The 63,161-nt window shown below is 47.7% G+C and overlaps 3 protein-coding genes across 3 annotated transcripts; all 3 read right to left on the bottom strand.

Annotated features, from left to right (window-relative positions):
• Positions 1-4,142: 4,142 nt before the first annotated feature.
• LOC119445126 (ubiquitin-conjugating enzyme E2 Z) lies at positions 4,143-4,928 on the bottom strand. Its single transcript, XM_037709450.1, has one exon. It carries the CDS (start codon positions 4,926-4,928, stop codon positions 4,143-4,145), a length of 786 nt encoding a protein of 261 aa, XP_037565378.1.
• Positions 4,929-15,270: 10,342 nt separating this feature from the next.
• LOC119445125 (ubiquitin-conjugating enzyme E2 Z-like) lies at positions 15,271-15,708 on the bottom strand. The gene has a single exon (XM_037709449.1). The coding sequence runs from the start codon at positions 15,706-15,708 to the stop codon at positions 15,271-15,273; it is 438 nt and encodes a 145-aa protein (XP_037565377.1).
• Positions 15,709-22,944: 7,236 nt separating this feature from the next.
• On the bottom strand, positions 22,945-23,761 carry LOC119445124 (ubiquitin-conjugating enzyme E2 Z). The gene is made up of 2 exons (XM_037709446.1): positions 23,313-23,761; positions 22,945-23,272 (listed from the first exon to the last, which is right to left on the bottom strand). The coding sequence occupies exons 1-2, from the start codon at positions 23,759-23,761 to the stop codon at positions 22,945-22,947; spliced, it is 777 nt and encodes a 258-aa protein (XP_037565374.1).
• Positions 23,762-63,161: the final 39,400 nt, after the last annotated feature.

The raw sequence follows: 63,161 nt of genomic DNA, 5'->3' as shown, positions 1-63,161 counted from the left end.
CTATTAATGATAAAGCATTAGAAAGAGAGTAAACATATTGTGTGGCTGTGTCCCGAGTTGCGTATAGAAACTGCAAACGCTCAATAACGTCTGTCGACTTGCAGAACCGCAGTAATGCATGTATAGCTTTCTGGGCTTGTGAGGCATGTGACCACGGTCCAAGTGTCTTTGCCCCTGTGAATGATGTTAGATCCAGATTAGCTATCGTGGTGCAGAGTAGAAGGCGCTCGATCATCGACATAACGGGTACAGTTACAGAGATGTTCAACGACAACGCAAGTTGCTTCCCAGGATACGCTGTCCGTACGGCTATACAGTGAAATTGCGTGCTCTCGAGAAGTCAATCTACACTATAGAGAATAGGAAGGGAATTCGAAGTCATATCATCTAGGATCAACCAACCATCATGAACAATGAGGAAATGGAGTTCTATTCTTGCGTGGGAATTTCAAGTGAATAAGTAAATATCACTATGAAATTATAGCGTTTGGATCTTACTGTGCTACTGAGGAAATCCCACATTTCAAGGCAACCGTACTCTTGGCTGAAGCTCATAATGGAGGGCTCTTGCGAACAGATAATAACAAGCAATCTGAAGCTAGCGAAACGGAGTTTCGAGAAGGCTTTTACGCCTTGTTTCCTAGATCAATGACGATATAAAAACAAACTGCAATTGTTTCAGGTTCGTTCACGAAAATGGCATAGAAGGGATGGTTGTGTGAAAAAAATTATGGTTGATCCCTCTTTCACGGGAAAAGGTAGAACACGAAAGTGAAACGTGTCTTCCCAGAAGCTGTTGCATGTTTGTTGTACGTGAAGGATTAGGTTGCAAGTATAGCCATCAGAGGCACCCCACTGCACAGGGATCCTCGACAATTGCCACACAAGCGAAAGTTGTCGAACGACTCGTGGCCGGGAAACGCCCCTCGAACGGCGAAGACACTGCATTGCACGCGCCGGAGCATTGCGCAAATCCACCATAATCCACAGGCGTACGCAAACCGTACTAGCGAAACCGAACCGTTTGTGAGTAAATCGCATCCTGAACTCACGGTTCGCTGCAGAGAAAGGTGCACGATTTGCGCGTCGGCGCCCGTGTTGCAGGTTTGCTTGGCGCGCGACGTAGTGCTGACGAGCTGCGTCCTGCTGCCGAGTCGCTTCGGCGAAGGTTGGGGCTTTTTGGTACGGTTCCGTAGTGTCTTGGGCAGCCAATTGAGTTGCGACGCGCTCAGCTTCAGGAATGTGAGTGGCAGAGTTCGCAGCGTGCGCCGCAAATGCGCGAAGGCGGTCTACTTCACGCTGGCGTCTCTCTCGCCGGATCAAAGCGAGATTCGCCCGTCGACGTCATTGCCTTTCTGCGCCGCTTAGCGCAGCAGTTTTCTTAGTTGGTGACATCGCAAACGAAGCAGTATAGACGGCGTGTAAGCACTCCTGATGCATGTTGAAGCTGCACTCCGTAGGCGACGAGGCGTCACAGGCTAATCGGACGCTAAAGACATGTACGGAAACTGCGTCGTCATCTTAGCAGAAGGTCTACAGTGGCTACACCGGCACACCGCGCTGGAGCGTTCGCTGCGCTGAGACTACCGAAGCGCTCACTGTCGGCGCTCGTTAGTGTCATGATGCAGTACTTCGCTTCACAGCTCCTAGATGACGGCGCCATCCCTGTCAAGAAAGCATATTTTAGGCGTTCGTGCCGGACGTCACATCCGTTACAGGAAGTTGATCGTGGACCCCGGCATAAAACACTTTCGTGATAAAAAGGTCGCAAATCTCTGCTATTATTTTCAAGATAGCAGGAGTGGTCGGTGTTCTTATAAGTAATCCATTTATCAGTGTCCTCAGCCAGCGCTTACTGAGCTCATACATTAGTTCGTTTCGTGTACGTTTCATTAGCTGGTCCTTTCCTACCTCACTTAACATAGATGCCGGGTAATTCTCAACTAAGTTTACGAGAAATTACCAATTCTACTCACCTCGATTTCGTCCGTCAATGGTCTTGTTTTTCTCGTTTTGCCGGCTTCCTCTTACGAAAAGAAAGCAGCGTTTCCGCAGAGCGCGCTGTGTTTTCGCATTTCCACTTGCGGGGACTCATATTGTCGCAATGCGGAGTTGTATAGTTACAGGAGTGTGGTGGGCGAATTTCTTCTTTTTGAATTGCATATTCGTATAAGTAGGTCTGGCCTGACGCAGTCTGCTCTATGTGCGAGAACAATCGAGTAACCGAGCGGCACGGCGTTTTATTGCGGTAGCAACTGTACGGACACTGTAAGCTGATTTCCGCCGTTGGCGTCGCCGTCGCCGTGAGGTTCCGTATAAAGTCCAAGGGCGATAAAATCCTCGCCGCGCGCCGTATGCTGTATGTGCGAGCTTTCATGGAGAGCGAACGCACGGCGGAGAGCAAACGAGACGTCTTCCGTCGTGCGAAAGGCCGTGGGGGGATGAGAGGGAGGGAAGGAGGGAAGGGAGGCGACGTATAGCTGCGGCACCAAATGCGTATCATTGCGACCGGGCGCAAGGGGAACTGGCGACTCAATCTCTCACGCGAAAGGCGGAAAGCAGGAAGGCAGCACGGGAGGGAGGCGGTGCGGCTTCTACTTCGCCAGCAGCTGCGTACTTGTACTTTGCGCGGCCCCGGGCGGCCGGGTGCGACTGTTTTCACAACAAATCCGTGCAGGGGCGGGGCCTCGCCTCGATGACGTGGCCTCGCCTCGATGACGTATCACCATTTTCTTTTTTTTCCCCTCTCTGGCGGCGCGGTCGGTGCGCGGCGCCTCAGTTCGGATCAGCTCATTCCACGTGAGCGAGAAGTTGGCGCGCGTATCACATTCGCGGCGTGCGTTGTTTTGTTTCGCTTGTGAAAGCGCGGAATGCAACGATGAGCGAGCCTCCTGAGCGACAGAAGGTGATCGAAAAGAACCTCCAAGTGTTACATCATCATGAAGACGGCTACTCCCATGGCTACCTGAAGTCAGACGATGAGCTTAAGCTTTTTGTGAGGTCCTTGGCTGCCGTCAACGAGAGGTATGCTGTGAGGACATCAAGGGTGCGATCTTGTACGCGTTCCTAAATGGAACGGAGGCGGTCCGTTCCATTTTGGAACGCGTACAAGATCGCACCCCAAGAGACCTGAACAAGCCGTCTAAATGTAAGGATGTATCGACTGCTTCCTAATGTTTCGCTCTGAGCGCAGGTTTATCATTGAAAAACACAGTAGTAATTTTAACCAGGGACACAACCAGGCAGAACGACTTGTTTTCAGTTGCGGTTAGTGCGCAACACTAGACAATTGATTTATCTTGATTCGCCTTTTTGAAGATCGGGTTATCACTGTTCTGGTTACCGGTTCAGAGTTCCCCTGGCACCGATTTATTTCGGTTTGAGTGGAGTATTGTTCTGGTTACCGCGACATGACCCGATCCTCAGAAATTTTGATAAACGTAAAAATAACTGAACTGTTATTTTTCGGTTTCAGTCATGATTAGAACCGCTTTAAAAAGTGTCGCTACATTTGGTTCTTGCCGATCAGCCGGGAAACTTCGTAAGCGCTTCATATAAAGATGTAGACACCCCCCCCCCCCCAGAAAAACAAACAAAAAAGATGGCGTAGCAATTTTCGTTGAGCCTTTAATTACGCTACACACATCAACATTTGCTTGCACATCACTGCTAACATGTTTACCATATACTTTACGTATCAACTTCGCGAATCTGTTTATCAGCGGACGCCGCGGAAACGCACATAAGATGTCGCGCTAACACCATCGTGGTAAAATATTGTCAAGTGCAGTCGCCCAATTTCTGGCGATTAAAAGTAAGCTTATGAAATAAATCACATGCAAATGGTACGTCACCTTTGACCAAGTAGCTGCATGAAATAGTTTGGAAAGGGAAGTTCAACATCGACCAGTTACACAACATACCTGTCTGCTAAAGTACGGGTAGCGGAAGTATATACAAATTTTAGCAGAGAAACTTCTGGTGTGGACACTCAGAATTTCCACGCTCGAAAAGTCTTCGAATTGCTTTATTCTACGCAAAACGAACTGGGTAACGTCTGCACGATGCGAAAATTTTTGGGACGCTGCGCATTCTTCAAAAGCCCCGCCTTCGATTGCACACGTTGTGCAACCTAGAAAGGGCTAGAGATTCTCTCGCGCGTCGGGTACTGCGGTCGTGTCGGCACTGCTGTGCGCTTCGACCTTTTTTCTGAGATTCTGCAGCCTCGCCAGCAGCGTCTCGTACTTGTTTTCGAAGCCAATCCAGGAAAGAACACCACCCTGGTTTTTGGCTAGCTCCGCCTTGGCCGCCTCTTCGTACTTCCCGTAGTTGTCCGTGAAGCTGGCGAGCAACTGGTCCCGCAGAGATGACGGGAACGGGCAGTTGTCCGCGAGGCAGGACTCGATCGTATTACAGACGGCCACCCGGAGAGTCTCGTAGCGCATGGCCTTCGCGGCGCCCGGATTCCAGAAGCCTGACATGATGTGCTCGAGAGCGTCGAGGGCGCCGTCCACGTTTCCGACGCTGTCGTCCAGCATCGACTGGATGGACACGGCCAACGAGGACAGGCTGTGCGCGGGTGTCCAAGGCTGCCCGACCATGGTGCCCAGCAAGCTGAGACAGATGTGGCCGTTAGGCCAGATGTGCGGGTTGAACTGCACGCGACCTCCGTCGGTGGTCATGAAGCGCACCTTAGGCGGCGACATCGGGTACTCCTTGGTGCACTTGATGAGCAGGTGGAAGAAGCCGCCTTCGTACGACGTACCTGCGGCGCCCACAACGACGGCGTGAATCGTGGTTATGTCCTTCTCGTCGGGCGCCATGAACACTCCCGGCGGCGGGTCGGCGTGGAAGTCGGCAAGGTCACGCTTCACCCTCTCCAGGCATTGCTGGCTAGGCTTCTCGTTCGCGTTCCACCCCGGCATCATCTTTGGGCGCGGTCGATCCTAGCTGACTGCCTGCATGGAGAGGGGATGACGTGGCCGCGGATAGGCCTGGCGAAATGGAACCGATTCCGAATACTTTCGGGCGAGCGCGAGTCCGCTGATAATGATAATGATGAACACCCAAACGCGCCCGAACACCCAGGAGTGGGCATTGGCTATGAAGTGGGCATTGGTATGAAGAAATTGATAAATTAAGCGGGAGGGATGCTATAGTAACAATATTGAGACTAATGGTCTAATGGTTATGGTAATTATAAATTAAAGAAATCACCGTCCTAGCACTCCGTACAGATGGTTAACCAGCGAAGCTGAAACGTGCGGCCCCTGTGTTTATCACTGGATTAATCCAGACGGTACAAGAAAGTGTTTCTCAATTATTGGTTACGTGTTAAATTTGTATTTCTTAATGAGGTTAAACACACGTTCGGCTGCGACGGAGAAAACGACGTCACTGACAGTATATACCCAGTCCGTCGTTGTCGCCTTGCCGCTTGCTATTCTTCAAAATTATATTGCTTCAAAATTAAATCTGTCCGTCACGTAAGACAATGAACGGCTCATAGCCCCTTAACCAATGGCTCATACCACCACAAGTGCGGCTTCCCCATTACGGTGACAGAAGAGAAGTAATTTTACGCTGGAATGATGAGCGGCAACGGAACCAGTTGTGGTAGAAGACGACGACGGCGAACGCGGGGAGCAGTGGCACGAGCGCGTTCGCGCGGTTGCGCCGACGGGCATCAACGAGCCAGCTTTAGAAGAAGACGACGACGCTCGAGCCCTTGCTGGTGATGATAATTTTCGGCATGCAGGAGACAGACGGACGTCTCCTGTCGTAATCGTCATCGCTTAAATTCTTTCTCCCATGGAAGAAGGTAACCCAGGAGAGGCCCCGGCCAGCACGGACGTATTGAAGAAAGTGTGGCGGAAGTCACGTGCTGTTTTTCGCAAAGGAGCACTGGGACGGGTACCCCAAATGTCAACGTTGCCATAGCAACCGCGCTCCTGAATCTTTCGCTGCTGCTCTCGGTCTCTGAAAAGTGAGATAGCATTTTTCCAACAGTGTCTTTCTCGCAGCACCTTTTGTTTGCGAGAAACGCTGATTTTGGAGTTTGGTGTGTAAGCTTGAAAGTTGTGTTTTGGGTCTGTGAGTGTGAGTGTCGGTCAGCAACAGTTACACTCAAGCAATCACGGCGCGGGTCTTCATCGTCGTCTTCAACGTGCCACGGAAAAACACAGGAGCGCGTCGGCTTCACTAAAGCTGCTACAGAAGTTTCGTAGGCTTTGTTTTGACGCGCGTCAGCAGCACACACTTCCGGCGGCTCGTAACAAGGCAAGTTCAAAGTTCGCGCCCATCTGCTCTGGCGAGCTGCAGAACCCCTAATTGGAGGCGCAAAGGGAGATGGCACACCAACATGGCTGCACTTCCGGCTTCAAGAACGTGACATCAGGGCCTCTCCTGTTCTTTTATTTCCTCACTCACTCACTCACTCACTCACTCACTCACTCACTCACTCACTCACTCACTCACTCACTCACTCACTCACTCACTCACTCACTCACTCACTCACTCACTCACTCACTCACTCACTCACTCACTCACTCACTCACTCACTCACTCACTCACTCACTCACTCACTCACTCACTCACTCACTCACTCACTCACTCACTCACTCACTCACTCACTCACAGACGGACGAATCGGCTAGCCACATACAACTTCACTGTAAAATACTGCAATACTGCCTTTGGTGGCTCTGAGGAGGGCAGTGTTGTGAGGGCACAGAGTGGCCGCTGCGTAGTTCTGCCTTCTGCCCGTGCGTTTGAACTTGTAAGTGGTGCAACAAAAGCTACAAGTCCTTAAAGGAAGGAGGTGTTGTGGTCGCCACCTATATTCTATGAGCTGTCAGGTGGCGCCGACTGTGTCGGGGCAGGGATTGCGACACGGCACTAAAGACACTTAATGTTGCGACGCTCAAGCGAGTAGACGTGTCTCTCACCTTCGCACGCGGCGTCCGAGCCGCCTCAACACTCGACACTGCATATGGTACTTATATATGTGTACCCACAGTGGTTGATGGGCCAGAAAGATGTCCATGTAGAATGTGAAGCCTAGATGTTTGTGTCACATATCCACTCTGAGCCAAGAATCGGGGGTTTCCAATGCACTGACATTTGTTGTCCTTGTTGCTCTTATCAAGCATGTGGTTCCTACCCACTATGGTGTTTGGTCAAGAAATAGCTGGATCATTACAATTTATATTGAAGAATAAATTTCAGAATATCTGTGGACTTAGCACTGGTACAACGTAGAATTATCTGGTAAAATAAAATCAGTAATATCAGATCGAGTAAAAAATCATTAATTTATAAGCACATATAAAAGAAATATATAATTTTAACAAGGCATTAGGTTGGATTTCATAAGAAAGTTTTGGACAGCGGCGCAAGCGTCCCTGTGGCTGAATCCCAAAGTGGAGGCCCCAAACGAAAGAACTAAGATTTGCATGAACGAATAGCCATTGGTTATTCGTCATTTTCTTCTTCTGCAGTCCTTGCCGTTACATATATTTTTCTTTTTACCTGCTTTCTACTTCTCTCTCATATATTTCTTTTTGCTCTCATTCCCTAAAAGTTTCACATGCCCAATTTAAAGACGCCTTCCTTACGCCGCGAGTTTCTTGCTCATCCCCTATGGAGTATATGCGCATAATATTCTAAGATCATCATCATCATCATCTATCAGGAAGAGCCCATGGCCCAGTCGTGTACAGCTGTGTTTTATACCATGTTGTAAAACAATCGGTCCTATGTAGGCAAATTTAATTTTAGAGTGAAGCTGTTAAGGGCTAGGTTCCAGGAGATCGCGCCCGTGTACACCGAAAGTTGGAAACAATTTTGTCCCGTCTCGTTCACTTGGTATATACCAAAATTGGCATGGAAAGGTGCGAATGTATGTCTAACATGACCGATAGGTCATGACATCAAGCATCACAAGCACGTCTGTTACGTCACGATTAACGATAATAAAATCCCGTGTGGAGCATACCCGCATTGGATATGCGAGTATGAGTCAGGCGTAGAGTTTCTCACTATAACACCTAGAAGGTAATCTGGCGTCACCGTCTGTGCATAAAGGGCGATGTGCCGTCATGGGAATGACAGGATATCTGTCTGCGAGGCTTGTGTTGGCTGGTGTTGTACGAAGCTTCGTCTAAAACGTAGATATGGCTACACAAATTACGCGTTCTTAAAATAAAATCTACATAAAAGGCTTTCATTCACCCATATCACATCTCTCAATAAAGCGGGAGAACGGGGAGCGTTCGGCTACTCGTCGCTTTCGCATCCATTCGCGCTGTTGAGCGCGCCGGCGCTTTTTGAAGGCGCGCTCTTCCTCTTCGGAACGAGCGACACGGATCTTAACCATACCGATTCCAAGGGGCAACTGATGACGTCGCTAAGCGAATGGCTGTGTCAAGAGAGAATCAGACATAGCTATTGGTTGGCAGACTATTACGTTTTATCACCGACGTTTCGACCCGCATCGTCGTATACTAGCGTTTGAGCAACAGTGTCCATCGCTCCGGCGCATTGTTTTTGTCTCTTTGGGTCCCACGTGTGACAAGGGTAATTCAAGGTCGCGTTACAGGTCCCCCGAAACCACACGAAGAAGTGCCATTGAGCTTGGACCCTTTCTGCACATCACCAGGATCGGCCCACGTTTTTATAATTGTTGTTCTACGCGTCGTTTTGCCCTCGGACGCGATCCGCAAGAACCTAGCCACATACAGCTTCGCTGTAAATATCAGCGCAGCTTCACTGACTTAACGTCGCGAAGACTAATAAAACAGCGGAGCTGGCGCCTTCAACTTGGCTTTTTATACTTCCCGATGAGTCTTTCCGTACCGTTGCCGAGACAACGCCTCTCTCACTAGAAGTTCGGGTTAAACTGCTCCGCTGTTAAAACGGGTTTTTGTTTGGGATCCTGGGGCCGTATTCTGAAACGTTCGCCTAGGCGAAATTTCTTTTTTCGCTTTCAGGCGTGCGCTGATTGGCTGTTTTAGCAAAATTCTATGAGCTGATTGGGTGATTGAGCCCAACGTCATTCAATTTTGTTCAACCATGCCAATCAGCGCGCACGCTGATTTCGCCTAGGCGAACGTTTCAGAATACGGCCCCTGCATATTTCAAATCCGATTATATTATATGTGTGTTATGGGGCATATGGATTGTTCAATACGAATGCGCCAGTGAATGTTAGTCTCCTTTCAATTCTATATCTCCCCATTAGAAGCATTTTGTGGCACTTATTACAAACCTAAACATTTGAGCACATAATCTCTACACAACCGTTCGCTACACAGCAGTGACATTATTCTTACAACCGTTATCTACAAATCATGAATGCTTCACATTACGCTGACTTCAACTACAGTTACGTCAGATTTTCGCACTGTTAGACGGCTATTGCACACATTGTTTCCGAGAACTCGCATTACGTGCATGCCGTGTGCAAAAGAGCATGAGTTGACCATTGCGATCGCGTGCTTCACACTGCGAGGTAGTGTGGCGGTCTTCTTTCAGACTACTACTGACGGTTGCGCCCGTTGTTTCTCGGGCATCTTCCATGTAGCCGGCTTGCTGACATTGATATAGCCAACCTCCTTGGCTATATCCCGCATGAATCCGCCAATAAAGAAAAACAAATTGGGTAGGCTGTGTCAGGAACGCAGTCGAAATGGAATGCGTGAGGCGTCTTGTGCGTGCTGCAGAAGGTGCATGGGAAGGTGTATTATAAATGACGCAACCAAATAAATGACGCAACCAAATGCACAAGTTACGTTTATTCACACGTTACAGCCGTAATGGGCGTCGTATGGTTTGATTTTGCAAGCGTGCTCGCGGCCTATTTGTAGGGGGCCCGTTTGTTTCGCAACCCACCGCGGTGGCTCAGTCAGTTAAGTGTTGGGACTCTGGTAGCGTTAGGCCGGTGACTCTTCAGCCAAAGGAATGAGTACGTCCGGGAGTACGAGCGATAGAAAAAAAGGGTTTATTCTACATATTTACAGTGGCTCCAAATATGGAAGCCCACTCCATGGGAGAGCACTTTGAAAGTCTTAGCTCACAGCTCACTACATGCCTGAGCACATATCAGAACACGTCAGGACACCTCACTGCACCCAAGGTGTCTGCTTATAAAACATTTGTCTTCCCTAGTTGACCCGACTAGGGAATCTGATGACCTTGGTGTGGCCAGTCAGAGGGGTCGTATTGTTTACAGAACACCGCCTCTAATGTTGCACCTTCGAAGCAAGGACGAATCAATCTGGAAACAGGGGATTCACACTCCTTCTACGAAAGTTGTTTCCTTGGTTTCTATCTCTCAGTGGCGTTCGTCTTGCCAGGGTAGGGAGAGTGACCTTCACGCTGGTCCCCGCTTCCACGAAAGGTGGCGGTTGTGGTCGCTTCGCGAGCTTCTTTGTCATCGCGTCCCAGCCGGTGTCGCGCCGCGTCGCCGGGTAGGCGGCCGCTGATGAAGGGGGTGGCATCGGGGGAAACACAAATGATGCGCACTGCCGATTTGGGGCACTTGTTTGCCCGTCAACGTCGGTGTCGGGCACTGTCGCCGCATGGACGACGCTGATGAAAGGGCCTGCCTCGATGGGAAACAATCAAAGAATGCGCCCGGCCGCGGGACGCAACATAAGGCGTAGCGCTGCTGAGCACGAGATCGCGGGATCGAATCCCGGCCGCGGCGGCCGCATATCGCTAGAGGCGAAATGCGGTTATATTTGAGTTTGATGGATTGTACCCACTATGGCTGAGTGATCGAGCTTTCTCAAGCCCGACCACTCCTGCCCCAATCGACAAACGTACTGCCGAGTTATATGCCTGTCTGTACGCCGAGCGAGATGCTAAATCTATCTCCGACTGTGTCGCGTGTGGCGCGACAACAGAGCCATCCTTGCACGCAACACATACATGGTTGTGCAATCGCTTCTTTCCTCTACATAACGATGTGAATGCAAGGCGCGCGAGTACTATGCTCGGAAAGCATGATTTCTTTAAATGCAGTTTTAGCAAGCGGCCTTCTGCAACCGATTTTAAATATGTTTCACGTCAACATGTTTCTCGGCTTCCGAAGAAGTGTGATTCATCAGGAAGCAACAAAACGACATTGTGCCCCTATATCATCATCGTCAACAACAACGACAACAACACCCTATTTATGTTCAATGCATGACGAAGGCCTCTCCCAGAGATATTAATTAACACGACGGCATAGCAACGACAGTTTGACGACGCTGGAATGACGATGACGCAATGACGATGGTAGAATAACGACGTGTGTTTGTGCATGTGTTTGTACCGCTGGTGATTAAGATCACCGTTAAAGAATAAATGTGTATATGTGCGTGCGTAGCTGGCGCTCGAATGAGAGAAGCATGCGTACGGTTTGTACATAGGACTACTGCGCCTGCGGCGTGAGAGGTTCGATACCACGATCTATCACACCAACTGCATCTCCTACCAGACTGTCATTGGAGCCGAATTTTACACGCACAAGCCTACGTGTCATCGCTCCTAACCACTGCAGTCACTCTGGTAATCTTTGTAGGCGTCTGACAAATACTTCGCCTTTGTCTGATTACCGACAAAATCATAACAGTCTTCGTGAACCACTTTGGTAGCAACGAAAGCCACTTAGCTCAATATTTTCTTGCAACGCCCTTAAAGAGAACAAACGCGATGTTGAAGGTCATATTTGGCGAGAACGCTCTTTTTTAACAGCCGGAAAAGCCGAAACGTGGAGGCCGACCCTTATTAGCAAGAAATTAGACCACTGCACGGGCTCGGGCTTACCCGAAAGCCCGGGCCCGGCGCGGCCCGTGGGCCGGGCCGGGCCGGGTAGAGCAGTTTTTTCACGGGCTCGGGCCGGGCTCGGGCCACGGCGTGTGCTTTTTGACCCGGGCCCGGGCCGGGCTCGGGTTTTTTGACGTGGGCCCGGGCCGGGCTCGGGCTTTCTGCGAGTTATTCTCGGGCTTCTCAACTCTGAAAAACATGTATTTTTCGGTCTCGGGCCGGGTTCGGGCCAGTTTCGAGTCGGGCTCGGGTCGGGCTCGGGCTTAAGGTAAAGGGGTGGCGGGCCGGGCCGGGCGGGTGACGTAGACTATTTCCGGGCCCGGGCCGGGCCCGGGTCTCGCCATAAATGTTTTGATCGGGCTCGGGCGGGCCGCCCAATGTAAAAACGGGCCCGGGCCGGGCCCGGGCCACAAAAACCGGCCCGTGCAGTGCTCTACAAGAAATATCGCATTACGTGAATGTCACCGTGTAGGTGTGAGGTTGTTGTTGTGATAGTTGCAGTGACCCAACTTGACGTCAAAGAGGCAGAACCACTTCACTTGGGATCCCACTTCACTTGGGATGCACACTGCAGACAGACAGATCGCTCACGCTGAAGCTTCTACAAGGAATATCATGGTGACGCAGAAGCGTCGATGAACTTTGATTGTAATTTATATCAGCCGGTCCTCCCAGTGATTTAATCTTTCAGTGATGTGCTTGGAAACTGACGATTTCTGGACCCAACATTTATAATTAGTAATTTTTGGAAAGACAGTAAACACTGTTTCTGCATAGTCGTAATGCTAATAAAGGAGTGTTTATTAATATTGTAATGAGGAAGAAGAAACAGATGTACTCGATCGGGAACATATAAAAAAGATATTCGTTTCAAGCGTGGTTCAGCTGACAACGACGCAATAGTCACCGTGTAGTTCTCAGAACCAATTTGTATCTGACAAAATAAGGAATTAAAACAATCAAATGAACAAGGAACAAACGACGAGTCTTAAGTCACGCTGCATGCGTAAATCCGTGCGAAAAGTCCGTTTTCAGCGACGGTAACTATTCAGTGACATTGAAGACAACCCTGGTGTACGGCACTACGACACCCTAACGACGCGGAGCTCTTTCTCAAAAGTCGGAGACCTAAAAATACAGTTTGAATGCTCGCGACACCTGCCGGCTACATACTTTCAAGCGCATTGGCGGAGCGGAGAAGTGAGCCCAGACTACCCCTGCTGCCACCTCACGCAAAGCGGCGGCAACTCGAGAGCCGTCGCGTCATGCGCGGCGCATTGGCGGAGCTGCGCCGTTTGGCCACCTCTCCTATTCTACCACCGTGGTCTGGAGTGACCATGTATTTGCTTTCGCAACAAAACATTGATATCACCGCGACAGAATGGCGTTAATGGAGCGACCACGATGACAGGGAGACGCGTCTACGAAAACGTCGTAATAGCGACGGTATAGAACGATGACGACGGTATGGCTAGGACGGCCCGACGGTCGTGGCGTAATGACACTGATATGACAACGCAGCTGTGACAACTATTTGAAGGCGCTGGAAGTATGATGCCAAAAAAAGACGACGAAGGGAGGATTACAATGGCACGAATTCGATGGAATGACGAAGATGGCGCGTTGGTGTTGGGGGTTAGGCCTGCGCTATATACGTTTATCACCCGCTTCCATGGGACGCCTAGATTTTCAATATGTCCGGTACCGGCCAATTGTGCCAGACAACAGGTAACAACCACCGCCCGAAAACTGGGTGGGCAAGGCAAAGAAAGCTTCCTTGTAAAAGCTTTGGGAATTCGATGACAGATGCTTTTATTGCAATACATATTGGAAACACACTCGAGGCGCGTTCGCGCCATCGGTGCCGCCGCCGCCGTGTTGTCACGGTATTGGTGGTGCCATGCGCGGCCCTCCCGCGCGTAATGTCTCCTGACATGTATGAGACACGCTGTGCGCTTGGCTGCAAAAACGGCGAAGCCGAATGGACGCCCCGTCACGCTCTGCTACACTGTAGCTCTGCTCTATCGGCTGTACAGCGCAGCCATGACATCGTTCTGGCTTCCACTGCTCTGGCGTTGCAGCGCGGCTATACGCTTCTGCCATGGCCGCTGGATAAAACAAAAAAGGTTTTATCCAGCCGCCGTGCTTCTGCATTGCACGCATAAACACAAGCGTTCCTGCAAATGAGCTGCTGCGTGTTTGCCACAATCGTGCATGCGGTGGTCTGAGCAACAGCTCCTAGGAGCTGTTGGTCTGAGAGGCGCAGACAGCAAGCTTAGAACCTATAAATGCCTCACGCTCAGCGTCGCGCCAACTTGAATTGTTCAATACGTATTGTTGAACACTGTGTGTGAGGAACTTAAGCGAAAAGCTAAATCTTTTAATTGCTTTGACTGCTTCGCCTTTCGTGCAAAACTTCCAACTATTTGTTGAAGAACGGCTCTCGGAAGTATTTTTTGAGCCCAGATCCTAGGCGCCCGTTCCTGTGTTGAGCGTCGGCGTCGGCGTTACCGGCAGAACGAATGAGCGGAGCGCAGCAGACGACGAAAGACGGCGACAGCGACGACAGGGCGAGGAGGAAACCGGAGAAGGAGAGTACGGCGAAAGGGTGAGGAAGAAAGCGAAGTGAGGCACGAGACGTGCTCCACGTCGGCGACCCGCTCCGAGATGGCACCATAGTAGCGTGCGCCGTCACTCACTTGCCGATGACGTCATTACTAAGGCAGGCGGCGGCGTCCACTGATACCATATATGGGAACAAAGCGCTGGCATGGACTTCAGACCTGCTGCGCATGCGCTACTTCGCCTGCGACCCCACCGTTATGAAGAATGTGATTCGCGCGATTCATGCGTTCCCGTGTTCACGCTTTCTTTCTGAACAACGATCGATGCAACCGGTTCAATTCACAACACCTAAAGAACTGCGCTCAAATTTCGCATTAGGTAGTATCGTAATCGTTGGTGAATTTTGGCCCTACAACTATTAGATGAGAAATTACTGTTGTGGGAAGCTGAGAAAGCAGACATTCCAAAAGTCGTATAACTGATTTATACATATATGATCTATCCGAAACACATAATTTGGTTCGACGCTGCGCAGCGATCTTCGAAAGTCCAGCTTTCCATTTTTCCTGCATCAGTTAGCTACGCAACACGGCTACAAGTCACGTGTGAAGGAACGCTCTATTTCCGGTGTCGGCCTACAAGGGTCTCACACGTTCAACATGTTGTGCAGCATAGAGGGAACTAGTGATGCTCTTGCGTGCCGGCTGCAGCGGTCGTGGCAGCAGCATTGCGCTCTTCGATCATCGTGATGAGGTTCTGCAGCCTCGTCAGCAGCCAGCGTCTCGTAATTATTATCGAAGCCGATCAAGGCAAGAAGCCCGCCCTGGTTGTCGAGCAGCTCCGCCTTGGCCGCCTCTTCGTACTTCTCGTAGTTATCCGTGAAGCGGGCTATCAAATGGTCCCGCAGATATGGCTGGTGATGATGTGCTCGAAAGCTTCGAGGGTGTAGTCGCGTTCGACATTGCCGTCCAACGTCGGCTGGATGGACACGGCCACCAACGGCACGTTATGTGTGGGTGTCCAGGGCTGCCCAACCATGGTGCTCCGCAAGCTGAGACAGATGTGACTGTTGGACAAGACGTGCGGGTTGAAGTGCCCGTGCCCTCCATCGGTTGTCAGGAAGCGTACAAGAGGGTACTTGATGAGCAGGTGGAAGAAGCCGCCCTCGTACGACGTGCCTGCAGCTCCCGCCACGACGGCGTGGACGGTGGTTATGTCCTTCTCGTCGGGCGCCATGAATACGCCCGGTGGCTGGTCGGCGTGGAAGTCGGCAAGGTCACGCTTCACCCTTTTCAGGCAAGCCTGGCTCGGCTCCTCGATCAGGTTCATCGTAGCTTTCCAGGACGGCATCATTTCTTGGCAAGACCTAGCCTACCGACCTGCCTGGGTACGAGACGACGGGTCCTGCAGGTCACCCTTGGTCTTCTTCTTGTTACCCATCGATGGCGCATGCCCACTACAGGACACCGACCAAGAAGCAGGCGGTTTTAGAAGTAGAAGTGGCAACGGGTCTTTCCGGTGCCACTCTTCCAAGTTTCCGACCAAGATAAAACTTGCACTATTGCAGCGTGGGCTAGAAAAAAGGAAATGCGGAAATGGGATGACACCTATGCCTAATTTCTAGACAATATACTTTAATATCTAGATATCAAATAAAGAATCCGTGGATAATGCTGAAATTATAAAATTCCCGCAGAACCCATCGCACGATGAACATCGACGCTATAATTCCATTACGAATTTAATGAATATCGCGACACACCGTATTGCCGCCGCAGAAACGAATTCGAGTGACGCGTGTGTTCCTGAAGCGTGGGAGTTCCTCTCCCACGCTTCACATTATAAACGCTGCGTCATCTAGCCGTGCCACCGAGAAGTGTATTGCATATGACGCGGGTTCGATTCCGCCCAGCGCCGGATAAATTTCTGTGATATATTATTTGTTGTCGTTGAAGAGCGGCCCATACACACGGTAGGTGCCCAGTTGGTGTCACAGATATGCATTGAAGAGTGACACATCCATACGCACTGGCACATACCAAGTGAACCAAGTTGACCGGAAACAGGTTCATTGAGAGCGACAAATACCGAGAGGTACCGAGAGGCCAACTAGTGACGCTAGTTGGCCCGATGCTGCACTCATTAAATCGTGGACTAGCCAGTGACCTAAGTTGGTGCAAAGACGGATAGAAAGTCCCTTAAGAGTACGTGATGTTCCCCCCCAAAAATACTGATAGCGTTAATGGGGCCATTGTTCTCCGTGTCTAGTAAACTTTTAAGCTGCAAGAAATGCCTCCCTGCGACTCTATCATAGGGAAAACGCCCCAAGGTAGAGAATGGTTGGTGAAGTTCGTTATATACCAAGTTGGCGACATGTAACTATTCAAACCTTTCTGTACCTTGAAAATCGGCTGGCAAGATAGGAAAAAAAAAATGCTCACTAGATTTATGTATAGTGCAAGAGTGTTCATTTCTTAACTGAGCAATTCGGCATGACAGTTTTGTAAAAGGAACTTCCAATTGTCTTGAGGTACAATTGAATGTACCCTCTGATTGTATCCGAGAGCCGAAGCTCCAAACGAAAGCATATGATGGCTTTCGATGGCATTCGGCCGAGCGTGTATGCGCTGATTGTGATGGATCACGATGAACACTCACACGCCTCCAAAAATCGGCACACACCCATAGTCGGGGAATGGGTAAGAAGCGTTGGAATAACGAGGGGTAAGAAATATGTAAAAGAGTGGGGATATGTTTACGTAGGATCAATTATAAAGCTAGAACTCAGATTGTGAGACAAGAATAAACATTCTGCGGTGATCTAGCGGTAAATCCGAAAGAAATGCGGTAGCATTACGTCGCACCATATATATATATATATATACGCTCTTCTAAGCTATCCCATTCCCTCTTTACTTTCACCACATGACCATCTTCCCACATCATAAACACTTTTTTTTTTCAACTTTGACACTCCTAATGCTAAAGCATTAATATGCGGGAAAGGATATGGTGTCGCTGTGTCCGGAGGTGCACAAAGAAAATATAGTTGCTCCCTAAAGGTCTGTCGACTTCAAGAACTTCATTAATGCCTCTATAGCTTTCTCGGCTTGTGATTCATGTGACCACGGTATAAGCTTGATATATATACTTTTTTCACGTTCACATTTCCAATGCTAACAACGCACTAACAGATAGAGAAAACAGAGCGTCCGTGATCTAATGGGCAGAGCAAAGAGCTTGCGTGCTGGAGGGTCACGGGTCGAAACCGACCATCAGATATTTTTATCATTAAAATTTCTTTTTTTCTAGTCGCAAGGAGTGACATAGTGCCCCAAGTTGGCCATAAAGGGCAAGAAAATTAAAAATCGCAAATTGGGCAGAAGATCGAATGAAAGCCGTCGCTTTAAAAAGTGTCGGTATACCTTTGGCTCTTCCAGATCAGCGCGGAAACTTTGTAAGCGCGTCATATAAAGCTGTAAACACCCGTAAAACGTAGGTATTGGCAACTCCAGAATACGTTACTTGTGCTGGCAACACTGTCCAGATAAACTAAAGTGACTACGACATCCAGGTTAACGGCGGCTCTTTCGCTTGGGGCTGCGCTCAAGCTTTACCTTTGTGGTGTCGACTCGAGGTGTTTGGTCGAAGCCGAAAGGATCCTTGCTGCTGACCGCCTTATTTAAATCGGTCTCACGGATTTCAGCGATGAAAACGCGGAAATGTTTGAGCGGTGCATGAAAACGACCGGCCTGCCCAACGAGCCGCATCAGATTTTTTAAATGTGAAGCGTCTTTCAAGGGAGCCGGAGTTTAAAAAAAAGCTGCAGTTTCACCCGAAAGCCGAAGCATCGATTGCGATTACGAGCGCTGTTTGCTGTTGCTTCCAAATTTCTTGAGAGAAAATAAAGTGTCAATTGAACGCGTTGAGTGAGAAAAGAGCATCTTCTGCTTGCACCGCGAAACTAAAGCATGCTATGAAAACGATATGTCACCTCGCGGAATAACATGTGTCATGATCAACTTCAGACCTTCCGAGGTGGTTATCATTTCTGCTACCGTGCCTGCAGACGACAGTACATTGGCGTGATTATTCCTGCTCCTTAAAGCATTAGTAACAGTAACACTGGAGCAGAAAACAATACAGGAGCAAAGCCAAATGCAGCTCAAGTATATATCACTATATATTTATTAAAATGCCTGCCTAAACAAAGTACACTCCGTGATTTGAAACGCTAGCAAGATTTCTAACATAAATAAAAAAATGGAATGCTCTACTCGGCGGGAAGAAAGAAATCGTTGATGCACCCACGCTGACGCCTGGTGGCACGTCTCCTCCATCACGACTACCAACGTCGATGACCATGAGCAACCGTCGTGCATATGGAAGCTGCACTACGCTGCACACGCTAGCACAACGCGAAAGACGAAGCACGTAACTGACACACTAATACAACGCGCAAGACAAAGCACGTAACTGAATCGTCACCGAGTCAAATCAGCGCGTACAGCGCGTCGTAATTGCAGCCTCCGCGATCAACTTCAGAAACATTTTCAGAGCTAATTGCGGAGGCCACGCTCCGCTGTGCTGAGTACGGTGAACGCCACCTAGGTGGCGTTGGTAGTGCTTCTTGATGCCAGCGTCCCTTCGAATGCTGGCATCGAGGCGTCGTAGTGCTGAGACCACCGAAGCGTTCACTGTCGGTGCGCGTTAGTGTCATAATGCAGTACTTCTCTTTTCTGCTCGAAGGCGGCGGCACCGTCCCGAGCAAGAGCGCGGGTACACGGAGGAGTGTTAGATATATAAGGCGCGTCTGTGTAGCTCTCTGCAAATGCGTTTGTGGCGCAATGGGTTAAACGCTCGGCGATCTATCGTCGCGGACCGAGAGGTCGTGGGTTCGATTTCCAAATTTTGCATGTTTGTGGAACTTTTTCTTCTGGTTTCTTTCTTTGTATTATGTTCTATGACGTATTTCCGTGACGGAAATACGTCAGTGAAGTCTTGGTGGACCTCGGCATAAAACACTTTCGTGTTAAAAAAAAAAAGGAATGCTATACTCGGCGGGAAGAAAGAAATCGTCCGGAAGGGAGTGTTTCGATCAAACTGGTGTTAGACAGTTTTAGTTTAGCGTGGTTACCGGAATAGCGGGCGTAGGAATGCTCTACTCGGCGGGAAGAAAGAAATCGTCCGGAAGGGAGTGTTTCAATCAAACTGGTATAGTATCAGTCACCTTTTGCCAATGCAGAAGGTTCTTATCCAAGCCGCTCTCCGATGCTTGTCTTCTGCTTCTTTCGGGAAAAGATGAAATCATACATTGCTGTCTTTCCACAGTGATGACACGCATATAAGGGTACACAACAGAAGTTTTTTTCGACTCGCAGATTTCTGGGCATAATCATTGACAGAGATCTCTCAAGGAGCCCGCACATTACCTACTTGAAACAGCGCCTGACAGCAGTCTCCGAGCTTTTCAAGTTTCTGGGGAGAAAGACTTGGGGAATGTCAGTGCATGCAACGTTGGAATTGTACAGGGCTCTTTTTCTGGGCTTTTTGAGATAGTTTGCCCGTACTGACCAACGCTTGCAGGACAATTCTTCGTGCTCTACAGGCCATTCAAGCTCGGGCTTGCCTTGGTTTGCCTCAGTGCGCATCAACTGTGGCGACTATTGCAATTGCTCGAGACCAACCCATACAAACACACATTGCGGTGGAAGTGCTGAGAGTGCACATTAAGCACTATGCCCGTGCCCGTTCCCGTCATCTTGCAACAATAACGTCAGAAAGGCAGCAGGCATCGTTTCGTACTACGATTTCGGATTACACCCGCCTTCCATCAGGCTTCACCCCCGCAACTAAGCCATCGATTCCTCCATGGTGTTTAGCTTCAGCGCACCTCACCGTACCAGGAATCAGAAAAAAATTTGAGCTGTCATCACCTGCCCTTAAATAGCTAGCGCTGCTCCTTTTGCACGAGAAGTACGCCTACCACGCACAGATATATCAGCAGCTCTCCAGTGTTCCCCTGGAGCCGTGGTTTTGAAGCGAAAGCTTCATTACGCTACCTCTGGCAGCAGTCGGCGACTCAACAGTTTCACCTTGAGAGCTAGAGGGGAAATCACAAGAGAGCATTATGGCGCGTTTATAAAGCCTCCATGATTGTTTTGGTTAACTTGCGAGTTTTGCAACTACATCAATATAGTGTTGCGGACAAGTTCAATATGCAGATTGAGCTGTTAAGTTACCTTAACCTTGATTCGGATCTTTTAGGCTAACGTCTTAAAGCAAAGTAAATGTATGCCTAAACTGTGCGGTACAAGTGTTTGTTTCTAATGGATCCAGAAAGAAGCTGGTGTGATGTCGAAGGTGGGACTTGCTTTAACACGAAAGTATTTTGAAGCGAAAGCTTCATTAGGCTACCTCGGGCAGCCGTCGGCGACTCAACAGTTTTCCCCTTGAGAGCTAGAGGTCAAACCAGAAGAGAGCATTAAGGCGCGTTTATAGTCCATCGGCACGCGGGCGAGCGCCATCAGACGCCGGGCGCGTCGGAGCGCATTGACCGCGCGTCCGGTTACGTTGGCGGCGCCAGTACGTCGAACCATCGGTCGAACTATAGCCGCTGTTGTTCTCGCCAACGTCACATAACGTGTGCGCGCGTTCACGCTAGGTCGGACTATATTTAGGCCTTTACGGAGCCCTGAAAGGAGACATTGCCGCCGTTGCCCGAGTAGAGTTGGGCGAAAGCACACCTCGGCAACAGCTAGACAATGGGCCTAGCCAGGGCAGTGAAGCTTTCGCTATCAACCAGGGCTAACCAAAGCTAAACCAAAGCAATTTTTTTTTCTCAGCCAGAGTCACCACCATCAGTTTCAAGACGTGTCACCCAACGTCTCGTCAGCCGAGAACAACCTTGAAGATGGTGCATATTTAGTGGCCCAAAGGCAGCACTGCAGTCTTGACTATCAGCCCTGCGGCGTGGGCCACACGAACAACTGATATTCGAGATTAGAGAGCTAATCCATACCTTGGCTGAGCAAGGATATACCACGTGACATTTCGGTGGTTTCCAAGTCACTGAGGCGTCATAGGCCACGAGCACGCCGATAACGCTGCTCGGTCGGCTCTTAAAGGCGACAAAGAAGAGTCGATACCGTTATCAAGGACAGATGCCTCTAGAAAACGTCGAATGCTCACCCTTGATCTCACGTTCTCCATGTGGAACACACGAAGTTTTCAGAGCGACCGGCTGCACCACCTAGACTCTTCTCTTCGCCTTTGCATCCCCGCTGGTCTCTGCCGACGCAAAGCTACCCTTCTTTGTCGAGTATGGCTAGGAGTAGCCTTTACCAAGTCTTTTGCTTTCCGAATCGGATGGGCCGAAAACGCCTCGAGTGATGACTGCGGTAACGAGGAGACTCTTCAACACCTTCTCAATGACTGTCCTCGCTGCAACTTCGAGACAGGGTCGCTCGCAATCGCGATAGCGCGCTTGGACCAAACACCTTTAACAGAGTAAACCATATTAGAATGCCGACATCGCAAGCAATCGCCGCGGAGGGCGACGAGGGCTCTGTTGCAGTTTTGAAGGACTACAGAATAGGGCAACGGCTGTAGCCTGAACTGATGTTTACAGTGTTACAAGTGCTATTGCGCTGTGCAGTGATTGTTTCCGGTGACAGTGAAGCACTGTGATTGTGTATCTCGGCGCCCTTTCTTTCTCTATCTCGACTTTCCTGTCACTTTACCTCCCCCTCCCCTCTCTAGCCAGCGTAGGGTAGCAAACCGGACCTTCCTCTCTGGTTAACCTCCCTGCCTTTCCCCTTTCTTCTGTCTCTTCTCGCTCTTTCTACATCCGTCTTCTTTTCACCTGCGGGCTTGTGCGCGGCGGCATCATGACGATTTCAGAACTACGAGGCATTCGGCGCATGCCGTGATAGCAGACTCTCGCTTCAAGCTTGAACCTGGATCGGCTGTTTCTCGGCGCAGCCGCTAGCTGTCAAGCGTTTGCTTGCAGTCACCAAAGCAATTTTCATTGAGCCGTTAATAAAGCAGTACACATCGAAATTTTCTTGCACATCACGCCTAGCAAGTTTACCATTTACTGTACGTAAGCCTCCAGACGTTGCGAAAACTGACTGTTTCCAGACGCTGCGAAAAACGCGCCACCCTCTCTAGCAACACTAACAGCGTCGTAGCATAATATTTTCTTCGAGTGCAGTTGCGTAATTTCTGGTGCTTAACGGCAAGCCTATAAAAAATATCATGTGCAATTGGTACGTCGCCTTTAATCAAGTAGCTGCATGAAATAGTTTAGAAAGGGAAGTTCAGCATCGAGCAGTTACGCATGATACCTGCTTGCTAAAGTACGGGTAGCGGAAATATTTTTTTTCTATACAAATTCTAGCAGAAAAACTTCTGGTGTGGACGCTGCGAAATTGCACGCAAGAAAAGTGATATAATTTTTTTATTCTCTGCTAAAAGGAGCGTTTAACGTCTGCAGAATGAAAGTTTCGTGGGACGCTGCACATTCTTGAAAAGTCCCACAGATGTTGTGCAAGCTAAAAGGTGTTAAAGATTTTCTCGCGCATCGGCAGCTGCGGTCGTGGCGGTATTGTTGTGCGCTTCGACCTTTTTTCTGAGATTCTGCAGCCTCGCCAGCAGCGTCTCGTACTTGTTTTCGAAGCCAATCCAGGAAAGAACACCACCCTGGTTTTTGGCTAGCTCCGCCTTGGCCGCCTCTTCGTACTTCCCGTAGTTGTCCGTGAAGCTGGCGAGCAACTGGTCCCGCAGAGATGGCGGGAACGGGCAGTCGTCCGCAATGCAGGACTCGATCGTATTACAGACGGCCACCCGGAGAGTCTCGTAGCGCATGGCCTTCGCGGCTCCAGACAGAAGCCTGACATGAGCCTGACATGAGCCTGAGCCAGAAGCCTGACATGATGTGCTCGAGAGCGTCGAGGGCGCCGTCCACGTTTCCGACGCTGTCGTCCAGCATCGACTGGATGGACACGGCCACCGAGGACAGGCTGTGCGCGGGTGTCCATGGCTGCCCGACCATGGTGCCCAGCAAGCTGAGACAGATGTGGCCGTTAGGCCAGATGTGCGGGTTGAACTGCACGCGCCCTCCGTCGGTCGTCATGAAGCGCACGTTAGGCGGCGACATCGGGTACTCCTTGGTGCACTTGATGAGCAGGTGGAAGAAGCCGCCCTCGTACGACGTACCTGCGGCGCCCACAACGACGGCGTGAATCGTGGTTATGTCCTTCTCGTCGGGCGCCATGAACACTCCCGGCGGCGGGTCGGCGTGGAAGTCGGCAAGGTCACGCTTCACCCTCTCCAGGCACTGCTGGCTAGGCTTCTCGTTGGCGTTCCACCCAGGCATCATCTTTGGCCGTTGTCGAGCCAAGCTGACGGCCTGGAGAGGAGATGACGTGACCGCCAGTGGGCCTGGTAGAATGGAACCGATTCCGAATACGTTCGGGTGTAGATGTAGATGTAGAGCCTTGGTGTTAGTGGCACATACCCACTCTGGGGTGAGCGCGAGTGCGCTGATAATGATAATGATGAACACCCAAACTTCGCCCAAACATTGGCAAGTACCCACAAGTGGGCATTGGCGATGAAGTTGGTGGCAATACAGGAGAAATAATTAAGTTAAGCGGGAGCGATAATAGTAACTATGTTGAAACTAAAACTCTAATGGTTACGCGAATTATAAATTAATAATACTGGAATTAAAATCGCGCGTAGTTGAAATGTAGCCTTAGCATCGAGACAACAATAGTGAAATGGAATAGGGGAAAATAATAAGCCGTAGGAGAGAGAACAGGGGAATCAAAGCATGCTTACTTTGAAAATGATGAAATGGAGCTTCGTATTTCAGGGAAAATTCCAGAGTTGCCCGTCATTCGGAGCAGTGACGCAATATCTGAAGAAATATTAGGCACAGTAAGACTTGCGCTGTTTCTTGCAGTGTTTGTTGAAGTAAGCATTCGCAGATGCGCAAGATTAATGTCCTTTCGAGAGAAAAAATTTTCCCCCTACTCCTCCTAAAGACGAACCCATCTCACTAATTTTGTCGATGGTAATGCTATTAGCATTCAAGCAATATATCTATACCCTTTATTGCTGAAGTCACGTTTCTTTAAATCTGGAGTGGTCGTTCTGAGACTTCCGTTGCTTCGGGTATACATGCGGCCTACACTGTCTCCAGTATCGGTCCACTTTCCTATGGCACTCGCTTGCCAAGGAAGCCCATGAGCCCGGTGGCATGCTGACGACTGCATAGTGACAGTTTCGCTCTATTATTACTTTTCTTATATTCTTTTGTTTTCAGTATGATGTATAATCTGTGACCAGTACCTGTGCGCTGTTGCGACAGTCCGTAGTCCGAGCGGCCACGAAGGTTTCATGGGTGGTGCCGTGCCAGGTGCCGAGAGTAGGAGACACCCAGGGAGATTAGAAAATTGTTTTATATACACTGTACATGTTGGTATTTTACAAGAAGGGCTCCATGATATTGGAGCCGTCTACATGCTAATGTCTTTACATGTTGTAGCGTTTACATCTCCGAGCGTTCTCCATGGTCGAGCGTCTTCACAACACTCAAGTCCCGCTGTTTTATCCCTTTCGTTTTCCTCTTTCACTCGACGAGGAAATGCACTTTAGTTCCTCTTAGCCAATCGCCATCTTCGACCAGGTCGCCATATCCCGCACATGATGTGCCATCGTTTCCCGCCGGGCTCCGGCTCCAACCTTGCCTGGTCGCCCCCGAATACAGGCAGCGGTTGACACCTTGGGAACCGAACGTTGATTTGGCTCCCACGGGATTGCTAGACGCTGGCCCTTTGCAAGAGTCGCCTCTCCGTAGCGGTCAGTTCGCGGAAGCCACCATTTCCAGGGAGGGCGATGGCTGTTGTCTCGTCACAGTCGGCGCTGGGCCTCGTCGTAGTTCGGGCGGCGCTGGTAATTCACGGAAAAGCACCAAAGGGCGACGTTGCCGTTTAGCGACGCATGAGGCCGATGACTCATTGCAGTCTGGGGACTAATTGCTCATCCATCAGACCCAGGTGACACTTTGACACTCCTCGGCCGCGAGAAAGGACACGCGTGAAGAGCACTTGATAGTCTCATGTATGTCGATGAGGTCCCCTTTGTTCCGAAGGACCGCCAGACACAACAGCGCCTGTAACCGCCGTAACCGTAAGAGACGGTGCGGGCGAGCGACGAGCGCGGTTGTTGGCCGAGTAGAAGTGCGCCCCCCCCTCCCCCCCCCCCCCCCCCCGCTCCCTCGAGCGCTGGCTTCCCGCTTCCTTGTTTGCGCTTGGGAGATTGAGTGCGTTCGCTCTCCGTGATAGCGCGCGTCCCCGCACGCTTCCGCTCGGGCATACGGCGCGCGGCGAAGATTTTATCTATAGGAAACCTCACGGCGACGCCGACGGCAGAAATCCGGTTGAAGTGTCCATATAATTGCTATCGCAATAATAAATAACACGCATGGGTTTCTTATGTACCATCGTGCTACTACTATCCGGCGGATGGTATTTCTAAACGATACTGTAAGGCGTAGTGGCGCAACGGTGTTTTTGTGGCAGTGAAGGCCCACGTATGACGGCGTGGTCGATATCAAATGTAAATGCAACGGAACATGTGTCGAAGCGCCAAATTTTCTTCGGAACGTAATGATCAATAACTTTAAAATAAAGGTTCTCTTGTGTATACATCTCATTAAAATAGAAACAAACTCTTGTGCACGTATTTTTAACCGATTATCCGCAAAGTGTGTTTCTTACGTCGCGTTATACCGGCTTCACATTCAAGGCCAGTCACAGTACGGCTGCGGCCGGTTTTTTATGTTATCAGTTGTTATACTGTGAAGAACTCCTTTTCCAATGATCACGTCGATTTCTTATGGCATCCCATTTAAACCAGTGTGGGGAGAAAGGGCCAGCTTTCCCTTGTAAGCTACGTAGATCATATACGCTTTGTCTTGCAAAGTTACCTATGCCGGCAATCTTCCCCGTTATTTTTTTTTCCACCAATACCCAGAGCCTCTCTTGCTCATCTTGACCTCTGGTCAGGTAAATCTCTGGCCAAGTTTGTCCCCAAGTAATTCTGTTAAGTGATCATTCTCTGCGGGTATGGTTGGCTGAATATCCTGGTAATCCATTACAATGCGCGGAATTGTCCCCGGTCGTTTTTTTAGTGGCACGAGCACCGAGTGAAACTCTTTGTTTCTTGCGCAGCTACTTCCGGTTACGGACCGACTTCCGGTTTTTCACAGAATTGGGGCGAAATAAAAATAAATCATAGAAAAATAAAAAAATCCGGCAGATATTGATGGTTCTACTTATGGTCGATGATAGATATGACATCGGAGCACAGGTTTAGTACTGTAAATGGCTAATTAAGTGTCATAAATAATTAGAAACAATTAAGGAAAGTCTAATTGTCGTACACCAAAGCACACAATCGTAAACTTTAGATACGCACCGCATCATTAAAGGTTCACGTGAAACTCCAAGACCAGAAGTGACGTCATCAGTGACGTCACACTTAAACCAGAGGTACCCTATCATTGCTAATTAAATAAAGACATTTATTTAATTACCTATGTTAGGCATAGGTCCTTAAATAAAGACCTATGCCTAACATAGCAGACGGGTGACGTCACTCCCTCCTCTCTCACTTCTCCTCTCCCGGCGCGCACCTGCTCCGTCGGTCACTCGCGCGCGCCAGCTGCGCGCCGGCGCTGGTTACATGCTCTCGCGTCAGCGGTGGAGGGACGCGTAAGGTTCGCTTCGCGCGCCGTCCGCTCGGCGGCTACGCGTCGCGCCATCCTCGCCCTCCTTCTCTCCCTCGCTCGATCCTCTGATCGTGGCGGTTTCCCGGAAGTTCCGTTCGCTCGCTCTTCCGAGTTCGGTTTCCCGTACGTTCCGTTCGCCATGGAAGTAGACGACGAGAACGCCGGGCCAAGTGTTGTGTACGGTCGAGTTTCCGACGACGAGGACGCCGGGCCTAGTGTAGTGTAGTTTACATCGTTTACATCAAGAATTCACCAGCATTCTCTGTGTCGGTGCCGCACTTCACTTTATTAGCACAAAGTTAACACAAGGAAAACACAAAATTAACCCAAACAATACACCAGGGTACACCATCGCCGAGGTGCGAGTGCCACTAGGCGACACCTAAGTCAAGGATTAGGGTCCTGTCTCTTTCTTTTCTATTACTATTATTATTTGCAGCAGCAGCCGCGTGCGCTTCACCCTGTTGTGAATATTTGATCCCGTATATTTTTGTCCTCAGGCTGAATAGGTCGGTCCTCAAGAAGAAAGGCACGGCGAAAGCCTTAAGCGGCTCATACCGCCGATGGCCTTGGAAAAAACGCGTCGTCCTGTCCAGTTGTACAAAAATTATCACCAATAATGGCTCGTTCCCACATAAGCAAGCAAAAACACAATGTCTCATCCCTCTCGTGATGCAGAGGATACAAGCACTCAGCAAAGTGTAGCGAACAGTGCATACTTTCATTGGAATTACGCATACAATGTACAGAAACGCGGCGTCTAGTCGAGTGGTAAAAAAAAAATACACGTGACCTTCTCAATGGCTCATACTCCAGTAAACGATGGCTCATACCCCCGTAAGCAAGCAAAAAATGCAATGGTTCATACCCCCGTAAGGGTGAGGCTAGATGTTCTCACCAAAGTGAAGCGAACAGTGCATACTTTCATAGAAATCACCCATAAAACGCACTGAACAGCATACGTTTCAATCTCCTCCTGAGAGTATGCAACTTAAAGTCAAAGAGAAGCGTCGTTGGCGCGAATCTGACCCCGCTATACGAGCGCGCGAAGCCGCAGCTAAGCGTCGAAAACGAGCCGAAGGAGCCGAGCTGCGAAAGCAGCAATGCGATGATGTGACACGGCGCATTACCAAGTGTGCAGCAGACTTTCGCCTTCACGGGTTACAGGAGCGTAACATGTTGCCATCCAATTGACTTCCTCTTTTTGTCTCAATTTCTTTTCATGGATAATCCTGCGTGAATGTGCCTCCACTTCGCAGGTTTCCGCGGAGTTTGTTTGCAGTATATTGACACACTCTTTCACCGAAGGGTGCTTGGACGCGATGTGCCGAATACGTGTGTGTCAACAAGAGAAAGCAGCGATGAAAAAAAAAAAACTTTTTAATTTAAGAAACTGGCAGGAAGATTTTGGAATAAGGGGATGCTGAGGCCACAGAAATCAAGACGGAAATGGCGAGAAACGATGGCGCCGGGAGAGAAGTTATTATTGGAGGGTACGGCACGGCTGTGTAAATATAATCGACGTTCTCTTGACAATCGCGACAGAACAGCTTGGTGCTGTCAGCGCTTTCACGTGAGCGAATATAAACGATCACGGTTCCATATATATATATGTGCATAAACCATCTGTATTTAACTGCTTCACCGAGTATGTTTGTCAAGTCTGCGACAGGACATTACACCATACTTTGTCGTCTACCGCTTCTGCCAGGCTCCAGGGGGCCTACCGTCTGACTCGGAGGTGGTGTTAATATCCGAACTTTCGAACATGGATCGAAGAGTGTTTGCTATTTTTTTTTACTATCTGATTCGAGAATTCCCTTTTATAAGTAGTCGAATATTCGTTTCCGTTCGAACATGAGGTGTAACAAAGCTTATTAGAGCATATATGCAAAAAACTTGGAGGACGCTTAAGCTTCGCCTTTAAGTGTGGATAGCGCTCAAAGATTCCTGACTGTTTCTCACGCTTCCCGGCAACGGCAGCTTATGTAACCGTAATGTTTACCGGGAAACGCTGTCGGTGAACGCTATGCACGAAGGCGCGCTTTCTGATAGAAACGCGGCCTCTTGCGTGAGCCGATTCCGGAGATAGTGCACAACCGCGCGAAAAAAAATTGCAACATTTTCAGGTTTCTGTTAATGTTTAACACTTTTAATATTTCAGTCTGAGAAGATTTAACATAAAAGGCTCCAGCGATAACTCTATATGAAACTCTAGCGCCTGTAGGGCAGTGCGACGTCACAGATTTGAAAGTGTTTTTTCTCGTGTTTGTCCGATTTTGCGCAGAGACGTAATATAACCTCTCTAGACTGAGTTTCTACTTGCTTCTGGATGCAATGTAGCCTGTCGTAGGAACATGCTGGAAGGATGCTGCCACCCTTACTGTTCCTTTTGTGCGTGTGTGTGTGCTTGCGTGCATGCGTGTGCGTGCGTGCGTGTGCGTGTGCTTGCGTGTGCTTGCGCGCGCTTGCGCGCGCGTGTGTGTGTGTGCTACCTAAAAACTTTTCGTGGTTTTCGTTTCCGTTTGCTGGCACATCCTTACGAAATATACACCAACTGTCCCAACAAGCCACTCTTATAAGCAATGTAGTTCTTTGCTGCTAAGCTATTATAACTTGGCTGAGGCGAACGCCGTAAAAATTTGCAGCAAGGGAATTTTCAATGTATGTCAGAAATGCTCTCGGAAAATTTTTTGGATATAGGAAATTTGAATTTACTCAAGTATTAGATTTACAACGCTGGTAACTCAACAATATGAAATCATCACATATCTGCAAACCGCACCTATTATTATATCTAAAGAGGACAAAATTTATGTTTATGCAGCACTGTTGCAAAACAATGTTGTACCAATTTTAGATCACCTGTAAATTCATGTAAGATGGTCGAGATGCAGCGGAAAGAATTTCGATATCTGTTTTTGATGCAGAGTTACCATTTTTTTAAACACCAAACTTCTTTTCCAGCTTTTCAATTTTCGCCAATATTTGTTGGGAAAATGATGTCTTCAAGCGAAACTCTGCCTTCTAACCGTTACTAGAACTTAACTTTCTCTCTCAAGCTCACCCAATTCAATTCGAGTCGATCGGTTGTTTATGGAGAGCATTGCTGCATTTAACGTGCACCTCAATCGGTAAATTGAAGTTGACTCCGAGCTAAAACTTCCTCTTTACTTCATATTCCACTTCAGCGTCCTTCAAGATACCTGCAGCGGATACGAGAGATACGCACAATAATTGCCGGTAAAACTACAGCGACTCGCGCACTTCTGCGGGTGTCGCCATATTTCCTTACGATGACATCGCTCTTTCAATCGCGGCTAAGCGTTTACAGATGCGATATTGCGTTTATAGGAAAATTTAGCTCGGAAGCTCCTATCCAAATACATGGGAAAGGAGAAATCAGTTTTGTTGGCCACCACTGCTCCCACTTTGGTGAGATTTGTTGTATTTAAAAGAAAAAAGTTAAGATATAGTGACTGTTGGATGCTGGTTTTTGATTTAGGCGCCATCGATGCCCTAATAAATATTGTGAACAATCACACATTTTCAGGAAACGATACCATTAAGTCTACAAGTGTGTAAATCGGCAATAGAAAATTATCTCACAATTCTGCAAATTGAATCTAATAGCACAACTAAGGCTGACAAAATTCATATATCATACATATCATGCAGATCTCTACAATATACCAGTTACTATGCGAGTACTACCTTTACAAAATCATTTTAAACGTTGTAACAAATTGACGCAAGCTGTAAACTTATATATAAAATTTGTCCGCTCTAGAGGCTATAACGGCTGCAGTTTACCGAACGGCGATATCTGTTTTTGATGCAGAAGGACAAATTTGTAAACTTTGGGCTTCCATATTTTTAAACTTATAATTGTTTTAAAAAACTACTTTTAAATATATTCAGACTCTAAATCGAAATTTCGCTTCCAAGAGTCACTAGAAATTACCTTTCTCGCTCTAGTGTGACACATTTCATTAAACTCAGCCCAGGGGTTATCTCAGAAAGTATGTTGTGTTTTACATACATTTAAATAGGCGGTATCGGAGTTGGGCGCAAATAAGAAAAAGCTGTAGCTCGGACCCAACTCCGATGCGGCCTATTCAAATACATGCAAAACGCAGAAACGCTTTTATGAGTTAACCACTGGGTCGATTTAATAAAACTCGTGTCATTTGAGAAAGTTAAATTTTCGTGACTCTTGAAAGCGGAATTTCGATTTAGGGCCTGCATGTTTTTAATTAAATTTTAAAAAATTGTAATTTTGAAAAATATAGAAGCACGAAGTTTACAAATTCGTAGCTCGGCACCTAGAAAAGATATCGCAGTTCCGTAAACTGCAACAATTAGAGCACCTAAAGCGGACACATTTGATACGTCAATTTCTATCCTACGTGGTTTTGTTAGATCGTTTACATAGGTCTTGCCAAACTTTTACTCACAAATGATTGATATCTTTTATAGCAATGTATAATAGATCAATTTTGCCCGCTTTAAATGTACTATCAGGTTCAATTTACAGAATTGTGATGCCATATTTCATTTCTGAGTTACGATATTTAACATTGATAGTTTCGTTTTCGGAATATTTGCGATTTTTTTTTCAATCTTTCTTAAAGAAAACTTCATGACCTAAATCATAAATTCGCAACGAACAATCACTAGATATCAACTTTTTCCTTTAAATGCAACAAACCTCATCAAATTTGGTGCAGCGGTTTCCCAGAAAAGTGATTTATCCTTTCCGATGTATTTATATATGGGGCCCCGAGCTAAAGCTCCCTCTTAAAGCAGTTGCAGGCAGAGAACCTCTATTTACACTGCAATGAAACGCTCCACGGCCGTAAACAAACCGACTGGGGCGTCCGTCCGAATGCCTGCCCCTGCGCCTGTGCTTCACCTGTAGATAACTGTGCGCGCAAGAAAGCGAGCTTTACAGGCTTCTCCACCGAAGGGAGTGGAAAGTTGGAGAGGGCTTAAGGAAGGTAAACTGACGAGGAGGTAAACAGCACGAATGTGCGGTTCGCTGCCCTAAATGAGGGGAAGGGGTAAGTGGGTAGAAAGAGGTAAATGAGAGAATGAACACTGTGCGACGCAAGATGGCGCGCAATGCGACTAACGACTGGGCATTTTATTGCCTGTAACAAAACAAGAAAATAGTTAAGACATACGGCAAAATAAGAAACATTGCTGGCGCAAGATACCGCCCCGTTTCAAGGGGGACGCTCATAACATCCATCCCATCCATCCGACGATTACTCAGGCCCTTACAGGCGAAAAATGATAATGATATTAGCAAAATAAACGCAGAGAGAAAGACTAGTAAGTAGTAACCTAATAATCACTTTTTTTTTTGGCGACAAATTACACAATTTGGCCGCTCTCTAAGAACTTCGCCACTGCAAACATTCTCAACTCTAGCCAGTTGGAACAGGAAGTTTTGGACAACTGCATGGCTAATGTCAAGGGGGGGGGCTGACACGTATAGAGGGGTTACATGGTTATTATGTGCTGAACTGTTGCAACATGGAGTGTTGTCCGCTCCACTTTTTTTTAGTTACCTGGCAGATCTAGGAGACTATCGGCTTTCTTAAAAGTTATGATGCAGTTTGGTGCGGTAGGGTGTTTAATTTTTGGGCACGCAATGTTTTTTTTTTCTCTGTGTGTTGATATGCGTTTATAGAAGAGGTTTGGGCTCAACGGCGCAATCACGCACAAACTCGCGCGCACCCACGGATACACGCACGCACGCGCGAACGCACCTACGCACTTGCACAGAAATGGTGAAATTGAAACAGCAGCACCTATACTCCATTGGCCTGCTTGGATTGATGACTACATTTTTTGTCTAAACGAAGTTTGGAACAACGTCAGTTATTCACAGCTCGAAATAGGCAGGCTTAGAAAACACAGAAACAAGACGAACGAACAGGAATACACAAAACGCCAAAACGTTTGCGTCCGTGTTTTAAGCACTGGCCTTCTTGAAACCATGAATCCTTACCAGCTCGCTCGTATTTCTATCATGCCGTAAATGACCACAGCACACGAAAAGAAGGCTTTTGTTATAGCAGATGGTCTCATAATCGTCACATTCGAAGAAAATGTCTCTGACTTGGTAACAGACGTTAACATAAGAAACCCATTAACATGACCCGCTATATTTGAAAACTTTACGGATCCCTGGCAACGACCTGGGAACTCTAACGAATAACACACCTACGCCCGCAGGGCGCCCAAAAGCCACACCAACACACCTCGTATATCGGACGACGATTTGCGAGATTGTCGAGACGGCTTCGTTAAAGACGGCAACCGCGTGAGGTGGTGGCGATACCCGTCGCGCACCTGTTCTCTCTGCCGCCGTGTTGTCACGACAAGTGGCGACGACTTACTTCTTTCTTCAACCGACGCGGGCGCAGCCAGGCAGTCGACGCGGTCTGGGGCGGCTCGTAAAATATTGCAATCGCGGCGGCGACGGCTGCGATGGCGTCACGCGAGGAATTAAGCATTCGCAACGCCCTCGCCCTTTCCTCACCCTCACTCCTCGCTTTGCACTGGCTCTTCCGTCTTGTTCTCAGTTCTCAGTCAACGAGTGCGATACGGTCTCGACGGCGTTAATCAGGGGCGTCGTCTGCCCTCTTTTCGTCTGCTTCCCAACGTAGCAGACGACAACGCCGGTGGCGACACTGTTAGCGCGTAGTTAGCGCGTGGTTAGCACGTCTTTTTACCAAACCAGGGACAGCTGCTGGCGGCGTCTGAAGAGTCAAATGACACATGCGGGTGATAAGCGGCCCCTTTTTTTCGGCGTCGACACCTTACAGCTGTGTCTCTAGACTATTTGAACGGAGCAGCGGAAAAGCTACGGACCTCTGTACACTGTGTCGGTTCGCTCTGTTTCGTCTGTCCTAGGCTCAGGCAACAAACCGGCCGGCGTTATGCAAGCTGTAGTCCGCGGAGTTTGCGGGTTTGTCGGTGGAAGACCAAGCACGACAAGAGCTCGGCGTGAGGTAAAATTATTGCGGTGATGAGTCTTCTCTGAATTGTGAGGCACGGGAGTAAAGATGGCATCCAGGAACATATATACGTTGTTTCGATGTACGCAGAAACTGTCTAGAGAAAACAAAGAGAAGACAAAAATAGAGAAGCCGGGAAAATAAGCGGGGACTGACCCGATGAAATTTCAATGACGAGCCGACAAAACACTTTCCTCGGCCGTTTCATCGCTTTCGAGATGCCGGTGGAATAATTGCTTAATTTTGATCCATGCGTCCATTGAAGAATACAGGAACAAAGTCATACCGCTGAAGACGACGACGAATAGCCTAAGCTACATTGGTCGGCATCGCAATCCGTTTTGTAAATATACCTTGTAAATAGTCTTCTGTGTAATTAGTAATTCATTCACAAACAATCTTTTCTCTAAGAACACAAGCATTCGAGTTTGATGGATGCTGTCGCGAGATCTAATTATGCTATATAGATGTGTCTGGTCTACAAGTCTATACCGATAACCATATTGAAGCCAAGACTCAGTCGAGGACATCTGTTGTCTCATATAATTATTAAACCGTTGTTTTCCGACCAGCACCCTGTTCGACGAGCTTGCGGCGAGTAGCAAATGTTTGCAGACGAGGTGACTTATTGACTCAGATGACAAATTCTATCGTCGACTGTCTTCGTATGTCGTTAACTTTGAGTAGACGTGTATCAATGTTCAAAACTTCTAAATAATAAATCGAATATTGTCCTATGCGATTCGGACTTCGAATCGAATAGTCACTATTCGTAAGTACCGACAGTTTTCAAAGAGTTGTCGAATCTATTAAATCGCGAACTGCGCGCCATCAAGTATAAAATTTGAGCAAATGTGTGACAAATTTAATCCCGGTGGTCATAGCAGACATAAAGCACGACAAGTAACGAAGCACGCGGCATCACTCTGTGAGTCTGATTTTTCCAGCTAAAATTAACCACCACCATGCGCACTCACCAGTGAGTCCTGAGTGTGCGAATAATCTGCTCATCTGCTCCTAATGCTTCATTAGTGTTTTTAATAAAGAGCACTTCTTAACTTGTGTTGTGACTTGCTGACGGTGTGAATCCAAAGCTCAGTGTTCAGCGCCACAATCGCTGCCCCCGCAATGACTAGGAGATTGCACACAGTGGAAATTACCGCAGCTAATTCCTTGAAATCACTTTTGAGACCACTATAGTGTCGTGGCGCGTGAGCGCGTAATGACGTGCCACTTTTCGTAATTGGCGAGGTACGAGTAAAGTGCAGTAATATAATTACGCAGGAGATAGCGCCCTGAAATTGACTGAAGGTGATGCTCGGGGACGCAGTAACAGCTCTCACGTCGGAAGACACGTCATTAACTCGAATGAATAATATTTTCTCATTACAGCCATGTAGCACGAAAGATGACTAATGAACGAACACTGCAGTTCTCATAAAGGTATGTTGTGCCATCTTTCTTAAATAGCTCGGCTAATCTTACCTGGGACACCCTGTATGAGCGGCGCTGTTAGACTAGGCAGTTATGCGCATCTTAACATAAAGACGCCATCGACAGAGCTAAACGAAAAGAGAAACGTAACGAAGTGGGAGGGTAACCAGAAAGATACGACCGGTTTGCTACCCTGTACTGAAGGAGAGCTAAGGAGAGACAGAAAGATGGCAAGGAGAAGTCGAGAAAGAAAGCAAGCACACTAAAGAAAGTACGCCGGAAGCTCAGAATCCCTAGCACGAGACAATCTGCACAGTAAGCTCAGCGCCTTGACATCTGTCTGTTCTGACAACTGTATACAGCCCTCACTCCAGAATTGTCTGCTCCGACAGGGGCCGGTGGTCGAGACGAACTAGCACGGTCTGTGTGCTAACCTCCGTGCGTTACAGCAAAGGACAACACAATATGTGTGACAACGGGCCGATGCTGCCCGGAGAGGACGTTTGAATTTAATAAAGGGCACTTAATTACGACTCTGCCAAACATAGGTGGCCTTGATAGCCGCGGACGTTGTTCAGAACTGTGGTGCTGTCGTAAGCAACTGAATAACGGGAGCGCCACGTGGCCAGCTAAGCTGTAGCAGTTTCTGCGCGTAGGCAGCGTTACAGGGCGAGACTAATTGAATGAACTCGCCCGTCCGTGCGCCGACAGCCGAGGTAAGCCCCCTTTCTAGCTCCACCTAGCGTTCCCCGGCAAGCTCTCCTCCGTCTGCGAGATGAGTAGAGCGGGGTTCGCGATCCCCTTGCATCCCGCATTTGCCTGCGATTAGTAGGCATGCCGCCATTGTCAGCTTAAAACACTAGCTTTTTCGTTCAAGGTGTAGTGTTACCGCTCCTCTCGATTAATGCAGTGCGACGGGGACTATTACTCGGTATACCCTGTTGAGGGCGGAAACACTGAGCCTAACAACCAGCGGAGTATACAGGTCTACTATAGTACGTCTAATATACGTCTTGTGTATAGCACTCTAAATCTCTAGTCATGATTCCCGTCGCTCTTACATATAATAGGCCTTTCAGCGAAGATTAATTCTTTATTGATGTGTTCAGTGATTAACTGAATAATGGCCTAAATCTCCTAATTAACTTGCCTATTAGTGATCTCAGGGCACATGCTGGAAATCTGCTTTTTTATTGTAATTGGAATGAAAATAAAGAGGAATTTTTGTGGTCGTTTGCTGGCGACGGCTACCCCTTTTCGCTTTGCTGATAATATAGGATAAAAATATAGTATACATGTTTGCATTTATATTTACATTAAAGAAAAGACGTCTTACACACTAAGAGCGAAAGTATGTTTCAAGAAACTCACATTTGCAGCGAAGTCCGTGGATGTATGGTGTAGACGTGTTTTAATTGCACGAATGGGACAATTGCTCCCGACGCAGTAGAATCAATAATCTCCACAAATACCGGCGTCATGAAAGAACCGTTCAAGTGCTTTCCTATAGCTTTGTAATTCACTTTTGAAGGTCATGGTCCTTGCATCTTGGCAAGTGAGAAAGACCGATGCGAGTCAATTAAATGTAGTTCTGGTTCAAGGAGCTTCTGGTATATGCGTGGTGTGCTGGGGGACTGTCGAGCAGCAGGTGGTATACATTCTCGATGTTGTGGCCGCACGAACATGTTGGAAGGGTCACACGCTTTATTCGGAATAGGAAGTGCTTGGTGAAAGCAGTTGCGAGGCGGAGACGATGTAACAGGGTGTCGATGGCGTCATGGAACCTCAGGGTCAAGCTGGTATTCATGATGTGGGTCAACTGCATATAAGATTGAGTCCTTTGTGCTTTCTTTGAAACAGTTCGACACACACAGTTCTGGCTTGAGGCCTCGTAAGATGCGCCGGGTGTCGAACTGAGATATGGGAATTTGGCAGGTTTCCGCATTTTCGTGATCCGCTTTTGCCAACGCATCGGCCAGTTCATTTCTTTTGATTCCGGAGTAACATAGAACTCACTGAATGTCCCATGAAAAGGCTGTAGCTCGAGTAAGTTGTTTTAGTAGAGGGTAGGTTACTCTTGCGTCTATTTGTCCTGAAGTGGCATTTTCAATGCGTTATAATTAGGAGTCGCCAAGTAACCTGTGATGGCGACAGAATTTCTTGGCGTCCTTGACATTTTGATGATGCCCAAGGCTTTTAAAATGGGTACAGACTTCGACGTCGTTCTTGAATCTAGCCTTCAATGCATGCCTACGTCGTTGGAATCTTCAGAATACAGGGGCAATAAACGCCGCCTCTCTCATCCGTCCAGCTGCCGCAAAGGAAAGACGAACCTGATCGTTCTTTTACGAATACGCGCACGCCAGCACGCACACACACACACACACACACACACACACACACACACACACACACACACACACACACACACACACACACACACACACACACACACACACACACACACACACTCGCGCACACACTCGCGCACACACTCGCGCACACACTCGCGCACGCACGCACGCAAACACCACACGTACGCGAACACACACACGTACATACGCACACACGTACATACGCACACACGCATTCAGATCAACCACGCGTGCATGCCACACCTAATGTCACATAATGTAACTGGCCATCACGTACGCACCAAATGTTGAAGCGTGTACACGCACGTCCCCACTGTGGCGTGTCTTTTACGTATACTAGAACAGTCCTTTCGAGATAACGCAGCAGCATCTGCGTAGTGGCCTATTGCAGTAGCCTTACGAGCGCGCAGGTGCGGTACACTCGTATCGCCGGAAACCGCGGCGCGCTTTCCGACACCGACCGCGCGCGTATACCGCGAGCCGTGGCTTGGAATATGCTAATCGCGCGGCACCGCTGAGGCGTCGCGTAAGCCCGTCCCGTGCAGCTGTTTGAGGCAGCGGCGGCTGCCCGGTGGTTTTATATACAAGTGCTCTCGTGGCGATATGGGCCTATTATGCGCGGCACACTCGCGGTGGCGCATTTCCGACTGGTGCGCCCGGCATACCATCAATCACCGTTTTAATACCGCCGCGACGGTCCCGGTACATTGGAACATTTCGAGAACGCGACTTTGCAATAAAAATGAGAATGAGATAGATAGATAGATAGATAGATAGATAGATAGATAGATAGATAGATAGATAGATAGATAGATAGATAGATAGATAGATAGATAGATAGATAGATAGATAGATAGATAGATAGATAGATAGATAGATAGATAGATAGATAGATAGATAGATAGATAGATAGATAGATAGATAGATAGATAGATAGAAAATGGCAGGTAGTTTAGAGAACATTTAAGCGAAAAACAACCGGCTGATTCGGGCTTGCGCACTTATCAGTTCAGGCTGGCGGACCGTTGCCTCTACACGATTTATTCTGTCACTCTGCTTTAGCACACACGCGATTGTTGTGCGATAAATGGAAAGACGAAAGAAAATAAAAAAAAAGACAGAAGGCATCTCGGAGTTGCCGTCTGTCTCCATTTAGACCATCCGCACGACGATTTCGACGTCTTCTTCCCTGCTCTGTTTTCTTCTTGTTCGAAGGAAGCAAGCATTTGCGAGTTCGCAGGCGCAAATCCCACCTTGGCAGCGGGTTGATTAAACACAGAGAGAGACACACGAAATGAAGGGGCTCTGTGCCGCTGAACGCTCGCAAAATACGAGCAAATGTAATGCTCAAAAGCTTTCGACTCGTTCTTACAGTGTTCCTTTTTTCTTGTTTTTATTGGGAGAGAAATAAATGGCTAAAGCATGTCAGCTAACCAACCGTGAAGGTTGAAGGCGCAGTATAGCTACAAGCTCATGCGACCGCATATGTTGCGCCTATCGTCCTCGAACGCGTGATATTGCCGCCGTGGAATACCTGAAGAAAGAAGTCACGGATTAACGAACAAACGAACAAGAACGACAACGCCCAGAAGACGAGAACTCGCGCCGGCATCGGTCGCCGTCTTATTTCGCCAGGGCTTCCCACTACGCCCTCAGCCGGAATTGGCAGCCTTTCGGCCAAACCATAGCATTCGCCTTTCTTCACGGCTAAACTGGAGTTACGCTGTGGAGAGGCCGAGGTTCATGCCAGTTCTTTACACTTACCGATAGAGCAAAACGTGGCGCTGCTGTGCCGTATAGAACATGCATGGGAATGCCTCGGGAAATGAGGGCTTCGGACTGGCGACTTCAGACGATTGCACGACCACGCTGAAAACAGTGATGGCAGGACGACTGCAGGAGCTCTCATACGGTGGATCATCAATATGTATTTAATGTTGGATACAGAAAGCTTGTTGATAAAAAGGGACAGTGTGGTCGTCTTGTATGGGGTGCATCCCTCCAACCAGTGACTTCAAGCTGGAGGAAGGAAAGGGGACCAAGATGGGGGACGATGATGACAAAGAGGCCAAGAACGTAACTGGCAGGTTAACTCAAAGCCTAGACCTGTACTTTTGAAGTAGTTAAGTTAAGCCTGAACGGCCTGAAAGCTATACAGATGGAGAGAGATATATATATTGTTGATAGGAAAGACAGAGAGGTCGACCTAAGCTGGAGCGCTCGAGTCTGCTACTCTGCCCTGGGCAAGAAGGAAGGGTAGTGGAAATACTGGGATGGGATGCTGCTGAGAAGAGAAGTGGTGAGTGTTTATGTACATTTGACGATGACCCTAGTAGAGCTGATATACAGTGTCGAGGAAGGGCACGCTATCACGTGATCTGACAACCGACGGCTATCGAAACGTTCAAGAACGGCAATCCAAGTTCATCGATGTTGCGCCTCCTGAGGGCAGTCACTTATCACACTGTCTATGTGTAGACTAGGGTAGAAGTTGTGTTATCTTTTCTCGCGACTTGTTTTACCTTGGCGAAATGATGAAACAGTTTCTTTGGTCACGTCATGGATGGAAATATTTAAGGGCGGAGAGAAAAAGCGAGAGAGAGATGGGAGGAAACGCAGAGAGGTTAACCATACTTTGTCACGTTTGCTACCATACAGGTGGGCAAAGGGTTGGTGGTAGTGAAAGATAGAAAGAGAACACTTGAGTCGAGATCACTCACATGCACTAAGCAAGGTGCCGCGTATCTACAGTCGGGCACTCAAGTCTGTCGCCTTCGTGTACTGCAGAAGAACTCGTGTGGCTTCCTGGGCTCATGAGCTTTGAGATCATTCTCTCAAGACCTTTGCTTCTGTAACAGGCCGATCGTCCACGCTTTTCAAGGCACACTGGAGAGTCACGCTTCGACAAACAAGGGCAGAAGATCCGATATCAGCCACCAAAGTATAAGAAAACGGCGTCAGGATGTTCACTGTCAAGAGTCTTTTCAACGTAGAGAACCGGTGACCTGTCAGCACGTGAGAGACAGCTCACATTAAACCAAACCAACACCCAACCGATCCACTTGCTTTTCATTCAACTAAATGTCCAACACCCCACCGCCAAGAGAAGGGAAGCCCAGTCGAGGTCGGCAGAAAACCAGATGGGGTGATGAAGTTAGGAAATTTGCAGGCGCAAGTTGGAATACGCTAGCGCAAGACAGGGGTAATTGGAGATCACAGGGAGAGGCCTTCGTCCTGCAGTGGATATAAAATATAAGATGATGATGATGATCATGATCATGATGAAATGTCCAACCTGCGAGATTCTACGTTCGTTAGACGCTTTCGACGCGGGCTGCAACCTTTGGCATCGGGCTCATTTTTCATGCCTTTTCCCATGCCTTCGTCGATATTCAGCACACGCGGCTTAGTGACATCCTTCTCTGCGCTATCCGGATTATCTGGTTCTCACGAGGCTAAGCGGCCTTATATCCTTCATCTTCCAAGCAGAAAGGAAAGGAGCGGCTTGATCGACCATTCGTCATCGGCTGATATCATCTCCATTTTATACGTGTTGGAGTTATCGAGTTCGAATGAACTCAAAGCCAACACGACGGCAAGTGGCGTGTAACGCGGATCCAGCGATGAAAGGTTGAACGTCCGAGCAATGATTTAATCAGTCGCCGCCTTCGTATACTTGAGGAAAAGTTGTATTGGATGAAGTTGCAGTCCGTCTTATGGTGTCTTAGTACCTCGCCGTTTGTGTATCTCCAGTATAACGAATGATCGGCAGAAATGCCATGGCCACTAAGCTGCTAGTGTCTCGTTTACTGATCTATCGTTTACAGCGATGTACAAGTGCTGCCGACGACAAGTGGCCGACACCGTGAACTCGTCGTCCATCGGACTGACGGCAGTTTTGCCTGAAAATACGAGCCATAAAGAAGCATAGAAATATGGTAGAAATGCATCTCGAACTTGTCTTGTTGAACTTGTTTTACAGATATGACGTAACAGGAGAGGCTGTCGCCTTGAGGCGGCACCAGCCACTCATCGTAATTTGGTTAACAAAATGAAGACACTAAATGTGGCAAAAAAAAAAATGCTGAATAAAGTCACACAGCATGAACACAAATTCAGCGCTTGAGTCCCGGATGCCACAGAAAATAAGCTTGCACAGTTGGATAAGGAAATACAAGTACTTCTAATTGCCCGAGAACACATACAAAAGCGCAGTTTTGCTGACGAGTGCACAAAACCGTTAGTACATATACGCAGACATAACAAGCGTAGATTTACATCACAGGTATGTCTTTCTGAGGCCTACTAAATTTAATATAGACTTAATATATCGGTATCGTCTAGAAAGCTCTTAAAGAGACAAGCGCTTTTATCTGAATCCCCGCTGTTGGCAATGAGCCAAGTATGTTTTTTTAGGATGAATGACTGTCGATGTCATAGCATTAAAGCGACATTAATAAGAAATGTTATTTCACCTTTATTAGTAAATTACCATTTTACCATACCATTTAACACCACTCTAACTACCAGCAGAGGCCTGGTAAGCTACAAAAGAAGCAAAAACGAAATAGGGGTGGCGACGCCGCCGTGAATTTCCCGCATCCCATCGCAGTGGCATCATAAATTTTGGCGGCGTTTACTAGGACCTAGTTAATTGTCTATCAGAAAAAAAAGGGCTGCATTGCGTTCTAAAGGAGCTCAAGATTGAATTCTTGGCTGCGTTGACCGAGCCAATGCGGCCCAAACACGAGAAAGTACTTTGCAATCTGTAGCGTCACATTGACGTAGCAGCTCTGAGATTCTGGCGCGAAATTAAAAAAAAAATAGAATTTGACCTTCATTTTACCTTCCAATTATCAACCTACTATCGTGAAATTAACGAAAATGTTATTTTCAGACAATACTTTGTCAGTCTAAACTGATTAAGGGTTTCTCTTTGGTGTCCCCTTAAATTTGCTCTCAATGTTTGCCTTGCAGTTCCGTAGACGGCTCTCTCTATTTCGCGCGCACATCTTGCTTGTGAGCGGCAGATGACCTTCGTTACCATCGGACATGAGTGGATGATGCTGTAGCGCAGTGATTAAAGAAGCATTGCCATTTAAAGGCTGGCTCGAGGAAATTAATGCGCAAATTAAAGGTTAAGAGATAATCAAGAGGAAACCAGATGATCGAAGGAAGAGGCTTGAAGAAACACATGGGGCATGAAACTGAACACATCAAAAACGCATTACATTTCTTTCACAAATAAGAAACTTCCGCTTAACTTTACGTATTCGATCGGAAGCTCAATAATCAACACAAGCGACCAGGTAAAATATCTAGATATTAAACTCACGCCTAACCTTAACTGGGAGCCCCACATCTCAACCATATGTCAAAAAGCCGAAGGCAAACTATCATTTTTAAAAAGGAAATTGCGCGCAGCACCACCACACCCGAAACTATATGCGTACAAAACACTAATAAGGCCATACCTAGAATACGCTGATTTAATGTGGAGCCCTCATCAAAAACGCCTTATAAATAAAATAGAACGAATACGAAAATTAGCAGTTAGGTTTGTATATTCGGATTACAAAAGGCAGTCTAGTATCTCAGGTCTGATCGCAAGGGCAAACCTAAAATCCCTCTCGCAGAGAGAAGAGCAATTTCACGACTAAAATTCATCTATCAATTATACCATGGTCATTTCCAGATAACACGTTCTCATTACTTGCAACATCCCCCAAAAGGCTCAACCAGACTAAATCATTCCAAAACAATCTATGCTCCCCCAAGTCGCGTTAATGTTCACAAACACTCCCTTTTTCCGTCGGCCATTTCCCAGTGGAACAAGTTAACTAACGATATTTTGTGTTGCAATAACATCGACTCTTTTATTAACCGCATTCAGTGTATTGACTTCTCACCATGATTTTTTTTTATCATTACATTTCTGTATGACTTCTGTATGACATTCAGTGTATTGACTTTTCACCATGATTTTTGGATCATTACATTTCTGTACCACTCCTGCACGGGCCGTGAAGGGCCTGCAGTATATTCAAATAAAAAAAATAAGTTTTAAAGATCAATGTGCTTAACGTCCCAACTGCACACTGAGTTATAGGGGACGCCGTGTACTGGAGGGCTCAGGAGTAATTTTCACCACCTTGGCACCACCACACGTGCACCCGAAGTACCGTACACGCGATAGAAATAGATACTTCAGGGTATGAAGAAAATGCAAACAAATTTCCGCTTATTTGAAAGGTGAAATACGTCGCCACCTAGCTAAATAATGTATGTATGTATGTATGTATGTGTGTGTGTGTGTGTGTGTGTATGTATGTGTGTGTGTGTGTGTGTGTGTGTATGTGTGTATGTGTGTGTGTGTATGTGTGTATGTGTGTGTATGTGTGTGTATGTGTGTGTATGTGTGTGTATGTGTGTGTGTATGTGTGTGTGTATGTGTGTGTGTATGTGTGTGTGTATGTGTGTGTGTATGTGTGTGTGTATGTGTGTGTGTATGTGTGTGTGTGTGTGTGTGTGTGTGTGTGTGTGTGTGTGTGTGTGTGTGTGTGTGTGTGTGTGTGTGTGTGTGTGTGTGTGTGTGTGTGTGTGTATGTATGTATGTATGTATGTATGTATGTATGCATGTATGCATGCACCGTGGTAGGCGAGAGCAAACGACGACCGGATCGGAGCTCCAGGGGAATCGGGAAAGTAAGAGGACGTGGGAATCGAAGCACCTCCACCACTTGTGAGACGTCGGCCGATGCGATGCCTTTATTTCCGAGCAGCCGCCCGAGTCAGAGACGAAGCACCGCACGAGACAAAAGATGATGATGAGTCGTATGTACAAATGACGACGACGATATGCACAAATAGCGCTCACGCAAGATGATGAGTAGTATGTACAGATGACGACGACGATATGCACAAAATGCGCTCACACTGTGTGTGTGTGTGTGTGTGTGTGTGTGTGTGTGTGTGTGTGTGCGTGTGCGTGTGCGTGTGCGTGTGCGTGTGCGTGTGCGTGTGCGTGTGTGTATGTGCGTGTGTGTATGTGCGTGTGTGTATGTGCGTGTGCGTGTGTGTGTGTGTGTGCGCGCGCATGGATGCATGCCAGTGCATCTACGCGGGAGGAATCGAATCTAACTACAAGCAGCTTAAAAGTGCAGTTTTTTTTTTACAGGACTTTATTGACTCTTGAGTGGATTGTGGCCCAGCAATAGAAACGCGGGCGACGGAAACGACATGGACAGGCGCACCGCTCTTATGGATTATCCGCACTTTCACAATACAGTAGCGCAATACACAATACAGCAGTTTCACAATACAGTAGCGCTTAAGCGCGTGAACGCGCTTAAGCCATAAGAACCTGCGTTTCGTACGTCTCCGCCTTATCACTCATTTCGTGATTTCTTTCGCAAATCATTACACTTTTGTGAAAGCACAGCGAACGAGGGCTTATCGTCTGAATTATGCGGCGACATGGTGTATACATGCGACGTACAGCTAACGCGAAATCGATGCCTCGTGCGCGCTACGCGACACGTACAATGCCACCGATCAACGACGACAGAGAGCTTACCACGTCCCCGCTAAAACAGAAAAACAGCGCAAATGGTCGTTACTGGGTAAATCCAGGCGCAAGGCGTTGACGACCCTGCTTGTATACGCGGAAAGAACTCGGAATCATCCTGGTTTATATGCGCCGAAGCTGTGAAGAACGAAACCAAGACGCTAGCGCACACACACAGGCAAAATCATTTAGGGAAAAGCACTGGATAGAATAAAAACAAACGAATCAGTTCAAGTGCGCGAGCGGAACATGCTTCTTTTTTTGAAAGAAAAGGTTCGGGGAGATTACAACAATAGAGCGAGATTGTGCATCCCGGAGCGTTTTCAAGCACAAGAACCGCGTCTCTCCTTTTGAAGTTGTTGGACTGTAAAGTACTGGTGGTGATTACAAGGGAAATGAGCAAGACGACCCCGTGATGAGCTGTGGAAGGGGAAAGGGGATGGAGGGGAGGGGGTCGAGTAGCGGGAAATGTCTATAGGAAGGAGCTTTTGTCTGAATTCCGTCGAATGAGCTCAATGTTATCGCGAATCGATCTCTCTTTAATCTGAATCGCGCTCGAGGAATTCCCGAAGCCAAACTCCCTCTGAATCGTTAGCAATCGTCTGCAGCTGATCTACATGTAAAGCTTCACTGTCTGAAAGCATTATAGATCCTGCTGTCTTTTAATGTTAAGAAAGGAAAATGAAGAAATGGGGCGGGGGGGGGGGGGGGGGATGTAAGAGGCCTTTCTTTCTTTGTTCTGTTTGTCTTTCTCTTGCAACAGAAATATGCAGTTAAGCGTCGAGCCTAATTAATTTTGGAATTCCTTTCATGTCGAAATCTCGGGGGTGTGGGACTGGCAATTTGTGCGACCGAATCGAAGGCGAATCGAATAGTACTAGTTACGATTGGAACCAAATCACGTATCGAATGCCTTTCGAATAACAATTATGCAGATCCAGAGCGCGTGTTGGTATCTATGTGAAGCGACAATTAAAATGGTATTATTACATTTGCCCATTTCATTCCTTCGTCGTTGGAGTAAAGAAAACTGGCGCGCGCATGTGCTCTCGCGTACACGTTATACGCGATGTGACAGATCTTATATCGGTTTGTGTTTGTTCATTTCTTCTTATTTATTTTAAACGTAACGGCCGCCTCTTGGCCAGTCCCCCGTTCCGGCCATGGGCCATAGCATGAAAATAATTATCATCATCATCAGCACGGGACAATCACCTCAAAGAACTAGTTGGCGAGGGAACTATAGTTACCGCCCACTTCTTGTCCAATCCCTCTTTGTCGGCTGTGCCATAGTATGACAATCGTCATCATTATCAACACGCGAACACGCTTCTCGGCCGGTACTCCGTAGTGGGTATGTGTGATTGCATGGAAATCATAATAATCAACTCGTGACGATCCCAGCAAAGAGCTAGTTAGTCAGAATAGTATTAAACTGTGCTAGTTCATAGCTAAGACGAGTTTTGGACTGCTGAACTGAAAAAAAAAAAGAAAGATGACTAAGGAAGACAGACAAGGACGTCGCTGTTTTAGAAAGGCTCAGAAAACTAGAACGGAACACCAGAAAAGGTTTTACCTGAGCTCGTTGGTTTATAGTTTGAATTGCTGAACTGATCAAAAAAGGACTGAAAAAAAAAAGTGACAAGGATTTAGCGGCCACAATGTCCGTCTTTCTTAGTCCTTTTCCTTTATTTTTCAGCTCAGTTGTTCATAACTTGCCTGAGCTAATTACTGTTCGCACGAGAGAAGTGTACGTGCGGCTGTGGTCATTGATCATTGCTTGTTATTACGTTTGTTTCGGCAATCGGCAATTTCACAGTTCGCGGATAAGCTGGAGCCTACGGAAAAAATAACAATCTATTAGTCTCACGTGAGCCTTTTCTCAAGCGCGTCCCGGAAATTTTCACTGAAATATCAAGTCGTAATTATTTATCTCTCTTTGCGCCGTGGGAGATACTTAAGCAAGAAGGCAAAATGGTAGCAATTGAAGAAGCGTCCATATCGTCTTTTGAGAAAAGAGGCGAATACAAAGAGCTCTGTAAGTTGCTAGATTAGTTACACGAACTTGAACGCTTGTTACGTGGCAAGTACATCGACGGCATTGATAGCGTTAAGGCACAGATGCAAGCAAGCAATGAACAATGAAAGATACTTGGCTGCACTAGTCCGCGCACGTACTCGTGGAACTACAGCTTTGCAGTCGCTCGCTTGGGGATGAACGTCTGCATGTTCTATCCGAGCAAGTGCTCGTGATTGAGTGTGCCGGTACCATTGTTAATGATCAGGCTAAAATAATGAAAGCGTTCGCGGAGCATTATGATAATCTTTTTCAGTGTCATAGTCTAACTGGTAGTATTGCAGTCTAATTGGCTGCAATTGAAGAGCTTGTGTCACTGTTGCCACAGCGATAACGTTATTTCCATGACAACTGTATCGCAGAAGTTGAAGCAACTATTCGTTCGCTCTAGATAAGAGCAAGACCCCTAGGCCTGACGGCCTGAATGCAGAATTCTATTGGTGTTTTTTTCTGTGTTAGGCTCCTTTTCTGCTTAAGGTTTATAAAGAAGCTTACGGATTAGAAAACCTGTCCGCCACGCTCCATTGAGGGCACATAGCACTTATCCTCAAAACCAGGAACACAATTAAATTGCATAAAGTTAACGGCTATCGTTCCATATAACTTTTCAATGTGGATTATGAAATATTCGTGAAGATATTAGCTAAACGCCTTTCAAACCGCAAGTCGATCAGTGGTGGGAGCCCATCAAACAGGTGGCATTAGAGGAAGATCAATCCAGACAAACATTCACGTTACGCGGTCTAGACTCGATTGTGTAGCAGAATGTGTAGGTCAGTGTTGTTTACTACTTCTTGTTTCATGTGTTAGAGAACGTAAACATTAGATCTCGTCTTCCCAAAGGTATCAGCATCTGTTACGTTAATGGCTCAACAAGGCTAATAGTTAATGGCTGTCTCTCCAAATCCATCTTCCTCAAGGCATCGGTCAGGCAAGCTTGGCCCTTGTCCCTGATATTCTACGCTTTTACTTGAAGCCGCTTTGTGTTGCGAATTTTGAAACATCGTTCGTTTCACGGGTTCACACTAAAATTCCCTGAGGTTCATGCACTGGCGTATGTGAAAGACATCGCCTTTTTATGTGCTGGCTATAAATGTGTAGAGATTGCGCTTGCCATGGTGCAGCATTTGAGTGCAGCTTCCGGTAAAGCTGTGAACTTTGAAAGAAAGCTCAGGACTATGGTGTATGATGCCAACTCACTTTGCAGGTATTCAGTGGAAGCAGGACTTCAAGTACTTGGGTGTACCCCTCTCTCAATACCGTAACAGTGACCCTCCTCACTGTTCATCGGAAGTTGCAGAAAGTACAGCGTCAGGTTAACGCTTGGCAGGGATGGCAGTTGTCCTTATTTAGCCAAGCTGAAGCTTGCGATGTGTTGCTAGCAGCTCGACTTATGTACGTCCAGCAAGTGCTACACTGCTGATGGCTTAGGTTACGAGCTTTCCATCGCGTGTTTGCTACTTTCATCTGGAGCTCACGTGTTGATGCTATGCGACGTGATAAGCTTTTCTTCCTCTTGAGAGAAAGAAAAAGCCTATCACACCGCATATGGCATGGTTCACCTGGTTCACCTCTTTGTTAGGCAACTTGTCTCCCGGTTATTCTTTTTTCGTGTCGTTAATAGTCCATTTTTGAGAGAAATGTTACAGCTTCGCGTCTGCAACTGCCTTTCAGAAATAGTAGTTTCATCATTTGTAAGAGATGTAGCAGCGGCTCCTTGAAGCTTGTTGAATTAACTTGCTGAAAGTTTTTACTTCCTAAAGGCTCACTTTAGTATGGCTATTTTTACTGCCTCCCGCAAAAAAAAAATCTGTTGCACATGTAGACACATTGATCATGCACATTACTGCGAGTGCAATTACCTTGGTGTACTTAAGCGTGTCCGGCGAATGATCATGCCTCCAAATGTCAAAACTTTTTTTTGTGTGTGTGTCAGATGTCAAAACAGCTATTTCGTGCCTTGTTCGGCAATGTGCGTGTGCGTGTGCGTGTGCGTGTGCGTGTGTGTGTGTGTGTCAGATGTCAAAACAGCTATTCCGTGCCTTGTTCGGCAAACTATCGTTTGCGCCCACGGGCTGAAATAATTGATCACTGTTTTGTAGATTGTAAGGATGCCGTGTTCTTCAGGAACATTTTCCAAGCAACACTAAAAACAGATTTAGATGTCACACCGCATACAATTCGGTTCCTTCCTATCAAAAATTCTTGTGACCCATCATACGACATATCGTTTTGTGCAGCAGAATGTGCGACAGGCATGCTGTATCGTCTTGCAGCACCTGGTCGTTCTTTCGGGAATCTGCTGCCTACGTTCGTAATGTGTACGCCGCTCAAGATTCACTACCGGATTGGTTGTCTTTATTGGATGCTTGTATTTGCTTGCCCGCTTTTTAAGATGTATGTGTGTTGGGGCCAAGTTTTGAATGCCGCCGACGGACGCCGCGTCTTTTTTTTTCTTTTCTTTTTAAGTGAATACGAATATAGTCGGCAAGAAACCCACCAATGACCGACCGACCGACCGACCGACTCAGACGAGACATGAAATTGTAGGCCGAGGAAGCTTCGCTTTAACATTTTCTAATAACATTTTCTAACAATGAACAGCTCTTTTCTCCATTAACATAAAACATTGTTCCCGTCGTATAGTAATCACAACGTTAACAAGAATGTCGATAGAAACCAGCTGATACATATTGATTTTGAGCAGCGTGAACCTACTGAAAAAAGGCGTGGCGCTTGTGCTCTCACTTGGTCCAGTTCTTCCGACTCCTGAGTCCTGACGCTAACAAATTTCAGTCAGCACACTGCGCAATATAAATGTTCATTAAACTCACTAACGGAGAGTAAGGGGCAGATAAGCAGTATGCTTGCAGCGTGAGGACCTTTCGGAGCTTACATTGCCAACGCATTATCAAAGAATGAAGGTTAGAGAGAGAATCTCGCGGGCCAGTTACCATATGTTTCTACCTTTCAGGCTAATGCAGAACAGACCGTGGCGCGTGTCGGTCGTTCTCCCGAGCGCTTAGGTTTACCACTTTGAGCTCTCGTCATGCGGCGGACGTGATCGCCGCCTCATTGTCAATGGAGTCCGGTGATCTTTCTGTCTATCGTCGACGTCGTCTGCTCCCCCGAAAAAATAAAAGAAAAGAACAGACGACACTCGTACTGCCCCCATCAACGGATGATTTGGCTGTATCCCTTCGAAGTACACTTAAGTGGCTCTCGAACAAAGAACAGCACTTGTTACGCTATCTGTTTCGTTTGTCGAGGCTTCGCGACACAATCCGCGCCACTGCACCCGTCGGGGGCTGCTCTGTCAGCGAGTGAAAGGCCCAGCCAGTTGGCATGCTTCGACAATAATAGTTAGCGGGTTTTGAAAGCTCACTAAACAGAGAGAGAGGAAGGTTTGTTTTTCTGCGACTCCTAGCTTGCGTCGCCACCGTGTCGGTGTGCGCAGTGCCCGTCCAGCTGGTCCCCTGGCTCTGCTGCTGGCTCCATTTGACAGGTGCCTTGAGAGGGATAATAACAGCCCGATTAATTTAAAAGGAAGCTAATTAGTTCAAGGCCAACTCCTATTTCCTTATTCAAATATATACAAAACGCAGAAATGCTTGTGTTCAACAACCGCTGCAATCATTTGAATGAAATTGTTGCATTACAGGAAAAAAGTGTGACTCTAGGAAGCTAAATTTCTAATTGGAGCGTGGAATTGTTTTAACGAGAAATCCCCAAAACTGGTAAGGTATAAAAATATGAAGAACAACGTTTACAAATCCGTAACACAAGGAGGACACGTTATCAATAACGTAGGATTTGATTTAGCACGAAAATAAAGAAGAAAGATCACACCACGATCGGCATCCCTATTATAGCGCAACCTTCGGGACGCGTTAAGCGTCAGGAGCACTGATATATGAAACTGTAGCTGGCACCTAACCGACACGAACCAAACAACAATAGAGTGAAGTCGATACATGTGAAACAATATTCGCGCCGATGAGAGATGCGCACGTACATCCTCTTCGTGCTCGCTCGCGCAGGTCCGAGTGGGCGTACGCTCAGCGTGCCTGTGCTTCGTCACCGCCGTCGCCGCGTCGTCGCGACGGCCACCCAAACAAATGACGCAACGACGATTTTCCAGTCGCTTCGGCGCGGCAATCATGCCCTGACCTGAAAGCCGATGACCTTTCGCATCGTCTCCGGTGGCTTTCAACTGACTCATCCCTCGTGAACAGCTGCAGTCCTTTTCGCGTCGTTGTTGAGCCGGACTGAACACTTATAGAGCGACAGCAGTTAAAGGGACACTAAAGAGAAAAAATAAGTTGTATTAATTATTATTAATAATAAGTTGTCGTTAGTATTATTACCGCAATACCAACAGAAGCCACTCTTAACAGCGGTAGGCGGCTTCACAGGCTATATTTTATATTCGATTCATGGGCGCCGCCATCTTGGACTGTTACACAAACAACTTCTTAGTTTTATGAGAAGTTAAGTCACGTAACCTGGTCATGAAACGCTGAACGCATTTATACATCTGTTTTCATGCTCGCGAGTCGACTGTAGTGCCGAAAACTTCGTTGTTAAAGACAGAAAACAGAAGCGTTATCAGCCCGATATGGCGTCACCTAAACGCTTCCGTAAAATGGTCTATAGAAAAGGTGGGAAAAGAAACTGTGGGCGGCGCTGCGTTGAAATTCTCACACCAGCCAGCCGTGACGTCTTGAAATTGGTCGGCGTCCGCTCAATCCCAATTAAATTTTTTTATTTGGGTAAATATTGATCGTATTTTACTCTAAAGGAGCAAACTGCTGAACTTACCAGGTTCGGAGAACTTTTACTACGAAGATACATTGATATCGGCGACGTCACACGGACGAACCATAGCTGCCTTTCCGGCGCGAAATTCAAGAAATTGTGGTTTGGCTCTCACTTTTATTTCCTATAGTAATCAATCTCTTACGTCGATGTTAGCTAACATCGAGTTGATAGAATACTTAGTCTAAAGTTATTGAGCGGTTCTCTTTAGTTCCCCCTTAAAAAACTCGATACTGGCTTGCTCTGTCTGATTCACACAGCCGTCGTCCGCACCGCCACGTCACGGCACCGGGCTTTCCGTCATGGGGCGACTGTTTCTTTGTCGGTTTCTCCTCCAAAGCAGGACGCCGACAACGTTAGGAGCATCGGCCAACGACGCTGGCGACCCGCTTTCTTTTAGGAGAAACCGGCGAAGAAACGCTCTCCCCCTGACGGATACCCGGTGCCCAGACGGGCCGGTACGCATGATGGCTGTGTGAATCAGGCCGTACGCCAAAAGCCGTCAGGTCGTCGGATATCGCGTCGTCGTCTTCAGGGCATCTCCTAATCCTTAGCTTTACTCTCCTCATATAGGGCGAAAGAAAACAAAACTTCGCTCACCACCGCCGCGGTGGATTCGAACCCATGCACCTCTGGCAATGTGGAGCCCGAGACAAGCTGCAGTACCCCCTCCACGGTTGCCCGGAACGGGTTAGTGCCCTCCAAATGGGTGCAAAGCTGGAGTATCGTTGACAACACCAATATGACAGCGAAGCACAAGTTTCGGTGGTAATCGCCGCAGTCGGCAGATGGGGTTATAGCGGTACAAGTATTCCGGCCTAAGGCGACAATGTCGTTGGAAGGACTCCATGGCTTCGGACACGCACGAACTTTAAAGAGACACTCAACTCAGCATGGAGCTTCTTATCATGTGAACCTCCTATAGCGAGCCACGCATTCACACCCTTGACTGACGGAGCTCGCGCAATCAATCGACTGTGTAACGACCGAGGAGTGACCCATAGCGATCGATGTTCACAACCGGCAAGTGCGACCTGCCCGTCTCCCCACTGAAATGTCTCAAGATTGGCGTCGTTCACGTCTCCCCGCACAGCCATTGTCACGTAAAATAAGGCCCTGCACCGCTGACTGGTTCAGTAAGTTTGCGACTGCAGTAGCACTGCTGAAAAGTTCAGCAGCTATAGCGACTAACCCAAAACGTATTGATAACTTGCTTCAGAGCGCAAAAGAACACACTCAGACACATGCACGCACTCTCACACACGAACACCCTAAGAAAGGATGCTCCCCACTTTTCTACACAAGCGCTTGTGCGAGAAAGTGTGTTGGGGAGGGAGCATCTTAGGATGCTTGTGCGTGCGAGTGCGAGTGTATATGTGAGTGTGTTCTTTTGCGCTCTGAAGCAAGTTACCAAGATGCATTATCAAGTAGTCCAGCTACAAGTTCTTCTAGGCGACCCAAAACAGTCGGTTTTCGGCCAAAGCGACCATTTACGGTTGCGCTTGGCGACCAACTTCATCGCGCGACCTTGGCGAGTCGCCGGTGTTGCATGAGCCCTTAATTACCCGATCTTCCTTCTCCCCTAATCCATATCCCCAAGCACGCCTAGAGTCAACATCTCAATGCGTTTCTCTCTCCCTCTTTCTCTCTCTATCTCTCTGTGGCTGTTTAAGAGAGTTCCCGAGGCATGTCGTAAGTTCCAACGCCCCGGATAATGAAAAGAATTCTCGTACTCCTCATCCAGCGATCTGCAGCGTGAGGACCTACGGGAAGCGCATCTCGCAGCTGAACGACATACGGGGTGTTTCAGCGAAAATTTTCGATGGTAATTCCCGAACTTTTCTGAGGAAGGCACTGGCGTTCCAGTTAAGTTCTGAAGAAAACGTCGTTTTATGCATTGCACCACAGAAGCAACTGCAACGCCAATGCATTTCTCCGCAAAATTGGAATGAATATCTCGAATCTGGTGTCATCCTGACAATTCGTTCCAAGTGGATCCGCCTTGCGAAGACCACGGCTAGAATTTGTGAATTGCAATATATGCGCCATAATGTAGTTATATAAAAACTGAATTAGCGAGTTTTTGTTAATTAGTTGATTATGCATTTCAGTTTATTGTGGAAGTAATGTCCGCCTCTTCGAGTAGACCGGCTCATGAACTAGAATTGAGCTAACTGCCATAGGCAACCGTTAAAATTTTTTAAAAGGGTTCGCTGAAACACCCGGTACATGGTGAAGGCGCGGAATATCCCGTGTGCTTTCCACAAAGGCTGTACGTCCCTGCATTGCGGGGCAGGCATTGTGACCCCGCACAAGTGCGTTAGCCTCTCGCGTATGCGGCGTAGCTTCCCAATACGCCAGAGTGTATATGCATGCGCATTTCCTCCAGGTTGGGTGGTCTGGAGTCTCGGCTCGCTTCGTGTGACGGGTGTGACCGGCTTCTTTTCTGCAAGTACTTGAGGACCGCTGGCGCGTTTGCACTCGTACTATGCCGCTCCTCCCATATACCGCCAACGCGTGTTGTTTCATTCATAACTGCGCTGACTGACGGCGATCTTCCCTCATCCGCCGCTCGTCCTCACAGCCTTCACGTGCGCGGACTTGCGTGCGCGATTTCTCCGCGCGCTGGCATGCATATAGTACGCGTCCTGTGTACGGGAGACGCGAAGCTCGTTTGGAGGAGAGGTTGATGAACTCTGTGCTGTGCGAGATGTTTCTGCATTGCAGCACTCATACACGTACGCACGTACGCACGTACGCACGCGCATTGTCGCGCAGCTCACCACGCGCTTGCAAAAGTCAAAAAAAAAAAAAAAAAAATGTGGCACTGATTCACCACTTGCGTGCGAACGACCTGGAAATGCGACGGCAGTAGTGTCCGGCGTTCATAGAACTTTGCAGTGTTCATCTTGAACAACGGATGCCGGTTTGTCATTATTCTTTTCTTTTCTTTTTTTATTTATTTCTTTTTTCTATTGCTGGTCTGCAATGCACGCGCTTCCGGCAAGGCAAACCGTATTGCATCAATATATCGTGCGAGCTGCGTATTCTACACACACGGTTGACAGCCCTGGTTTAGAAACCTTATACAAAAAAAAAATCTGAATAAATTTTCATAGTGTTTATGTAGAATGTTGATGCGCGGCAATAGACGCTTACCGTCATTCTTTTAGAATTTCAATAAGGATCTCTCGCACGGGTTATCAACGTCAGCACACCCAGAGTTTAGAAGAAACCTAAAAACATTCAATCTTGCAAGGCTGCTGAAAGTGGGAAAGTAAGAGTCAACGTGGTGGGCGTCAGGAACTGTTGAACAAAAACCTTGCAGCGCAATTTCGCCGCTGTAAGTGTAAAAGCTGCACCGAGTGTCCTTATAGTTAATTTATCTGTCGAGACGTACTGATAATTACTGTTTCCTATTTTCACGTACAACATGCCACTGTCCCTCTTTTTTCGCTGAAGAGAGATCAGAACGCAGTCACGAAGAAACACCACTATGAACAGACCGCCAAGAAAATCCTATTTCCTCGAGAAGGCATGATAATACCTTGTCTCCATAAAATTGTATTCCGCGCGCAGTATGCGTACTTAACGAAGCCTCGTATTCTCACGGACTTGACAGACGAGTTGAATCTTCTGTTCTCCTATAAACCAGTTGTTTGGAGAAATTGACATGAAAAATGCATCGGCTGCTCCAATCTCCCGCTTACACAGCAAATAAAGAAATAAAGTGATTTGGTTATTATTAAAAACAATGAAAGTTCACGTGGCGCCTATTGTTGCTGTACTTGTCCTTTTTATTATTATTTATTATTCTTGGGCTTTAAGTTCCAAAACCATGATTTGATTATGAGGCACGACGCGGTGAGGGCGTCCCCCATTTCACCCCATCGAAATGCAGCCGCCGTGGCCGGGATTAGATACTACGCCTCCACGGCGTGTAGTACTTGTTCTTTCACCTTCTTACACAAGGCACTGTGGGAAAAAATGCATATTCTGATGGCGCTTTCGATGAACACCGGTGTCGATTCGCTGACTATGATTTCTCGTGCCTCGCTGTTTTCCTTTACATCCGACACATCGACACCACGAAGAGGCGAGAGCCATTTAATCCCATTCAATAACTGAATAATTCCAACGAAAAAAACACTCGGAGGAATGTTCGATAAACCTTGTCGGCCATTTGATGGATCAGAATGAGGTCTGAAGATGAGATCACTTCGACGATAGACAGCTCCTTCTTGCGGTCGTCGATATCGCGCAGCGATATCGATAAACGATCACTGCGGCACCGTCCCTGATTATGAGGCTAAAATACGGTTGTTTTCACTTATAGCTTCCCCTCACTGGCCACGCTATACACCACCCCAAACCGCGATGAAGTAAGAGACATTTTACACAACAGCTCTGTTTTTTTTCTGTTTCGTTCTAATATATATATATATATATATATATATATATATATATATATATATATATATATTTCGGAGCTCCTGACAGGAAATATATCTGGGCTCCTTCCAATAAAGTCGTCTCGTCCCTCGAACACCGCAGGGCTTGCGTCTATTCTCAAGAAGGACGCGGCCTCTCTCGTCGAGCAAAACCCGGAGAACGGCAGCGTGGGGACCTGAAAGAATGGCCTGCGTGACTTTGAAGAAGTGTGCGGGAAGAAGTTCGGCGCGAGCTTAATTCCGGCGAAGCCGGGAAAGGCCCGAAATTTATCTCCTCCTCCTGGTCGTCGCCGTTGCTTCTGCCTTTATAGTCGTCGTTCTCTCCGCAGGTTCATTGATTCCGTCGCTTCTTTGAATGTTGTTGGCGTTTTCTTTATGTCTTTGTATCCTTTGTTCTTTCTGCCTTTCTTCCGTCTTTATTTCTTTCTCTCTCTCTCTTTCTTTCTTTTTTTCTTTCTTTCTTTTTCTGGTTGGTGGTATTACGTTTGTTGAAGTTGTTATTTTCCTCGGTGCTTTCTTCTTAACGTTGTAGTCCTTCCTGACTACGATGTCGATTTCTTGTTTTTGTTGTCGCTTTACAGAATGTTTGGCGCGTTCAGTGTTAGTAAATATTTGTGTGGCTGTTGTACTGTTGGAGGACGGGTAAGGCTCTTAAAAGGGGAAAAAAATTATACAAGCAAAGCGGGAAGATGCTGTTCGCAGTTTGCGCCGTAAGAGAAGACGGATCGCTCTTGTCTCGAGAGAAGTTTGGACTCGAGAGAACGACGATTTCGAGATGAGTGGCGACGAACACGTGACTGGCGCCGAAACAAGAATGCGCGCAGTGGGAAGCGACGCGAACTCTACTTCCCCGCCGACTGCGTTTGAGATAGCTTTTGTGAGAAGAAGAATACAGTACGTAATCAGAGATGGGCGAATGAGAGCTAGAGGAGGCGTGCTGGGGCGGAAGGTGTGTGCGTGTGCGTGTGCGTGTGCGTGTGTGTGTGTGTGTGTGTGTGTGTGTGTGTGTGTGTGTGTGTGTGTGTGTGTGTGTGTGTGTAAGGGGCAGGGGCGGGGGGGGAGCGTTGTTAGTGACGGTCTGCATTTCTTTAGAAGTTTGGGCAATGTATGAGCGGAAGCAGTGATTCACTTCTTCGAAGCGACGCTGTGTGCAACGGTACGGGACAAGATTCGCGGCGTTTCTTTTTGGTGGTTTGTTTCTTTCTTGTGTGTTTTTTTTTTGCTCGTTCGTTTGTTTGCTTGTTTATTTGTTTGTTTGTTCGTTCGCTCGCTTGTGTTTCGACAATCGTCGCCTCTGAGCCATTCGTTTTGACCGCAGAAACGACGCTCTATAAAGAGAGCAACGTTTCTGTGTTCCAGTAGATTCGCGGTCCAGCGAGTTTCCTCGACTCTTCTTGTACTGCGCTCGTCGCTTCTACGAATTGCAGGGCCGATAAGAAAGCGAACGCCGCTGTTTATTGATCGTCAAGAGCTGGGAGCGTCGAACCCGCGTGTAAGAATCGAGCGTTCGCGGAAATGAAAGCGCAGTTGGCCTGAGAGGATCATGCTCGTTCTTATGCAACACAGTAATTTGTTGTGTGTATAGCATTAAAACGCAACAAAAAAAAGCTACAAGAAAAGAAAGCCCATGCGGCCTCCACTTGAGGACGTCGTCGTCTTCCCTATTCATGAGAATGAAAGGCAAATTCTCGTCGACATGCTTCCTATGAATTCGGAACCTCAACCTCTATATTGCTTTATCATTTCGTAAGATTAGCCAGCAATGGTCAGAACAATCTCGAATCGACGCTCTCTGCTATTTCAGCACCCCATTCGTCCTCGCAAAGATATATCGTAAAGATTTTCTGTCTTCTTTCTCGGAGGCTTGGTGTGCTAGCGAAAACACCTTCATTTTTATTTTCTTGAATGAATGAATGAATGAATGAATGAATGAATGAATGAATGAACCGTTTATTTCTAAGGGTGGCTCACTCGCCTAACTCTGGAAATAAATATTTGCTGTCTAGGGACACTGGGACTCTGGCTAAGCGAACCTGTGGGCAGCAGGCAAGAGGACGTGAAGCATCTCGACACGACATGCGAAGCGGTCTTCGGCGACGAACACGCCGCTCAACTGTCTGCAGAGGCGGCGGAGAAATAAAGCCCGTCCAGGAGCTTTACGGAGAAACACGACACAGCGCCACCACTGACCACAGTATCACCACAAAGCTCTCGCGCGAAAGCACGTGCGGCTCCAAAATAGTGCACGTACCCTTTGCTGCTTTGCATCGGGAAAGCCTGGCCACCAACCACAAAGAGGCAAATAAAGCTAATTTTTTAAAAAGATCAAAGCAGAAATGCGGGTGAATAAAAATTGTAAAAGAGCGTTTGCAAACAGAGCAACGTCTGCTTTGTATACAATGCGTGTGAGTCGCTGGTTTTGAAACTTCTTCACTTTGGCACTTTGGCGTTAGCTTTTATATTGGAGAAAACTGTTTGCGTAAGCGAGACGGGCGAACGGCGCTGCGTGACTGGCACGTTTGAAAACAGGAGGAAGCCAGCCTATTCATCCCCGTACGGACAAACAAAGAACCTCTCTCTCGTGTGGCTAATGGAGGCCCATGCGGCGTGCTTCCTCCATGCGCCTGCTCGGGCAATGCGCGTTACTGGCGCGATTACGGTCGCGGGCTGCTATATCTCGTTTACGACTGCTGGAACTATACAGTTTGGCGCGAGGAAAACAAACAGACCCGTCAGAGTGAAGAAGCGCCAGCAAGCAAGAAAAAGAAAAAAAAATGCGAATGGGAAAACGGACATCTAAGACAGTGGAATAAAGAAAATGCCACGCGAGGAGGTTAAAAGAGTGCTCGACTCGGAGGAGATGGAAGTGAGGCCCATGTTGTGCTTTCGCCACGTTTCAGCGAAGCATCCCGGAGCTGTTTACACGAGAATAGATAATGAGCTGAATGCCATGCAGCCCGCGCCTTGCTGCCTGCTTAACAAAGCTGCGAATGTTTCGCTGACGAACTGGGAGATGGCGTAAACTGTTTCGCCAAGAAGTTATCACAGATGGCCTTGCGAAGCCTATTACGGCACGTTTCGGAGTACGCGCAAAGAAAACGAATAGTGCCTCTCTAGCCCCATGGTACTTTAAGCTTATGTTTGTGGTGTTTCGAGTATCGGCATATGGCACTTAAGCGCTCTTTGCATGAATGGTGCTCGTACGTACGTAAAAAAAGCGATCAAGAGAACCTCCCATCGCCAGACCCATATTGGGATGTTTACGTTCTCTCGGTAATGGTTCACGTCGCTCACGTTTGCTTCCGGTATATATAAGAGCGTGTGCTTCCGCGTACGACGCTTCTTGTATAGTCGCTCAGCTCTGCACCATACGGTGTTTTTGCTATAGCAACGGCGCTGTAACGATACAGGACTCGTTTGTGAAGTGAGGGCATTACAAGCGAAAAAAAAAAATAACAAGAACCAAGAAAAGTGTTGTGGGACGGAGAATTCATTTCTTTCCTTAGTGGCGATCATTTGGAACGTCTAAAACAATCGATTACGTTAATGTTGTTCCTTTTCCTTTCTCCCGTAAATCAGACGACCAGCTCACTTCATGTGTAATCGCTTGACTACAAAGCGTGCGGACGCTTGGGTTTCTAGGCATTCGTTTTGAAGGAACTGGTAATCGAGAGAGCCTTTCACTGTGTAATTGCGCCTCAATCGTTCATATGTTGATTTGGAACGCTATAACCTTGTAAGACCAAACCGTAAGTTGTTGATGGGATGGAGATGAAGCTAGTCACGAGCTGCATTGCAAGACCTAGCCTTGCGAATAGCGATTTCACTACGAGTTTTACTACGCCGCCGCTGCCGCAAAGCATGGCGGCGGAGTATAGCTGTCCCTTAGCCGGCTGGAGGAAAAGTGTGGTGGGAAGCGAGTTGTATTTGTGGATAAAAAAGATGACACGATGAACATGTGACATTAAAACACAGTAGAAAGCGTGGCAAACACAACGCAACGTGCACAAATACTGAGGAAAGCGAACTTGGGCGGCTCACAGCCTTACATCCAAAAAGGGTGTAATGGCGTGAGTTATAGATCGATTTACACCTTTTTTAATATTTGAGGGTTTAAATTATTTTACAGTGTGGAGTACAACTCGGAGTCCTCGCTGCCACCGAAAACGTTTCCTCGTATCCACGAGATTGTTCCGGGCGAATATCGCCGTCCGGGCGGAATCTCGGAGGGCTGTACAGTCGAACCCGGATATATCGAACTCTCATATAATCAATTATTGTGTCTAACGAACAGCTGTAAAGTCCTCATGAAAATTTGTGTATAAAACCTGTATTTTATACATCGAATTACTTATATATCGAACGGTTTTGTGATCCCCTTCAGATTCGATATATCCGAGTTCGACTGTACATAAATTCCTCACTGCAAGACGGGGAGCACTCTCCTTCAGTTCTTGCAGTGTAGAAACGAGGCAAAGTGACCACGGACGTCTTCGGGGCGTCAGGGGGTTATACACCTCGCAACAATGTATCGCCAAGGGTGTCTCAGACCGGCCAATTCGCGGCGGCCTTCAGCGCACAGTGAATCAAATCGTATATAGTTAACGGCGTGCGCCGCTGCAGCGTTAAAAGTGGGCCGCACCATTTGTCAGGGCAGTCGCGCGATATAAAACGCGCGCACAGCGGGCCGAGCGACCATTCTGCGCTATGCGGGCACACAGCGAGAACGCATTCCTTCTCTACGTACTCGTTACAGGACACATCGCGTATATACATACATCGACGAAAGTATGCGCGGCGACGTTGGTGCGCCTGGCACTCGCGCGACAAGCAAACGGCCGGCCATGCAGGTGGCCTGACAGCAGTATACAGCGCCGCCCTATCAACTACGCCGTTTGTCCCCTTCGCTTCGCGTTCTTTTTGTCAGCTAAATCGCTCTCGAAAGATTGCGTAACTAGGGCGCGCCTCGGTACAGCGAGAGTGATGACGGGGTTTCGAGGCGCCGTGCGCCATTATATATACTCTTCAACGATTGGGCATCGCGTTGTTCAACGTTATTTTCCTGCGTTGCGTGCTTCTTCAGGAGAAGAGAAGGAGAAATTTTCGAGCCGGATTTTTCTTTTAACGACCACGCACGCTGAAGATAGATGCACAAACCTCTTCTTTTGTGTAGTCGCAGTGCGTCATTGTCCAGCCATATTCCTTATCGTTAGCATTCGGCACTGAATGTGTATCGCTGTCTGTTTCGAGTTGACGTGCCCGCTGTATACCGCTTACATATAGTCGCGCTATTGCACATATTGTGTCCGATAATGAACCAACTATTAACTCGCCTCGTCAGGACGTTGTCACGACCTGAGGCACGTTAATTACGCGCCAGTCGAAATTAATCAGTAGCCTTCCACTATATATACGGCGTCTGTCGTATCTCGATGTGATTATGTTTGGGGTCCAACACCTCAGGGGTTAATTGTCTGAACGCACCGCACGTCAGATGCCTACTTCACGTGCCAATCGTTAGATCAAAGACGGCCTCTTTCTATGCGTCTCTACGAAATAGTGTTTCAGCGCGAGTGTTTCTCACTCTGGGTGTGATAGCAGGCTACCCTTTCCGGAATCGAACCATGATCCGTCGCTAACTGGAACTATCATGGGGAGCAGCAGCTCTATAGAGAGTTCTAGGGAGCAGGCCGGTGCCTCCTGTAACACGTCTGATTCGTGCCGTTGGATACGAGTTAGCACGAGCGGCTGCGTATTTGAAGTCAGCTTTGCAACCGCTTGGTGGTTTTTATGAAGCGCGATCTCTTCATTGTCATATTTTAACCCCCCTTTCTATCTTTCCCTCCCCAGTTCGAGGTATACCAACCAGAGATCAACCGGTTAACCTTTTATTTCTCACTCACACCGCAATAATAACGCTCGGCAAACAAGTTTCACGTCGTTTATTTGACTCGTATAATCATTGTTTTGGAAGAGGTTAACCACGCAGCACGTCGACACATGGCCATTTTTGCTACGGCCCAACCACTTATGACGTGCGCTGCCTCACGGTACGGCCCTGTAAAAGCTAACGCCGCCTGCATATACCAGCAATATGTTGGCTCGCTCGTTCGCTCGCTCGCTTGCTTTATTTCTTGCTCAAGCGCAAGAGCCAATCGCTGGGGCATGGCCGCTGCAGCCTTTATATGCAATGCGTCAAAGAAGGCTCGTGATAAGCGCACTGAACG

Source organism: Dermacentor silvarum, chromosome 3 (genome assembly GCF_013339745.2).
Source record: "Dermacentor silvarum isolate Dsil-2018 chromosome 3, BIME_Dsil_1.4, whole genome shotgun sequence".
NCBI lineage: Eukaryota > Metazoa > Arthropoda > Arachnida > Ixodida > Ixodidae > Dermacentor > Dermacentor silvarum.
Note: the sequence above shows the minus strand (reverse complement) of the source record. Positions and strands in the feature narration are given on the sequence as shown.

What these genes read in the sequence shown, in the direction of transcription:
- LOC119445126 (XM_037709450.1), bottom strand. Translation starts at nt 4,928, where the DNA reads ATGATGCCGGGGTGGAACGCGAACGAGAAGCCTAGCCAGCAATGCCTG.
- LOC119445125 (XM_037709449.1), bottom strand. Translation starts at nt 15,708, where the DNA reads ATGAACCTGATCGAGGAGCCGAGCCAGGCTTGCCTGAAAAGGGTGAAG.
- LOC119445124 (XM_037709446.1), bottom strand. Translation starts at nt 23,761, where the DNA reads ATGATGCCTGGGTGGAACGCCAACGAGAAGCCTAGCCAGCAGTGCCTG. An exon ending in GACGCTCTCGAGCACATCAT is followed by an intron (nt 23,273 to 23,312) that starts GTCAGGCTTCTG and finishes GGCTCATGTCAG; the next exon opens with GCTTCTGTCTGGAGCCGCGA.